Genomic DNA, 51,786 nt, shown 5'->3' on the forward strand with positions numbered 1-51,786 from the left:
TAGTTTTTGGTTAGATCCGGCGATGAGATGGAAGTTTTCGCTCAAATCTGGGCTTGAGGTGGGGTTTTTTGCTTCGATCCCATTGTTGTCACATAGATCCGAAGAAAAATCAACAGATCTGGCAAAGATCTAGTGAAGATACGGTGAAGATCCGGCGATGAGATGGAAGTTCTCATTCAAATCTGGGCTTGAGGTGGTCTTTCTTGCTTCGATCCCATGGTTGTCGCACAGATCTGAAGAAAAATCAACAGATCTAGCGAAGATCCAGAGAAGATTCGGCGAGATCCGGCGAAGATTTGGCGATTTTCGGCGAAGATTCGGCGAAGATCTAGAGACTTACTCCAACTTCAACTGACCCGATCGTTATCCACTGAAGCCCGATCCGACTCGACCCAAGGTTGTCGGTGGTCGACGGCGGGTCGTTCAACCTCCCACCCAATTGGAGTGGGTCTATTCCGGGTTGGGCACAAACCCGACTCGGACCGACTTGTGGACATCCCTACTTTCAGGAAATCATGTGAGAAAGACGAGTTTACAGAAATTTGTGAGAGAATGGAGGCCAAACTAGAATTAAAGTGGAGATAAAGGACTATACTTAAATGTCTAAGGAGGTGCAGCTGGAGTGCTTAGATCGTCTACTATGATTAGAAGCTTCAAATAAGGAAAGAAATCAAAGAGGCAGAATCTGTAAAGGAAAAATCTGATTTGAGCACTGATCAGTATTTTGGGTGTATCTCTCTCCTCAAAAGTCTAATTGACACAAGGCCAGATGGGTTGGAACCATGACTTAAATATCTACAACTTTCCAGTTTTGAGTTTTTCGAAATTCTCAATTTTCGAAGGCTGAAATTAACTCACAAGTTATTACTGTAAACTTGGATGGAAATTAAAATAGTAAAAGTTTTGTTTTCTTTGGGACACTTTTTACGTTAGGGTTTTGAAGGGAGGCTGTGTAGAACGAATTTTGGAGAGTAAACCTTGTATTTTTCTTTTTCTAATGGCAGTCTAAACTCTTTGCTAGGTTTAGGGGTTATGTTTCTTCTATACGGTATGAATATTCAATGTGATTCTTTTTAAGATTTTATCAACAACATATTTGATTGTTCAATTAGATTTCTTTTCATGTATTAGTTCTTCCATACTTTCAATAATTTCAATCATGTTTTTCTTATTGTTTAGATGAATTTTTAATAGTTTCAAATAGAAATCAGGTTTTAAAGTGAATGAGTTTTTCTAAAAATTTTTCTAACTGTATTATTAATCTAGGTTATCATGCATTCTTAAATTGTCTCAGTTCAATCGAATCATAAGTATTTAATTGTATAAGAACAATCAATTATGAAATATATAATTTCTTAGATCACAAAGAATTTCATATCGATATAGGGAAACACTTCGATGCTCTAGTATTTACATTATTGATTTAAATTAGTATTTATTATTATTCTTGTTAACAATCACTAAGCAAAAATATTTTTTTTCTTCACCCAAATTATTATTTAATTATATTGTCTTTGAATTTACCCTACTCCTTGTGGTTCGACTTCGGTACTCCGAAAATTATATTGCTATGATCTCCTACACTTGGGAGTGAGCAAGCAATCAGTTTCTCTATTCTACCATCTATTTTATTTAAATAATCATTTTTCTCACTTTATTTATTATTTCCCACCAGTCCCACCACCTTACCAAACTCTCCAAAATATCTCTGACACTCTTTACCTCTTTATTTTCCACCTTCTTCTTGTTTCTTGTTTCTTCTTTTTTTCTTTTCCATCTCCTTCTTACATCTTTGGCATCTTCATCTTCTTCTTCTCATTCTTTTTCTTTTTCTATTTGAGTTTGATTATGGCCAATGATTTTGGGTTTGCAATTTTGGTGGTGATTTTGGGCGGATTTTTCCACTACATGGATGGTGATTTTGGGGCTCTCCATTGATTGCTACTGCTACTACTTCTTCTTCTTCAACACCTTGCTCTTCCTGCCGATCCACTTGCTGATCCAAGCACCGATCCATTCTCTTTGTCTCTGTTGGTGTGTTCATGTGTGGGTGTGTTTGGTTTTGTGGTGTTTGTGGTTGATTTTTTATTGTGTCTATGGGAGTGTGTGTATCAGAGGAAGAAGAAGATGATGAGGGCGTTGGTTTTGCAGATGGAGAAGAGAGAGAAAAAAAGAGCGAAATTAGAAATTATTAAACTAATGTATAGAAGAGCTACAGTAACCGTGCATATATGCATGGTTACTATAGCACTTGTACTTTTATGCACAATTTGACCTCACTGATGTGAGTGTTTTTTTTTTTGTCAAAATGTGTAAAATGAGCTACTTTTTGTATTTTGCAAGATTATCCATGGACTAATGTGGTTGCTTAGAAGTGAAACTGTGGGTGGAAAACAGAACAAATTAACCCGGATAGAATTTTAGGAACAAAAAACACATCAACGATTATCCTAGGTAACTTATTGCATCTAAAACGAAGATTAGATTCATAAAACAACATGGCTATGATGGTCAATAGGTGCAAGGAACACGTATCAAAATCAAGAGAAAGTACGGACACATAAGGGACTTAATTGAGAACTAGTAAAAGTTTGCCAATTTAATTGGTGTGAAAAATGTTATCAAAGGCATTACTCCAAAATCAAATATTAAGGTCAAAATCAAAATATGAGAAAAAAAAAAATTTAGGATAAAACTGTTTTGTGCTACACCATTGATGTAGTAGATTGTGAGTAGTGAAAAAAGTTGTAGATTTATGTCAAAATGACAAATAACATGTCACAATCTCTTAGGTAAGGTTATTGTAGAAATATAGAAATGAACAAAATGCATTGAAATAGTAACTTGGAAGTCAAGATTTGGAAAGATTACATTGTCTGAAACCGGTACATGCAAAGATTACATCAGATTAAGAATTACAAAAATTTTGGGTGCAACCAATAGAGGTGAACAAGTATTTTCGAGGCAAATAAGGCCTTACCAAAGACACTAAGTGTGCATTTGGAAAGTGTTCTATGTCTACCTTTGTGTGTTTTGTTGAAAAAATGTGAGTCCCATGGTACTGTTTATGAACACACAAAAGTCATCTAAACACAGATTTTAATATAAATTTGGGTCCCACAACACTACTCACACATTTAAAAATTATTTTGTTACAATGTTTTCAACAATAAATTTTCAATTTTCAGCAAATAAGTGATATCCAAAAATACATAGACAAAATAATTTTTGGAGATGTCTTTAATGTTGAACATCACTCCTTGCTGTACGGATAGTACAAAGATGCTCTGAAATCAAGGTCTTTAGCCTACAAAAGTGCCTCCATTACTGCTTCCTGAATTGCCATGAGGTGAGTTCTGGCTCTAGTACTACTACTGCAACCTACAAAAATTGTAGTTTCTGCAAATTTTCTCGCATTAAAAGCATTTCCGCAAGTTGTGTCATGTGTGGCCTGCGTGAAAGCCATGGCAGTTCTGGAGGTCCAACACATTCAAATCATGAGGAAGAAGAAGAAGAAGAAGAAGAAGAAGAAGCCCCAACGGCTACTCCCATCAAAACGGTGTCGTGTATAAGGCTGGGAAAACATAAAGGAAAATTAAAACAAAACGTCACCGTTTCTCATTAAAAGGAACAGTGCCGTTTTTTTGTATATTGTAGATGTTTCCTCATTAAAGGGAACGGTGCTGTTTTGGTATGTTTGTAATATTATTAAGTCCTTTTGTTCTACTTATGGTATTCTCCACCAATCTTCCTGTCCTCATACTCCTGAGCAAAATGGTGTTTCAGAGAGAAAGCACAGGCATATAGTAGAAATTGGTCTTACTCTCCTATACCAGTCTCATCTTCCTCTCAATTATTGGTCCTGTGCTTTCTCTGCTGCAACTTACCTTATAAATAGAATGCCTTCTTCAATCTTAGGTTTTCACTCACCTTAGGAGAAAATTTATTCAAAACTTCCATCTCTTCATGCTCTTAAGGCATTTGGCTATGTCAGCTATCCATACCTTAGGCCTTTTAACCAGAATAAGTTGCAGCCCAGATCTAAACCTTGTGTATTTCTTGGCTATCCTCCACTCTTTAAGGGTTATATATGCCTTAATCCAACTTCTAACAGAATCTACATTGCCTGTCATGTTTTGTTTAACGAGTCTCTCTTCCCTTTTGCTCATGATTCTAGTCTTACTGATCCTTATCTTCCTTTCTCCTCATCTCTCTCTAATTGGTTTTCTCAACCCATACAAACTGTTGATGAGTCTGTTCATTCTTCACCTACTGAATCTGCTATTGTCTCCACACCTCCTGATCTCACATCTTCCCTTCTTCCTTCTTTTCTTTCTCCATCAACTCCTATTCCTATTGTTCCTCCACCTTTGGCTGTTCCTTCATCTATTCCTACTTCCTTACCTCTTCCTGCTCATGTTTAGTCTTCATGTTCCTCACAGACTGTGCCTAGTGTGTCTGACTCAACTGCCCTTGTTCCTGTCCCCACTAATTCTCATCCAATGCTTACAAGGTCAAAGCATGGTATCTATAAGCCTGGAGTTATGCAGGTTCAAGCTAATTACACTATCACAGAACCCCCTTCTTTAGTTCCTCTTCCTTCTCATAAAAATGTTGTCACTTGCAAATGGGTTTATAAGTTGAAAAGGCATAGTAATGGCTCTATAGCAAGATATAAAGCTAGGTTGGTTGCAAGGGGGTATCTTTAACAATATGGCATGGATTATGATGAGACTTTTAGTCCTGTAGTGAAGCCTGCAACTGTGAGGATTCTTCTAGCTTTGGCTGTACAGTTTGGTTGGGAATTGAGGCAGTTAGATGTCAGTAATGCATTTTTGCATGGGGTTCTCAAAGAAGAAGTTTATATGGCCCAGCCTCAAGGCTATGTTGATCTTGCCTTTCCTAAGCATGTCTGCCTCCTTCACAAGGCTCTTTATGGTCTCAAACAAGCCCCTAGAGCTTGGTTTGAGAGATTTAATTCTCAATTGTTGCACATTGGCTTTTGTGCTTTTGCTGTAGATGGTAATCTCTTCATTTTGAGGCATGGTTCTTCAATTGTGTTTCTGTTGTTATATGTGGATGATATAATTATCACAGGCAACAAATCCAGCTTTGTCTCTTCTGTTATCAAACTGTTAGGGGTGGATTTTGATCTCAAAGATCTTGGCTTACTTCATTACTTCCTTGGTCTGCAAATTGATTACATTGCTTCTGGGTTATTTGTTCATCAAACCAAATATGCCTTTGATCTCCTTAAGAAGTTTGGTATGACTGATTGTAAGCCATGTAAAACTCCTTCCTCCCCTAACTCCCATCTTCTACCTAATGATAGTCCATTGTTATCTGACCCTACATCCTATAGGAGCTTAGTTGGTGCCTTACAGTATCTTACCTTTACAAGGCCTGATCTCTCCTTTGCTGTCCAACAAGTATGTCAACATATGAGTACCCTTACTCAAAATCATCTTCAGGCAGCTAAACGAATTCTTAGATACCTTCAAGGCACATTGCACATTGGGATTGCATTCACTTCTGGTCTTGTTTCCTTACCTGCTTATAGTGACTTTGATTGAGCTGGGGACCCTGTGGATAGGAGATCCCTCACTGGTATGGTGCTTTTCTTTGGCAATTCTCCTATCTCCTGGTCTGCCAAGAAACAAGGCACTGTGTCTCGTTCATCAACTGAGGCTGAATACCGTGCCTTGGCTTCCACTACTGCTGAGTTGTATTGGATTAGAATGCTTCTTCGAGATTTTGGTCTGTTTCTTCCTCATCCTCCTCTTCTCTGGTGAGATAATGTTAGTGCTCTAGCCATTGCCACTAATCCTGTGTTTCATGCTTGTACAAAGCACATTGAGGTTGACTACCATTTTGTTCGAGAAAAGGTTCTCAAGCGTGATGTGATGCTTCAGTTCATCTCCACTCATGATCAGTTAGCTGATCTGTTTACTAAAGGTCTTCCTTCTCCTCGGTTCAATTGGCTTACCTCCAAACTCATGTGGAAATTCCCCATTCATTTGAGGGGGGATGAAAGCCATGGCAGTACTGGAGGTCCAGCACATTCAAATCATGAGGAAGAAGAAGAAGAAGATGCTCCAACGGCTACTCCCATCAAAACAGTGTCGTGTATAAGGTTGGAAAAACATAAAGAAAAAATTAAAACAAAACGTCACCGTTTCTTATTAAAAGGAACGGTGCCATTTTGTGTATATTGTAGATGTTTCCTCATTAAAAGGAACGGTGTCGTTTTGGTATGTTTGTAATATTATTAAATTGTCAGTTGGTTAGTTCTGGTAGTGCACTTGTGTGAATCTGTTAGAGGAGAGTGCACATGTGTGAATCTGTTAGAGCATGTGTGAGGTAGTTACCAATCTCCCTCGTGCTCTCTCTCTCTCACTCTGTATGTATAAATATAGGTTGTAGCCTCCATTGTTATAGAAGTGTGAAATATATTCAATGAGATAATTCTTTAGAATTTTTCAGCTTCTTTCTCTCTCTGTGTTTCTTTTTTTTCTCTGTTCTTCTTCTCAAAGTTTCTGTGATAGAAATTATAGACTTCAGAGAAGTTTTCACTGTGGCCCTATTAATTTGTATGGTAGTTGTTCTTCTTTTCCTCTTGAATGCCATGCACTACCTCCAAGAGCTTACTGAAGTCATAGGTAGAATTTGCAGAAGAAGAAGAAGCATTAATATTGCCTTAGCTTACAACTTCTCCAACAGCACCCTTGTCCTTCGCATCATACACGGCCGCCGGTAGTGCAGTCCAGTCAAAACATTTTTTTTTTTGTTTTTCAGCTTAGAATTGCTGCCATGGGAGTAAGTGTGAGTTTTGGAAACTCTCTTTGATTCTGGCTTCATTATTTATGATCAGTGATACCTCCACTCCCACCTACATGAATCAGTAAATTTTTTAGAGACAGTAAAAAAAAAACAAGTTGGTTATCATATTAGAAGAATTACGTTAGTGTAAGTGTAATTTGATGATAACCTTATTATATGCCTAAAATTATATATAATATAATTGAATGATGACATTTATTTCATATAACCCATAATCAATTCAAAAAGAAATTGAACTTATTCATAAAAATAAAAAATAATAGAAGAAATTGGACTTATGCTCAATTACTCGCATAGAAAAATACAAAAAAAAAAGTCTAAGTCCTATGCATACAAACCAAACGAATAACTAGAACACAATTTTTTTCATTGTTGAAGTTTACAGATTTGTGCCAGTATTTAAACATCAAACACAAAACTTTCAAATTTAAATTGGGAAAACATAGAAAACAATAAACAAAGCTGGTGGCGGTGGCCGTCAAAAACTCTAACGTGGTGGGCAAGCAAGCCCATTCCAAGGTGAGGCTAGAGCAAATATGTGGGCTTAACAAGAAGGCCCAGTCTTTCCCCCCACTCAAAAAATAAAGAAAAAGAAAAAAGAAAACCAATTGGGTTAAGGAGAAAGTGTATGTGTAAAATGTTGTGAAATAATAAAAGAAATATGTATATGTATGAGCTTTTGTGATAGAGAAATATATCCACAATATTTTTACAATAAATCATAAGTGACAGGTTGTTATTAGTAAAAAAAAAGTAATTTCAATGGTAAGTTTAAATTAGAACCAATAACAATTTACCACTTATGATTTTTTGTAAAAATATTATATACGTAATACTTCTCTTTATATTCACATTTATAGAATACGAACAATGTCCCTACATCACCCCTACTATAGTCACGGTAAGACTTTCTCATATGGATTTTTGTTAACGAATATTATAGGAGTAATGGTTAAGATACATTTAATTCTTTATTAAATAATTTTTTTTTATACATTTTTCAAAAAATAAATTCAAACCATACACATATATCTAAAAAAGCACACACAAACACAATAAATTTGTGCGTGTACGCTAATAAATCATTAACATATTTAATTTAATTTTCAAAAAAGTGTGCATTATACCTTATAATTGAGTAAGCCAGTAGAAGATTGGCAGAGTGAACGTCAATCGATCGCCGTATGAACAATCAATACCGCTCATTATATGACAACACTTTTGCTTTGATGAGTCATGCTTCTTTTTTAGAGAGGGGGTTGGTAAGTCAATAGGTCAAAGATACTACTCTCTTTTTGGTATTGTATTCTATGCTTTTTCTCAAAAATTATTGTAGAGATTACCAACAATTATGGTGAACATTAATGATTGTCACGTTAATTTAGTACAAATGATGCCCAAACAATAAGTCTCTTTTCTTATATCATCATCAATCAATTGATAGTAGATGCGCTAAACAAAGTTTGATAATTGTCATATTTGATTAGGGGGTAAGTCTCTGCTTCATGATTTTTTGGATTTCTTTACTATGATGAATTCATTGGGTTGGGAAGTTTAGACCCGGTTGATAAAAGTTGTGGTTTCATGTGATATAAGATAATTGTGAAAAAAATTTATGGCAAAGGATATGGTCCTGGAATTAATCAAAGGCAAATATACAAAATGGCAACTTGAACTCACAATTTCTCACTGAAATCGTGGGTATAACAAACACTTTGCAGTACATGCAAACACTTTTATGAATCAATCTTTATACTGAAAGGAAAACCTTGACTCTGCAGTACATGCAAAGATTGCATCAGGTTAAGCATTGCAAAAACGCTGGGTGCACCCAGCAGAGGTGAACATGCATTTTCGAGGCAAATAAGGCCTTATCAAACACACTAGACAAAATAAGTTTACTTGCAGCCATAATGTTGAACACACTCCTTGCTGTCTGAGATGGTGAAGATTTGCTATCTTTGCTTGTTCCTTGCTTCCAGTTAGTACAATGATGCTCTGAAATCCACGTTCTTTAGCCTTGAAAAGTGCCTCCACCATTGCTTCCTGAATTGCCATGAGGTGAGTTCTAGCTCCACTACTTCTGCAACCTACAAAAATTGTAGTTTCTGCAATGTCTTTTGCTTCATAAGCATATCCGCATCTTTTAGTCCTTCTGTTTCTGTATCCAGCAAGCTTAATAGTTAATTGTTAGTCTCTATTAGTTGTGTCCCTATTTGTGTGGTACTTGTTCTTCTTTTCGTCTTGAGTGCCATGCACTACCTCCAAGAGTTTACTGAAGTCATAAATGGAATTAGCAGAAGTAGAGCATCATTAATATTGTCTACAACTGCTCCTACAGTACCCTTTTCCTGTGCAGCATTCAAGGCCTCCGATAGTTTAGTGAAGTCAAAACAATTTATTTTTTCAGCTTAGAATTGCTGGAATTAATGCCATGGGCGTACGTGTGAGTTTTGGAAACTCTCTTTGATTCTGGCTTCATTATTTTTGATCAATGATATCTCAGACTCCCACCTACATTACACAGAAAATTAAAAAAATTAAAGTTCAGCATCATTAAATCTTTTGGCGACTCACTGACTCTGACTGAATCATCTTATAAACAAAGTATATTATTCACATCACTAAATCATAACTCTATTATCAAAAGAATTATATTATTGTTGGTGTAATTTGATGGTAACCTTATTATATGTCTAAAATTATATATAATATAATTGAATAGTGAGTGTGGGGCTAGAGAACTTATGACTTAGCCCACTTTCCATTAGGACCCAGAGCCCGTGCCGAGGAGAGTAGTTGCCGAGAACAAGTGGTGAAAGACCAAATAGCCTAGAGATGCAGCCGAGGATGACCCTGTCCTCGGCATCCCAAGACTTCAAAGGGAAGAGCGACATGTCGTCAAAGGCAGTCTCCAAAGCGCCCTCAGAAGAAGAGGCGAATAGAATAGGACTCACGTGGGGGTGGTTCAAGGTAAAGACGTCACCTTCGCATTAAATGCGCCCACAAATGTCCTAGCCATATTAATGGGAAAAGACTCCTGAATAGTGTGGTTTCGGTTATTGCAACTAACAGAGAGTGGGGGGAGGTGGCTGATGGGACAGGTACTCGAGTAGGTACTTGCCTGACCAACAGAGCATCATTAAATCTTTTGGCGACTCACTGACTCTGACTGAATCATCTTATAAACAAAGTATATTATTCACATCACTAAATCATAACTCTATTATCAAAAGAATTATATTATTGTTGGTGTAATTTGATGGTAACCTTATTATATGTCTAAAATTATATATAATATAATTGAATAGTGAGTGTGGGGCTAGAGAACTTATGACTTAGCCCACTTTCCATTAGGACCCAGAGCCCGTGCCGAGGAGAGTAGTTGCCGAGAACAAGTGGTGAAAGACCAAATAGCCTAGAGATGCAGCCGAGGATGACCCTGTCCTCGGCATCCCAAGACTTCAAAAGGAAGAGCGACATGTCGTCAAAGGCAGTCTCCAAAGCGCCCCCAGAAGAAGAGGCGAATAGAATAGGACTCACGTGGGGGTGGTTCAAGGTAAAGACGTCACCTTCGTATCAAATGCGCCCACAAATGTCCTAGCCATATTAATGGGAAAAGACTCCTGAATAGTGTGGTTTCGGTTATTGCAACTAACAGAGAGTGGGGGGAGGTGGCTGATGGGACAGGTACTCGAGTAGGTACCTGCCTGACCAACAGATGGAGGATCAGGATCAATCGAAAAGGGCTATATAATGTGAAGACTTATGCGCCAAAAAAGGGGGGGCCTGAAACTAGGGTACCTAGAAAAGGGAAAGGAAGAATCAGAACATTAAGTTTCATGAACAGGATCCACGGATAACTTCAGCTCACCTCTATGCGTCTACCATGGGTACCACGACTAACCATTGTCCGGTGACCAAGGCCTAGCCTTTTAAGCATATGCTCTACAAATTATATTGTTTGGGCCTTTAACGTACGAACTCAATGGTCGTTACAAATTGAGTCCTTACAGTAAGTTAATGACATCTACTTCTTATATATGATATAGCCCATAACCAATTAAAAAAAGAAATTGAACTTATTCATAAAAAAAGAAAAGAAAAAGAAATTGGACTTATGCTCATATAGAAAAATACTACAAAAAAGTCAAGTCCTATATATATACACCAAACTATTACTAGTGTATAGATTTTTGCTAATATTAAACATCAAACACAAAACTTTCAAATTTTATTTGGAGAAATACAGAAAACAAAATTGGGATGAAAAAGAATATACAAAAGAAACAGTTATATATGACTATATGAGAGAAAGAAGGAAAAATAGATAGAATCTGGGGAATTGCTTGTGAGAATTTTGTAAAAGAATTAGGGTAGGAGGTAAAGATTTTGCAAAAGAAAGGAAGATTATGAAAATACCAAAAAGAAAACAGTTGGGAGAGAAAGAAGCAAAAATGGAAAGAATTTGAGGAATTTCACATACCTGCTTGTAAAATTTTCGTAAAGAATTCAGGGTGGAAGTAAAGATTTTGCAAAATTGTTGAAGCAAGAGGCTTTGCCTTGCTGGAGAAGGGAGAGATGGCAAATACCACCTTCTCAATAATAATAACGTGGGAGTTGTAGCTAGGTTAAGGCTAATACTACCTTCTCAAAAGAAAAGGGATTTTTTTTTTTTTTTTTTTTTTTGAGTTGAAATGATAGTAGACTTTATTAATGTAAATAACTTTGTACAATGGGGAAGAAAAAAGAGGGGCATTCTTCTAGCCAAACAATGGCCTCCTCTTTCTCTTTTGCAGCACTAGCAGCATGATTACATCGTAAATGAATACTAATAAAAGAAATAAAATATAAACTATCACTAATTAAACTAATGTCTTCCAGAATCCATGTAGCCTCAAGAGAGCAAATTCTGTCAGAGTTTAGAAAATCCACAAGTTCAGCAAAGTTGCATTCCACTTCCATTTTAGAAAAACTAGTACTTTGGTAGAAAAGTAAAGCTTTCCTTATTACAAAAGCTGCTGTGCACAGGGGGTTTAAACTCTTCTCTACTCGGTCACAAGATGTAGCAAGCACTTCACCCTTGTTGTTGTGAATAATAAGACCAAAACCCACTGATGTAAACTTCTTTGATTGAAAAATAGCCATGTTCAACTTGTGAATAGAATCTGTCTGAGGAGGCTTCCAAGTTGCTGCTGAAGAAACATTCACCTGCACATTTTTCTGCTACACTTCCATGAAATCTGATCTATACACCTTTGCCCGAGCCTATAAATCCTTGTGAGAGGGAGCAATGTTGTCAAAAACCAGTTTATTCCTGCACTTCCATATCATCTAGCATGCTATGCATAAAGTCTCAAAAACTACTGCAGGTAACTTCTTTAGTGCAGCATCCATAACATCAATGAACTTAGTATTAGAAGGGAACTTGTAGTCATTTGAGATGGGAGATTGCAGCCAAACAGCTTGGGCAAAGGGACACTCCAAAAACAAATGATTACAAGTTTCAGCTTCATCAGTACAGAACATACAAGAGAAGGAGTTCAGAATCTTCCTGTCAAAAAGTTTGGTGCGTGTAGGCAGACTGTCATGACATGCTCTCCAAATAAAGGTCTTGATCTTAGGTGGAACTTGGGCAGCCCAAATACCAATCCAAAAAGAGTGAAGCCGAGATGGATTAGAGGATGAGGCTTGATTTCCTTTAGTGTTCCTTTCAATTTCAGTTTGTAAGTAATATGCACTTCGAATTGAGAATTCACCAGATTTGTTTCTTGTCCAGATTAAAGAGTCATTAGGTCTTCAAAAGCTTAGAGGAATTGCTTTGATGATAGAGGCTTCAAAAGGGTAGAATATTGTATCAATGAGTATGTTTTTCCATCGTGGCTGAGGAGATGAAAAATCCATTAAATCAGCAACTCTTGCTTTAGGTGGCAGAATCGTTCTGGGAGAAAGAACTTTCTGGCACTACAAAACGCGGGGGCCTTGGGCCGCGTTTTTTAAGCCGTGGCTATAAAAAACGCGACCCAAGATTGGGCCATTTGTCTGCCCAAATATTAATCAAAGAGCCATCACCCACCCTCCATTGACTCCCTTGAATGATAAGATGTCGCCCTTGAGTAATGCTTCTCCAAGCATACAAAGAACGATTAGGAACAACAACTTCTAAAAAGGAAGTATTGGGAAAATACTTGGCCTTATAAACTTTGTAGAATAAAGAGTCCTGATTGTGTTGAAGCCTCCAACACTGTTTAGCTAGCAAGGCTAAATTAAAACATTTAAGATCTTGAAATCCCAATCCACCATCTTTTTTTGCTAAACATAGTTGCTTCCAAATCAACCAATGCAGTTTCTTTTCCTCATTCTTTTGACCCCACCAGAATTGTCCCATCATCGAATTGATATCATCACATAAACCCATGGGAAGGAGAAAACAGTTCAAAGCATACACCAGGATAGCTTAAGCTATTGATTTAATAAGCACCTCTCTGCCTGCCTGAGATAGAAGCTTGCCCTTCCAACCACACAACTTTGATTGAATTTCACTCTTGATGTCTGCAAAAGCTTGTTTTCTTCCCTCTCCTAATAATGGGAGGTAACCCCAAATATTTTTCAAGTGGCTCATTGGCGGTAGCATTTAAGAAAAGCTTGATATCTTCCCTTAAAGAGAGAGGAGTGTTAGTGCTAAAGATATTGAGGTTTTATCGTAATTTACTTTCTGACTTGATGTGAGCTCATAAACATGAAGAATTTCCTTGATAGTGCGACACTCAGCTATAGAAGCATTACCAAATAGTAAGCTATCATATGCAAATAGGAGGTGGGTGATTTGAGGGCCTCCCCAAGAGATGCTGATCCCATGTAACTGCCTGTGGTGAGCAACGTGCCTCAGTAAGGCTGAGAAAACTTCAATGCATAAAAGAAATAAATGGGGTGATAAGGGATCCTCTTGACGAATGCCTCGAGAAGGTTTGATAAAGCCTGAAGGAGCTCCATTTACCAAGATAGAATAGGATACAGATGAAATCCCTGCCATGATGAGATCAACCCACTTAGTATGAAACCCCATCTTTAACATCAGAGCCTGCAAGTAATCCCATTCCACCCTGTCGCAAGTTTTACTCATGTCAAGCTTGAGAGCCATGTGTGCAATGTTCCCTTGCCTTTTAGACTTCATGTAATGCAAAGTCTCAAAAGATATGAGGATATTATCTGTGATCACTCTGTCTGCTACAAATGCACTTTGACATTCGAATATGATTTCACCTAAGATCTTCTTAAGTCTGTTGGCTAGGACTTTAGAAACAAGCTTGAAAATGACATTGCATAGACTGATGGGTCGAAATTGAGACATGAATTCTGGATTCTTTTTCTTTGGAATGAGGGTGATGTGAGAAAAATTAATGCTTTACAAAATCTTACCAGAATTTATACAATCAAGCACAACATTAGAAACATCAGTACCAACAATATGCCAATAGTTTTGAAAAAACAAAGGATTCATACTGTCAAGCCCAAGTGCTTTTGTTGGATGCATTTGGAATAATGCCCTCTTCACTTCCTCATGTGAGAATTCAACCAACAACATGTTGTTCATATTAGGGGTAACAACTTCACAAACGTGATGAATGACCTGTTGAAAAGAACTGGTAGAAGCACTTGTGAACATTGACTGGAAGTACTAAACAACTATCCTCTCCAAATCTGTCTGTTGAGTGTGACAGGTCCCAGATGTGTCTTGGAGTTTTTGGATATCATTGCTCCTTCTTCTCTGTGAAGCCACCACATGAAAGTAGAATTACGGTCTCCATCCTTCACCCATGAAATTTTTGAATACTGATGCCAGTAAGTAATTTCTTGAGCTATTAACTCATTGAGTTCATCTTTGATAGCATTCCGTGCATAAGAAAGCTGTTGATTAGAAGGTTCTGACTAGCATTCTAACTCTAAACTTGTGAGTAAATTCCTCTCTTCTAATATAGATTGTATAAGCCCTCTTGCATTACTGCCACCCCATTGGAGAAGGGCTACCCTAACTGCTTTGATCTTCTGTGTTAATCGAAAAATTGGAGTACCCCACTGTAATGTATCCCAACTAGATTTGATAATGTCTTCATAGTTTGGATCACACATCCAAAATGCTTCAAACTGAAAGAATCTGTGTTTCTTGACAAAAGAGTTTCCAGTTGATGCATGGAGTTTTGCCACCAAAGACATGTGATCAAAGAAACCAGATGGAATGTGTGACAATTTAGAATGAGGAAATAAATTCAGCCACTCCAAATTATACAAACCGCGGTCAAGTCTTGCATAGACCAGTTTCCCTTCAAACCTTTTGTTGCACTATGTGAATTTTGGACCACTAAAACCCAAATCAACTAAAGAACAATCATCTATAGCCCTGTTGATTTCTGCAATTTGATTATATGGTTGAGAACCACTTCCACAATACTTATTAGAATGAAGGATCTCGTTGAAATCTCCAAGTAAAAGCCAAGAAAGAGAGAAAGATGTGTTTAAATAACGCATTAAATCCCAGGATTCACCTCTCCGTGATGTTTCAGGATGTCCATAAAAACAAGTAAAGCGCCAAATGACACCATTCTGATTTATGAGAGCATCAATATGGTGTGGAGAAGATGTTTGGACATCAACATCCACATTATCCCACCACAGCAGGGCTACGCCACCCCCCCAATCCGATTCAAGGAACTTCAAACCCATTCTGAAAATTTAGTTTTCTCTTTAATCTTCTAAAACCATCCCTGTCCAACTTAGTTTCAGAGAGAGAGAAAATCTTGGGACCTTCTTCGCTTATCATGCAGTGGAGCTCTTGTACTGCCTCTGGGATCCCAAGCCCACAGCAGTTGAGGCTTAGAATTTTCATGTAGGAGATGGAGAGGGGAGAGTATCCCTAATGACCAAATGCTAACCAGCCTTACTATCACACTCAACAGCTAATTTTTTGAAGACTGGGGACTCTTGCTGTGAACAGTCTAACTGAGGACGTTTTAAAGGGTATGAGGGGGTTTCATGAGCTTCGGTGGATGAAACAATATTGGATTGTTGAAGAATTCGCTTCCAAGACTGTAGAGATGATTTTTTCTTATGTTCCAGATAATCCTCCATAATAGTTGGGGATAATTCCATCTCAACATCACAATTTGAAAAATCCCCACCTGAATATTTTGTTTAAGGCTAATACTTATAATCGAGGCTGTGGCCTTTCCGTTTCCACATTGTAATAATATTATTATTAAATAATAATACAATAAATAGATAAATATTATTGATTATTTTTAATAAATTCAATCCAACCACATTAGTTGGTGGATGCATGAGGAATTTTAATTTTCTTGAAATAGATAATGCTACAGTGTTGGCCTGGAACTAGTAATCGGGAAGGCAAAGTTCTAACGGGTGCTCTTAGTGTATTTGTTAATGAACTATTTTAGGAAAATTTTAATATTACTTTCATGAAAAATAGGAAAAAAAAAACCTATCAAAAAATTTAGTTACATTTTTCTTGTCTTATAAAAAGTTTTTAAAATATGATTTATTAACAAATACTCTTAAAGTATCTGTTAACTTTTCCATAAAAGAAATATATAAAAATATGTGTAAGCTTTTTTATCATGGTCATCCACAATATATAATCTAATGCTCTAGTAGTACATGTAATGAACTAATGATCTCATCTTCATATCTATAGATTACGAATAATGTTCCTATATCAACCCTATTACATTCACAGTAAGATGCATTTAATGTTGTATTAAATAATGTTTCAAAAAACAAATTCAAATTATACACACAAAGATCTCTCTCTCTCTGACGCATGAGATACCTTAATCTCCTCGATGACAGTGTAGCACATAAAGGGACTAAAGGGTAATTCTATCCTTCTATAAGTTGCATATGTGTTTCTTTATCTATTTGACACTTGTCCCTGTTTGCAACCGTTGCACATGCTACAAGCTTGCTTGGAGGAAATCCCTTCCCATTCTATAATAATGGATGACTTGCTTAAAATGATAGACAACATACATAAAGGAACCTTGACACAAGATGTTTTTATGTCAAGAGTTAGTTTAGTAGTCTTAATCCTAATGTTATTTTATGATGATTCAAGTTTCTTAACCAAACACTTTAGCCACTAAGAATTTACTGAGTAATTATTTGGTATTTGTGGAACAAAGAAGTTGTAGAGAAATTCTAATTAAAACCAATGCAAAATCTTGTATTGTAATGATTAACATGGCTGAAATTTTTCATTTTAGTTATTAAACTGTTATGATGAGCTTCTTGAAAGACACACAAACTGTATCCACAATTTTCGTTGGTGAATGTAATTTGAGCTGGTACAAATTTTGCTTCCTCCTCTGTCTATTCTTCTTCTTTGCTTCTTTCTTTATTGGATTTCTCTACTAAATGGAGTTATAGCTTTTCTTTCTAGATTGAATCCAAATAACAACAAAAAATTATGTAAATACTTGCAATATGCACCCCAAACATCTACTCAACTCCCTAATTAGACTAATTTAGTAATTTTTCTAATTATCACTTTGGCATCAAATCAATGTTAAAGTTAACAATCGTATAACTTGCGGGTGACCATTGGACAACAAAGACAAAATATTTTCTAAAAAACTAAATTGAAAATTATTAGTTTAAAAAGGAATTAGATTTTGACACATAAAACATCTTTGACTTGTACAACTCAGTGTTGTGTTCCTTGTACAAGTGTTGTGATGCTAAAATTAATATGAACCAATCTTTATACTGAAAGGAAAACCTTGACTATGCAGTACATGCAATCAAAGAGAAGGCAAAAGTATTAGCCAACCTCTTATTGTGAGTAACATCTTCTAGGGCATGTTTCTCTTTCTAATGAAACTGCAAGAGTAGCTTAATTTGTTTGCTCAGCCCCGCACGGTCTGATCTCTGATCGTTATATCTTATTGAGTGTGGGCACAGAAAAACTCTTGATTACATCAGGTTAAGCATTACAAAAATGCTGGGTGCATCTAGCAGTGGCGAACAGGCTTTTTAGAGGCAATTAAGGCGTTAACCATCCGACTAGACAAAATAATTTTAGGAACAACCTTAATGTAGCAGGTCACTCCTTGCTGTCTGAAAAGGTGAAGATTTGCTATTATTGCTTGTTCCTGCCGTTGAGGTTTTCTCATGTCATTAGATCCATTACAGACTTGCTCCATTTTCCTATTTGCAGTTAGTACAATGATGCTCTGATATCCAAGGTCTTTAGCCTTCGAAAGTGCCTCCACCAGTGCTTCCTGAATTGCCATGAGGAGAGTTCTAGCTCCACCACTACTGCAACCTACAAAAATTATAGTTCCTGCAATGTCTTTTGCTTCATAAGCATATCGGCGTCTTTTAGTTTTTCTGTTTATGTATCCAGCGAGCTTAATAGTTAATTGCCAGTCTCTGTTAGTTGTGCCCCTATTTGTCTGGTACTTGCTCTTCTTTTTCTCCTGAATGCCATGCACTACCTCCAAGAGCTTACTGAAGTCATAAGTGGAATTAGCAGAAGAAGAAGAAGAAGAGGAAGCATCATTAATATTGTCTACAACTTCTCCAACAGTACCCTTTTCCTGTGCAACATTTAGTGCCTCTGATAGTTTAGTGAAGTCAAAACAGGACGCCGTTTTTTTCAGCTTAAAATTGCTGGAATTGATGCCATTGGAGTACGTGTGAGTTTTGGAAGCTATCTTTGATTCTGGCTTCATTGTTTATGATCAATGATCTCTCAAACTCCCACCTACATGACCCAGAATTAAATTTTTTTTAGTGACTCACTGAAAAAACTTAGTTTTGAAGCCAATAGCGGATTGGCTGAATGAACGGTAATCGATTATGGAGAATATTATGATTGTTACAATTTAGTAAATGTCGAATTTGATTAGAGGGTGTAGTCTAATGTTTCATGAGTTTTTGGATTTATTAACCAATTCTGCTATCAATTGATGCTTTTGACTCGTATATATGGTTCGTTAGAGAAAGCTTGTGGCAAAGCACTATAGTATGTTATTTTAATATAACACGAAATAACATAGGAATCAGTAACTTCGGAAAACATATTTAAGTGTTTGGTTAGTATGAAAAATAATGAACACAAATACAAAAAATATCAACAAGTCCACGATATCAAAATCATCTATATTCAGCCACAGAGCTTACCCACACAGATCTAGCCAAAACAACCGCACACCTGTTACGGCCACCACGACCACGGCTATCTCGAGGAGCTATGGTGTTCTGTTGTAACTTTCTTAGTAAAAGAAGATAAAGTTGGTTTAGTTGGAGGAAAACCAGACCTCCCAATTAGCAAATTTGCTGATAAATATTCTGATAGATTTTTATTGATACGACGTGAAGCTATATAAATAGCTCTACAGATTCAAATATTCCTAAACAAATCAGCAGCTAGATAAGAATAAGCAAGACTCCTAAACCACTTCAATCTGATAAGATAATTATTCATATTGTTATTGTTATCTACCATGACTCTACTATCACAAAGAAGCTAAAAAACAAATATGATTTATGCGCCGCTAGGCGTGATATATTTTACAATCAACTCAAACTTTTGGTTTGACCAGCATTTCAAGCCTCACCAAACACTTGAAAAAGAGGATTCACGTAATCACTAATTATAAGATTCACACGCTATGAGAAAGATGATGCATATTTCTGATGCATAAGAAAATTTAATCTTTTCGATGACGGTGTATATGGTGGGATTAAAGAGTAATTCTATAATAATTGATGAATAAAATTTGGGCCAGAACAAATATGCCTCCTCCTCCTTTGTCTATTCTTCTTTGCTTCTTTCTTTCTTTGATTTCTCCACTAAATGCAATTAACTTTTCTTTCTAGGTCGAATGCAAATAACAACCCTAAATTATGTAAACACTTTACACTTGCAATATGCACCCCAAACTTTTTAATCAACACCCTTGTTAGACTAATTGTTCTAATTAGCAGTTGGCCATCAAATCAATTTTAAAGTTAACAATCATTACACTTGCATGTTACAATTATGCAACAAAGATAGAATATCTTCATACAAATTACTAGATTGAAAATTATTAGTTGAAAAAGGAATTAGAATTTGACACATAAAACATCTTTGATATGGCTTGTGGAATTAATAGTCTTGTAGTTAATGACATTGTTGTGTGTCATTTATGAGGAGAACCAATATGCGAATCACCCTTTCACATCTATATATATATATATATATATATATGTATATATATATAATCGAAGCCTTTGAAGCTCCCACAATTTTCCATGTTAGCACAATATTTAAATAAAATTATTTTTGTTTAGTTTAAACTTAACAAGGAGTGAAACTCTATCTCTCTAATAAGTCCAATTTAAACTGAAACACATAATTTTTTTTATCGTTTTTTTTAAGTAAAATTATTTTTGTTTAGTTCAAATTTAACAATGAGTGAAATTCTATCTCTCTAACAAGTTCAATTTAAACTCAAACTCATCATTATCATTTAAAAAAAAAAAATTTATTTTTGTTTAGTCCATACTTAACAAGGAGTGAAACTCTATCTCTTTAACGAGTCTAACTTAAACTCAAATTCAAACATTGATAAAAAAATAAAAATAAAAACTTGAATAAATCCTATATTAAGTTTATCCTAATCGTGGCTTTATTTGGATAAATATATAAATCATCAACTATTGATAAAGTTCAACTTCTTTGGATAATAGAAAAATTCTATTATACAAGATAAAAAAGCTTGCAATAATTGAAATTATTCTTTTGAATGTAATCTATCTTTCTTTTATATCTTTCTATTGTTTAGTCATATATATTTTGTTTTGTTTCAATAATTTCTAAGTAGTGAATCATCTAATTCTTTAATATTTTTTGGTCTCTTAGAAGTTTTAATATCCGAATTTTTGAGTTATTTTTTTGCAGTATTTGAAATTGTTTGACAAATTTTTTGTTTGTCAACCATTGCTAGGGGCAGCTTGATGCATTTGGGGGTTTAAGGCGAAAATTGATTATTTTGTTTTAGATGCAAAATTACTACTAATTAACATAAACTAGATAGAATTTTTTCTTTTTTTTTTTAGAAATTTTATAAACAAAAAAAATATGACAAAATTTTTTATACTTGTTGATATAGTAAATTGATAATAGTAAGTAAAAGAGTGGTGTTAATAGTGGACTTAGATGAAAACTAGTAAAAGTTTGCTAACTAAACTCTTATTATTGTTCTTATTTTTTTTTTAGAAGTACAACATTCACAATATTTTTTTACAATAAATCCTAGGTTTTAAGTTGCTTTTTTTTTTCTTTGAAAATATCACTATAATTATTTTTTTGCCATCAATAACAGGTTATAACAATCTACTACTTAGCATAATTGTAAAAGTGTTGTAAAAAATATTATAGACCTTGCGTTTTTTTCTATTTTTTATTTGTTTTTCATCTGGTAAAAAAATATTATTTTATTTATTGATTATAAATAACCCTATTAATTAAAATTTTGGGGCCTTTTTTTTACTTGGGGCCTTAGGCGACCGCCTCTCTTGCTCCATTGTTCAGCCGGCACTGACCATTGCACATTCAAGGAATGACTTCTGATTAAATTGTAACACAAATTGAAGTTATACAAGAGCAAATCATGCAATTGTGTAGTTTCTTAATCAATTTAAGATTTTATAAAATTATTTTAATCTGCCTCACAAATATGTAGGTTCCCCTAAATAGCATGGGTTAGTGACTAATTTATTAAATACACCTCAAGTTTGAGCATGCTGTTGGAGGTGGGTCGGTTTGGGATAGTCTATGGCTGGTAGAATTCAACAAGACACCGACCTGGCGACCTCTATGGGGGGGGGGGGTGGCCGGTGGCCCAGGCCCCACTATTATTAAAAGTGGGAGGAAATTCAAGCCTTGCAGATGAACCTGTCACCTAAAATAATGTGAGGCAGCAACAGGATAGAATGTTTGGAACAAAAAAATACAACAAAGATTATCCTTGATGACTTATTTCATCTAAAACGAAGATTAGGTTCATAAAACAACATGACCATGATGGTCAATAAGTGCAAGGAACACAAATCAAAATCAAACATTAAGGTCAATGAGTTGTACATGTATTGTGACAAACTAAATATTAATATGAATTTCACTCAAAAAAAAAAGAACCAATCTTTACACTGAAAGGAAAACCAAGATTATACAGTAAATCTGTACGTGCAATCAAAAAGAAGGGCAATAGTATTAGCCAACCTCTCACTGTGAGTTACATCTTCTAAGGCAATTTTCACTTTTTAATGAAACTGCAAAAAGTAGCTTTGTTTGCTCAGCTCCACGCGGTGTGATCTCAGATTTAGTATACATACCCCTTAAAAGCCGTTGAAAATAAGCCTTATATCTCATCGAGCCTGCACGGAATCGCTCTTTCTTCTTTTCCTCTTGAATGTCATGCAGTGTCTCCGAGAGACTACTCAAGTCATAAGTTGAAGAAGCAGAAGCAATAGTAGTAGTCCCTTTCTTGTTGGCAGCTTTATTAATGGCATCAGAAAATGAAGAAGAAGAATTAATATTGTCTAGAACTGTACCCTTTTGCTGTGAAACATTCAGGGCCTCCGATAGTTTAGTGAAGTCAAAACAGGAACCAGTTTTTTTCAGCTTAGAATTGCTGGAATTAATGCCATGAGAGTATGTGTGAGGCTTGGAAACTCCCTTTGATCCTGGCTTCATTGTTTCTGAATCAATGATCTCTCAGCTTATAAATGTTTTGCTGACTCTCTAATTAATAATCATCTTATTATAAACAAACAAAGTATATTATTCATATTATAATACTTTTACCACAAAAATTAATACATAATATAATTGAATGATGATATCTATTTCATATAACCCATAATCAATTCAAATAGATTCGACTTATTCATAAATTTAAAACAAGAAAAGACATTGGACTTATACTCGTACAGACAAAAAGACTACAAAAAAGTCAAGTAGGGTATTTCCTAATATTAAGAATAATTTATATACATATACACTCATAGATAAAACTTGCTCTAAAAGAATGAAGCTTACGGATTTGTGCTAGTATTAAACAACAAACACTAAACTCTTAAATTTTAATTGGAGAACATAGAAAGCAAAATTGAGATGAAAAAAGAAAATACAAAAGAAAACAGTTATATAAGAGAGAAAGAAGGAAACATAGACAGAATTTGGGGAATTGAACATACCTGCTTGTGAAAAAATCATAGAAGGATTAGGGTAAGAAGCAACGATTTTGCAAACTTGTTGAAGTAGGACGTTTTGAAGAGATAGACGGCAAGTAGAAGAAAAGGTTATAGAATAACGTGAATTTTGTAGCTAGGTTAAGGCTAATACTTATAGACGACTTGAGTGTGCAATATATACGCTACCTAGGCCGAGGCGGTGGCCTTTTCGTTTTATATACTTCTATTATTATTATTATTTTCTGTATAATTAAAGTTATTATTATTATTTTTTGTATAATTAAAGTTGTGGATGAATATTAAATCAGATAAATTAATATATAGATAAATATTCATTAAATAAAATAATGAATATTAAATACTTGTAGCTAGTTATTTATTTATTAATTTATTTGAATTTAGAGCACTAGTTATTGATTAGTTATTGTAGTATTAGGATTAGTAGTTGAGGAATGAAGAATTTCAATTTTCTAGAAATTGATAATGCGATAGTGTTGCTCTAAAACTGGGAGATGATAATGTTGTAGACTTGTAGCCCATGCTACTACTAAGCTGGTTGTTACTTGTTTGTATTAGAAGTCTTTTTCTTGTGTTTATCAAAAAAGTCTTTCTCTTGTAAAAATCTCAATATCCGAACTGCTATTGCTGATGTTAGTACGGCTGATTGCCTGTTATTTTTTCCTTAATTGTTCGGTTAATGGAGGATTCAGTTTATCCAATAAAAAAACAAAAGGCAATGCTCTGAGGGGTAAGCCAATTCCAAGGAGAAGATAGAGCAAATGATGAAAGTATTTGAGCCAAGTTTATTAGTGAAAATTGTTGGGAAGATAAACACCTTGAGAAGTTTTCTTGAGTAATTAATATAACTTATGGAGACACATTTTAACCCAAAAGGCCAAAACCCAATGAGTATGTGTTTAAGTATATTATATTAACCACTCATTCTTCCTATCTTTATTCAATGTGGGACTTCACTCATATGTGTACACCCAATAATCTCCTCCTCACGTGCGAGTCTCTGCCTCTTTGTAGGCTTGGGCCATGAACAAGTCTTACTTGCTCCCCCTTTCCTAATTGGTTTTTTCCTTCACTAGTGCATCATTCATGGGCCTTCACGTGTCAACCCTGCATGTCTTTTATCCTCCATGAGAACCTCGCACCATTGGCAATCCTGGAGTATAGTGAAATGGTGCTTACTCCTTTGAAATTGTGCTTCCCTCTCTCACATTTATGATGGATCTCGCTATGAATTTAATGAGTGGATCTCACCATAATTATGAGATGAGGGAGCACCATTCACCATGTTCTAAGAGTACCTAAGAATTACTCTATTATTCACACACACACACACACATATTTTATATGAATTTAATTTCTATTCCATAATTAAACCCTATATTAGAATCACCTTTTTTTTTTTGTTCTTTAAAACGTAGGCAATATAATTCTATATACAAGCACAATCATGCTAAACATTTATTAATAACTATTATAATTATCAAATTTCATATTTAAACAAAAAAAAAAAAAAAAACCGTATTACGTTAAACTTAATTGGTATAATTTTTTATTGTCGAATAAGGGACGTAGACTTGAATATACCTTATATTTCCTAATTAGACCACATGGTTATATTGGTCAATATAGTACCAAGTGTTATCTTCTCCTAAAAGACAATTGAATGTAACCATGTGGTTTATTGGTCAATCCAATGATATAGTTGAATTTAATTAAGAAACCTAATGTACAACACTGAAAGAAGTGTATCTAAATTTTACCACTTTTAAAGCTCCATCCCATAAAATTTGAGGTTATATTCTTAAATAAGTTAAATTTCATTCTTTAATCTGATTGTAACTTTTTGAACCAATATCACATTTCTTAGGGTTCAAATTTAGAATCTTGATGGATGATTCTAACTAAATGGGAGTGAGCTTTGCCACTAGAAACTCCTTAATAGTAATTATAAATTTTATTTTATGGCTCTAATTTAAAAGCGGCCAAAGGATAAGTTTAGAATGGGAGAAATTAATGTTGTTCGGTCACTAAAGCTTACATGACTATGTCCACAGTACCAAAAGTCAAAGGATTACATCTTATTCATTTGATTGATAATACATTGCAATGGAAACTCATATTTATAATGTGATTAACAAATTTGAAAATAAGTTAATTATCAATTTATTATAAGTATGTTTTGAATATAAATTTCATACCAATATAATTAATTATGTCAATAATGTGATTTACTCCAAACAATCAATTCCTTCAATTTCATGTTTCTACATATGAAAAATAAATCATATGATATAAGAACAATATCTTCCTAACATGCCAGGCGGAGCCAGCAACTTGTCATTGGGGGGGTCGACTAGTGTACTATTAAGTATTTACACAAATTAATACACAATCACTTTATAATCAATTAATCATATTATATTTATATGACACATTATGTCCATTAATTAGATTCCACGAAAATGAAAAGTAATATGCTTTTTTTTTTTTTTAATTAATTATTATTATTTTTTTTTTTTGTGTTATCTATATTTGTGATTTAGTTTTGAAAGTATCCAAAGAAATGGTAAAATAGAACCCTAATTTATCAACTTAATTTTTAGCAAAGATACTCATGTTTTTAAACCGGTCTTATTGTAAATTGATCAACGCCAAAGTGTGTAAACTGTAAAACATGCAAACTTGAAACTTTACTAGTAAAAAAATTCTGTTAATTATCCGTCTTTATCATGTCAATTGTCATCCCTATTTAAAGGGGATTTATTTTTTATATTTGTAATTTAGTTTATTCTGTATACAAATGCTTGGAGTCTTGCCATTGTACTTAAACTTTACAAATACTAGTATTTTATAAACTAGTCAGTATTAAAAAGTAAGAAATTCAATCTAAATAGTAAATGTTTTAGAGTTCCAATAAGTGTCACTGTATACCTGCCATAAAGTTATTTAAAAAATGATTTTATTAACGTGTGCCCTAAGGGCACACAATAATATACCAATTTTGAAAAAAGTTTTATCAGGAATTGAAAAGGCGTTGACAGCTTTTTCAATTCTTGATAAATTTTTTCTAAAAACGGATTTGTTAATGAATGCCCTTAGGGCATACATTAATCGGACCTTAATAATGCTATTAACACAATATTTTTACAATAATCTATATATATAATAATAGGTGAAGCAGAGAGAAAATCCAATTAGATTTCAATTGGATTCTCAATTTTGCGCCACTTGTCCTAACCAAAACTCAAAAAAATATTTAATTAGATTATAAATTTGACTTCAATTTTGTGTCATGTATCTTATCTAAATTTTCTAATTGTTGTGCCCAAATAAATGATGCATTAACATTTAACATAGAAGCCAATAAAACCACAATAATAATGCTCATTGGCCTAAGCAAAAACATCTTACCTGCACACTTTCATGGAGATTATAAATTGGACTCCAATTTTGTGTCATGTATCTTATCTAAATTTTCTAATTTTTGTGCCCAAATAAATGATGCATTAACATTTAACACGGAAGCCAAGAAAACCACAATAATAATACTCATTGGCCTAAGCAAGAACATCTCATCTGCACACTTTTATGGGTGATCTCAATAGAGTCTGGAGCTCTTCTAATCCCACAACCAGAACCAAGGAGTCCAACGAGAAAGACTATAAAAGTAAAACATCATCTCCTCCTAATTCCATATCTTCATCCCATGTCTCCTCCTCTCTCAACCTCTACCAACTAGATCCACACACTGCCCTCTCCTCCTCCTTACGGATTTTTTAGAGCAAGGCCGGGTTCAAACACAATGTTCAATCCCACTCTTCCTTGCTTCACACTCTCATACATTAGCGCTTCATTGGCGCCTCCAAGAAGATTCCAAGCTCAAATGATTAGTTCTTATTTTTTAATAGTTTTTAGTGTGTCTGGATTAAGATTTTGTTAATTTGTTAAAAGTGACAAAAATATAATCATATATATTATATTAAGTTGAAGTTCAATTTTAGAATTCAAATTGAATCAAATTGATTTCTAATTGTAGTTTAATTTTGTGCTATGTGTCCAATTTGATTTTTAAATGTTGGTGTTAAGTTACTTCCATTCATAATGCTCAATGTGGAAATTGAATCTACTAAGATAAACATCTTATCATCACAATTGTTAATATTTCCGTGCGTAAGCACGGACTACATGCTAGTTTTATAATAAATTCTGAGCATAAGGATAAACTGTTAGTGATAGGTAAAAACAATGTTAGTGATAGACTCAAATAAGAACAAATAATAAATTATCATATAAATTTTGTTATGAAATTATTGTAAAAATGTTATAGAGTTATTATTATTATTATAATAATAATATCAAAACCACAGATCTCTAGGTTCGTCAACAACTAGTTTTAAAAGTAGGTGTTTTGTTAAAAAATAAAAAAAATATCAGTCACTCAATCAGTGTCAAAGTGAGAGAAAAAAACATGAAAAACAAGAGAATGGGAAACAATGATAAAAGAGAGATAGAAGAAAGGGAGAAAATAACTTGGGAGATCTGATTTGCTTGCCTCTGTACCGAAGTATCTGGAATCAGAGGCTTTATCTTCTCAACTAGCTGAGTTTTGTGTAATTTTTTTTTAAAAAAGATTTCACTTTACTACCTCCACTGCTTGCCTCACTCCTCCAACCATGGCAAACTCCAATAAGCAAGAGATTTTTTTTTTTTTTTTTTTGCTTTCTTTTCTTTTTCTTTTCCTAATGAGTAATGGAAAAAAAAACTAAAAACCCTCTCTATTAATCCTATTTATATAAATATAGATCAAAATTTTAATGAAATGGGGGGGGCGGGGGGGCAGTAGGCTTACATACTTAAGAAAGAAATTCAATTTTCTAAATAACTCATATATGTGCATATATATCTGAAAATTTTGAAAAATTTTGGGGGGGCCAAGGCCCCCCTGGGTCTTAACATGGCTCCGCCATTGGCTGATGGTATCAAAACCTTTGAATAGTAGTAGCACACAAATTAAATCCAAGAATTAGACCATTTTGGATATACATCACTGTCAGTTTCTTTAAGATCTTCTCATCTTTCCTCGTGTGTGTGTGTGTATTTTAAAAATACTTAGTATTCTTAAAAAAAAAAAAAAAATTGACTTGCAATGGTGGTAAAAGAAAATGAAAAAAATTTAGGTACAAATTCTTAGGTTCATTATATTAAATTTATCAATTATATTCAAATACATGACCATATTAATTAATAAAGTACAAACAATATTTTGTACCCCAAGAACATTATTTTAGGTTTTGCTTTAAAAGAATGAAGTTTATGGATTTGTGTCAGTATTGATGGGATTGACGAGATCACCACTCCTAGACGAGGCCATTGAGAACGAAGAAGTCATTTTGACAAACAGAGCAACCAATCATCACTGACGAGGATACGAAAGTCATTCAATATAGTCAATAAATGACTCGGGCAGTTACAAAGCTAGCCATACAGGCCGTTGGGAGCCCATTAAAGCCCACATTACAGAGAATAAGGCGTTACATACAAGAGCATTAAAACCACAATAATAGCCCCAACAGCTAGAAGTAATGAGAATATGTATATATAGCCCTCAAAAAGGTACATACGCATTTTACGAAACATACCAAGTTATTCTTACATTCTATTATCATAAACTCCTTATACTGACTTTGGCATCGGAGGTGTGGTGACAGGTACCACACCAGTGACCATCTTAAGGGATTATTACTTCCATTGTGACACAGGTGAACATCCGGCTCCATCTAGACGAATTCACTATGACTGACGAACTTGTGCTTCATCAGTTTGGCGCCGTCTATGGGAAACGTGACATTTTCGTGCTCCGATTCGAAAACTTAGTTCCTATCAAACTTCTATATATCTAGATGGAGTCCAATCAGGACACAACCGCGTTGGTTCAACAAGTCTAGGCTCTAGCGGCCATGGTCGAAGATCTCATTAGGCAAAATCAGGAAATGAGGCTGCGGCTTCAACAAGAGGGGAATCGATCCAGAGTCAATCAGGAGGATGAGGGAGATAGCCGTAGAAGAAGTGACCGTCGAGGGCCTGTTACTCCAAATGATCAGAACTTAGATCTTTTTCAAGAGATGAGGAAGGAGATGGACGAGCTGATGAACGCCATTAAGGAAAAGATAGATCGAAGCCTGGATAGAATGGTCAGGGCAACAGACTCTCCCTTCACTATTGTCGTCCTAGAGTGCTCAGTACCTTCAAAATTTAGATTGCCCCAGCTTGAACCGTTTGATGGACTAAAGGATCCCTAGGACCACCTCAACACCTTCAAGAAGACACTAGGCCTTCAACAATCTCCTGATGAAATATTGTGCTATTCCTTCCCTACCACTCTAAAAGAAGTTGCAAGAGAGTGGTTCACGAAGTTGCCAACCTCGACCATCGATAACTTCGAATAGTTGAGCAATGCTTTTTTACGCCCCTTCGTCGGGGGACAACGCCCTAAGAGGCCAGCTGACCACTTGCTTACTATTAGACAAGGGGAGAAAGAAACCCTTAGGTCGTACATGAAATGATTCACAAGGGAGATCTTGGAGGTAGACGAAGCTGACGACAAAGTGCAGTTAACGACCTTTAAGGCAAGGCTAAAGTCTAGAGAGTTCGTGATGTCACTCGCAAAGAATCCCCCTAAGACGATGGCAGAGATGCTCCTAAAGGCACAGAAGTACATGAATGCTGAAGAAGCACTAACCGCTATAAAAGATATAGAGAAGCCAACAGACAAGGGAAAGGAGGACGATCGTAGAAGACAAAAAAGGGAGCGTCCAGATTGCCGGACCAACGATGAGAGTAAACTGAGAGACAAAAAAACTCCTCGAATGGTAAAATTCGCTCTTTTAGTTATGCCCGTTGACAAAATTTTGGCGTAGATTAAGGATGAGCATTACCTTAAATGGCCAAGGTCATTACATTCGTCCCCTAACATCCGAGACAAGAAGAATTACTGCCGTTTCCACAAGGACCATGGTCACTATACAGAAGATTGCCGGGACCTGAAGGAGCAGATAAAGGAATTAATATGGAAAGGAAAACTGCAGAAGTATCTGAAAAAGGGAGAATCCAATAGGTTTAGAGACGAGGATAAAAGCCAGTGTGGGTTCTCACCTAGAGATGAGGATCATATGTCTCAATGACCACAAATCGTGATCGAGAAAATCAGGACGATCACAGGTGGGCTATCCACGAATGGGTCGTTCAGGTCTCTCAAATAAGCATGTCAGAGGCAGGTGAACAGCGTGCACACAGTACCCCCGTTTAAACAGATATGGATGAATCGGGACATGTTATTCAGTGAAGAAGATGCTAGAGGAGTGAGACAGCCTCACAACGACCTCCTGGTCATAATGCTAATGATAGAGGGATTCAATACCAAGAGAATCCTTGTGGACAATGGGAGTTTTGTGGATATCATCTACCTTCCCACTTTCCAGCAGCTAAAGCTAGATCTAGAGAGACTACGCCTATTTGATTCCCCCCTCGTCAGTTTCAGTAGGGATAGAGTATATCCCACGGGTATAGTAACTTTGATAGTGATAGTGGGGACCTACCCAAAGTAGTTGACACACCAGTTAGACTTCTTAGTAATAGATTGCCTCTCATCTTACAATGTGATCATTGGGAGACCCATACTTAACTGGTGGAAGTCAACGACGTCCACCTATTGCTTAAAGGTAAAATTCCCAATTGAAAACGGTGTTGGTGAGGTAAAAGGAGATTTGGTCTTGGCTAGGGAATTCTACTAGGCCATGTTGGCCATAAAGGAGAACCATACGTGAATGATCGAGGAGAAAGAAGAGGATAAAGTGGAGACCTTAGAGACAGTGGAACTGGTTGAAGGAGAGGCAACAAAGACGACAAAAATAGGGATGACACTAAGTCCCGAGATAAAAACATGGCTCGTCCAGTTCCTTAAAGAAAACCTGGATGTCTTTGCCTGGACTGATGAAGACACGCCAGGCATATCTCCAAAAGTTATTCAGTATAAGCTGAACGTAGACCCGGAGAGAAAGCCTGTACAGTAAAGACCACGGGTCTTTGCTCCAAAATGAAACCAAGTGATTACAGACGAGGTTAACAAACTATTATCAGCAAGCTTTATCTGAGAGGTCTACTATCCTGACTGGCTCGCGAATGTCGTCCTAGTGAAGAAAGCAAATGGGAAATGGAGAATGTACGTGGACTTCACAGACTTGAACAAGGCTTGCCCGAAAGACAGTTTCCCTTTGCCGAGAATAGACCAATTAGTGGATTCTACAATCGAGCAAAGATTACTGATGTTCATGGATGCTTTCTCAATGTAGAACTAAATAAGAATGGCCGAAGAAGATTAGGAGAAAATTGCTTTTATCACGAGTTAGGGGCTTTACTACTACAAGGTGATGCCCTTCGGGCTGAAGAACGCAGGAGCAACCTACCAGAGGTTAGTGAACAAGATGTTCAGCAAGCAAATTGGCAAGAATATGAAGGTATACGTGGATGATATGCTCGTCAAGAGTAAAGAAGAACTTGCCCACCTGGACGACCTGAAGGAGACGTTTGCCACCTTCAGACAATACTAGATGAAGTTGAATCCCAGCAAATGTGCCTTTGGCATATCCTCGGGGAAATTCTTAGGATTTATGGTGTCCCAAAGAGGGATAAAAGCAAATCTGGAGAAGGTGCAAGCTATACTCAACATGGCATCGCCCAAGACCGTCGAAGAGGTCCAAAAGCTCACAGGAAGAATTGCAGCCTTTAATAGGTTCGTCTCTAGAGCGACAGACAAATTCCTGCCCTTCTTTAAGACCTTGAAGCAGGCCTTTGCCTGGACTGACGAATGTGAAGTAGCCTTTCAGGAACTCAAACGATACCTGAGTAATCCACCCCTCTTGAGTCTATCCAAGGAAGGGGAAAATTTATATTTGTATTTGGCAGTCTCAACCATGGCCGTAAACTCAGCCCTTATTCTAGAAGAGGAAAGAAAGTAACTCCCAGTTTACTATGTCAGTCAAGCTTTCCAAGGTGCAGAAGCTAAGTACCTAAGAATTGAAAAAATTGCCTTCGCGTTAATAGTGGCCTCAAGTAAATTACGACCATACTTTCAGGCGAACCCCATCTTGGTGATGATGAATTAACCCATCAGGAAGTCCATGAACAAGCCCGAAGTAGCAGGGAGAATGGTCTAGTGGGCGATTGAACTCAGCCAGTTCGATATTGAGTATCACCCCAAGACAGCCATTAAGGCGCAAGCCTTAGCGGACTTCATCGGCGAGTTCACCCTCTCGGACGAGGACAACTTTACCAATGAAAAAGAGCGGTGGACAGTACAAACCGATGGTTCGTCAGCCCAAAGGAGGGGGGAGGGGAGTAAGGGTCGTCATGACCACCCCTGACGGAGAAGTGCTCAAATATGGGGTTCAACTAAAATTCTTGGCTACTAATAACGAAACTGAGTACAAAGGAATACTGACGGGATTAAGGCTTGGTGAGGCACTTGGAGCTAAGAACTTGCTAGTCCAGAGTGATTCAAAGCTCGTGATAGGGCAGATTAAGGAAGAATACGAAGCAAAGGAGGAGTGAATGTAGAGATACCTCAGATTGATGAAACATTTGACTCAGAACTTTGATAATGTAGTATTTGTATAGATCCCCAGAAGCGAGAACATAGTAGCAGATGAAGTTGCGAAGCTAGCCTCGTTGGAAGAAGGAGCGACGAGCATGGGTCTGATGACGGAGGTCCAGAAACGCCCCAGCATCGAGGAGATCTCCACTTTCGCAATCCAAAGCGCAGGTAGTTGGATGACACCAATCATATCCTTTCTTCAGGATGGACACCTCCCTTGAAGTGTGCCGACAAAGAGGAAGCCAAGTACATCCTGGAAGAAATCCATGAAGGAGTTTGCGGGGACCACACTGGCCCTAGATCCCTGGTAAGCAAGGTCATTCGAACAGGTTATTTCTAGCCTACTATGCAGGTGGATGCAATAGAGCTTGTTAAGAAGTGTGACAAGTGTCAAAGGTTCGAGAATGTCCAGCGTCTTCCAGTAAAGAGACTGACGACGATAGCATCCCCGTGGCCATTTGCACAATGGGGAACTGACATCGTCGGCTTGCTGTCCTAAGGTAAAGGTCAGGTAAAATTCCTACTAATTGCTATTGATTACTTCACAAAGTAGGTCCAAGTAGAGGCATTAGCAATCATCACTGAAGCAAGAATCCAGAGTTTCGTGTGGAAGAATATAATTTGCAGGTTCGGGATTCCAAGGACAATCATATCAGATAATGGGCAGCAGTTCGATAGCCAAGGCTTTAGAGACTTCTGTTCAGGCCTAAGCATCAAGAACCAGTTCTCATCCCTACGGCATCCATAGGCGAATGGACAGACGGAGGTGATGAATTGGACACTACTTAAGATTATCAAAGCTAAGCTGGACGACACGAAGGGTGCCTGGCCAGAAGAATTGCCCAACGTCTTGTGGGCCTATAGAACCATGGCAAGAACCCCAACTGGAGAAACCCCCTTTAGACTCACCTATGGCACTAAAGCAGTAATCCCGATCGAGGTAGAAGTATCCAGCATTAGGCGAGAGGTGTGGCACAAAGAAGACAATGACGATCAGCTACGAATCAACCTGGATTGTCTAGATGAAGTAAGAGACAAAGCTTCCAGTAGAATGACGAAATACTAGCAGAAGATGGCTGAATACTACAATAAGAGGATAAAGCTTAGACGACTTGACATAGACGACCTCGTCCTGTGCAAGGTCACCACAGGGACTAGAGACTCTGTCCAAGGAAAGCTTGGCCCCACATGGTAAGGACCCTACTGAGTCGTCCACTACTCCAAGCAAGGCAGCTATCACCTGGAAACCCTAGACAGACAGAGGTTTTTGCGACCATGGAACATTGAGCACTTGAAGAAATATCACCAGTAGATGTGACGGATAATTGTATTTGTTCTTGAAAAAAATAAAATGGACTATTCAGCCAATGTTTTAGTGTAAGCAGATCCAAAAAAAAAAAAAGGCTAAGTAACAAGATTCCGCCTTGACGGATGTAAGTTACTGACGAAGCCACAAACATGACAAGATCCCTTAAATGGGAGTAAGTCACAAAAATTTTGGCAAAGTAACAAAATTCCATCTTGACGGATGTAAGTTACTGACAAAGCCATAAACATGACAAGATCCCTTAAATGGGTGTAAGTCACACAAATTTTGGCAAAGTAATAAGATTCCACCTTGACAGATGTAAGTTATTGATGAATCCATAAGCATGACAAGATCTCTAAGAGGATGTAAGTCACAAAAACCAAAAATGGCCAAGTAACAAGATTTCGCCCAGACGGATATAAGTTACTAACGAGGCCAAAAACGAAACAAGAACCTTTACAAAAAAAAAAAAAAAAAAAAAAAAAAAAAAAAAAAAAAGACAAGAACCTTGCAACAAACCAGAACAAAGTTCAGGCTGAATCTTAACTCCCAACCAATTCACCAAAACCCTCGACGAGATCCCTTGAAGGGGTGTGAGTTGCAGAAAATCAACTAAGTAGCAAAACCCGTACAGAAGAGAAGCAAATTGCTGACGAAGAAAAAGGAAAGTCACAACTAAAAATTTTACTAAGTACAAAGCGTGTACGGATGTAAGACACCACAAGCATATCATGAGCCAATAAGTGTGCAATCACAAATGCAAGTAAGTACACATCCATAAATTTAATTAAAGCCCAAAAACAACGAATAGTTACCATTGTTTTCACATTTAAAGGCCCATAAACACTGGGCTAAAAATATTGTTCTCAAGATAGATTAAAAGGAAATTGTTCTGAAATTAGATTTACAAAAGCCCAAAACATAACGGGCACCCAAAGAAAAAAGAGAGAAGAAAATTTTCGTAAGTATTAGGTTCAGGCGTCAACAGCAACATCGTCATTAGCAGAGTCATTCTCGGGGGCGTCAGTCTCAATAGCCTAAGATTGGGTAGCCTTGTCAGCAGCCATCTCCTTGTCTACCTCCTCTAAGTCCAATTTCTCCAAGTCCACTCCAGAAGGGTGCTTGATGAAGTATCTCTTCAAAAGCTCGAACCCCTTGAAGTACCAACTGAAGAGCACAGTGTTGTACTCCTCAGTTTGCTGAAAGCCCTCGACAGCCTTAGCAGCAATGCCTTTGATCTTCTCCCTAGCAGTTGCAAGTTGCTCGTCTTTCTCCAAAGTCAACTGCCGCCCAGTTCTAAGCTCGTCAGTCAAGGTCTTGACCTTTTCCTTGGCTAAGTTATCTTCATTCATGGTAGCTATCAGATCTTTCTTCAGTTTCAAATTATCTGCCTCCAAGGTTGTCACATGAGATAGCGCAGACTTGACCTTGGCCTTCTGAGCTAGGTACTCTGAAGTAAGGTGGAGACTCTCTCCCAACACTTGAGAAGATAAATAAATAAATAAAAAAAAAAAGAGACGAGCGAAGGATATAAATTTGCATAGGTACCTAGACGAGCTTATGGAGGTGACACCCCACAACCTCATTGGCAGACACCCCCAAGAATACTTTCATGTCGTCAGCACCAAAGACATCCTAAGCACGCACCAAGGCAACCCCAGCATCGTCCCAGACGCTGGAAGATCGGGAGTCAACCTTCTCTTTTTGCTTATCCCCAGTCCTTGGTCTCTTATGCTGGGGAGTAAGCTCCTCCATTGAGGGGGTCGGCGATGCTGTTCCCACCGTCCCAAGATTTGGAGTGGACGGAAGCGCTGAAAGCATGGGGGCCCCTCTCTCCGTTACACGGACAGACTTAGCCCCAATGGCGAACAAGGGCTCATCCTTCTTACTCCTCATTCGGGCATACATGTCCTTCTTAAACTTTATCGTCATTTCTGCAAGAGGAAAACACTTGTTAATACATATCCAAGTGTATGAAAAAGAGTCAATACTGACGAACCTAACACTTACTCTTTTTTTCTTCAATATCAAGGTTGCGCAGGACATAGGGAGACGGGTCCGAGCCTAGGTAATAGAACGCAAGGGTCTGCGGATCTACAAGATCGTCCCAACTTTCAATTGTCTTGGCATACTCTATCGCCTTCTTAACATGATCCTAGTACTTGCTTTTGAGCTTAGGTCGTCTCTTAATTGTGCAAAGTAACGGCAAAAAGGGTTAGTGACGACCATATAAACAGAACAAAAATCAACAGATAATGAGAAATAATGACGCATCTAAGTTTGGGGTTCCCCACCGACGGAGAAACCTCGGGGTATCGCCCTAAGCCTCGTTAGAGGGGGGGTCTGAAAGTCGTCCCCAGACAAGAAAAAAAAACGAGATTTCCAATACCTGAAGGACGAAGGTAAACCCCTGACAATCCTAGCTCTCCTCGCCCAAGGTACTAACTCGTAATATCCATATTCTTTTGACTCTTTCAAACGATAAAGATAGACGAGTTCACCTACCTTAATCATGTCCTTGTTAGTGGCCAACCATATTTCCATACAGTTGGCCACTATCCTCCATGAATTGGGCATAAGCTACCCGGGAGCAATACCAAAGTGGCCTAAAAGCTCTATTATAAACGGATGGACGAGGGGCCTGAGCCCATAAGTGAAGGCAGCCTCGTAGAAGCATACCTCACCAGGGAAGAAGTGACAAGCCCGATCCTCACTATTGGGCTGACGAACACGAACCCGTTCTGGAAATTGAAACCTATCTTTAAATCTACCCACAGTGTCAGCGTCCAGCCCACACACCTTCTCGAGGGCATAAAAAGCCCTAACCGCTCGAAGGGTAGAGATGACTGTATCACCCTCCACTGGGCCGTCGCTAGACGACAACCCAATCTTGAGCTCATTGGATCTCACCTCTGACATCCTCTTCGTCTCACCCTCAAACCAAGCAATCGATTGGCTAAGTATTGGGGATAGCTCTCCTAAGACCGCACTCAACCCACAACCCGTGAAAACAAAATCCCCAACCAAGGGAAGAAAGTCACCAGAAACACCTAAAGTAGCCCCTAAGCGAGCAAAAAAGAAAGAGACCGAGGGGCAAGCTACCCTAACCTCAGAGTCACTGATCATGAAAAACTAAGAAGGAGATGAACCCTAAAAGCCCCAAAAGCCAAAAACAACCACAACAAAGGAAAGAGGAAAAATCAATCCAAAAGCGAAAAACAACCATAGTAAAGGAAGGAGAAAGGAAAAATCAGAAACTTATAACAAATTATGAAGAAAAAGGAAATAGACGAAGAGGAAGAGAGGAACATACCTTGAAAAGAGGCAACTCAATTGGAGAAAAATTCAAAGGATATTGCCGGAACAGGGTCAAAATGGGGAAAAGTGAAGGAAAGGAAAGTTTAAAAAAAACTAAGGCCCAAAAAAAAAAAAAAAAAAAAACTGAAAAACAACGGGAAACCCAAGGGTCATGCAATTAACTCCATCAATCAGCATGCACCACGTGGCCACGTCGTGTGTGGCGCCACTACTATGCATTTAATTCGGAGCGAAACCCCAAGAGTCATGGACAGCTTAGGAAAACCTTTCATCTTCTATGGTCGTCATGACATGTCATGACAACCACAGAACCTGGGGGGCAACTGATGGGATTGACGAGATCACCACTCCTAGGCAAAGCCACTGAGAACGACGAAGTCATATTGACAGACGGAGCAACCAATCATCATTGACAAGGATATGGAAGTCATTCAATATAGTCAATAAATGACTCAGGCAGTTACAAAGCCAGCCATGAAGGCCGTTGGGAGCCCATTAAAGCCCACATTACAGAGAATAAGGCGTTACCCAAAAGAGCATTAAAACCACAATAATAGCCCAACGGTTAGAAGTAATGAGAATATGTATATATAGCCTTCAAAACCCCCAACAAAAGGTACACACACATTTTACGAAACATACCAAGTTATTCTTACATTCTATTATCATAAATTCCTTATATTGACTTTGGCATCGGAGGCGTGGTGGCAGGCACCACACCGGTGACCATTTTAAGGGATTGTTACTTCCATTGTGACGCAAGTGAACATCCGGCTTCATCTTAACGAATTCACTACGACCGACGAACTTGTGCTTCATCAAGTATTAAACATCAAACACTAAACTTTTAAATTTTAAATTGAGAAACAACCCTAAAAATAAAATTGGGATGAAAAAGAAATTACTAAAAAAGAAAATAGTTAAGAGAAAACAAAGGAAAAATGGATAGAATTTGAAGAATTACATTGACAAATGTCGTACAAACAACTTGCTAACTTACAATTAAATTCAATGTAGTTATGTGTTTAATTTTAATGAAGAAACTTAATGAATTGCACCTGAAGAACTGAGTACCTAAATTTTATAAAAAGTAGGAAAATAAATTATGCCACTTATTTCTTTCTTTCTGACAATGCCATACATATATTTAGTTTGCGTTTGGATAGCTAATTGCATTTCAGCATCTAGCGTTTTTGTTTTTTTTTTTTTTTTTTGGCTAGCGCCTTTTGCACTGTTCATGAGACATAAATAGTGCATTAAGGTAAATGAACAGTGTTTTGTGAGTGTGATCAATAATCGGAAATTATTTTTTTTATTGTTTTCAGTTTTCAGCAAAATAAGTGGTATCCAAACGCACCCTTAGTATGCGTTTGGGAAGTAATGAAAATTATAAATTATTTCACTATTCAGCTTATTTTTGCTATTATTTATGAGCTCCATTACACTTTTTGGTACTATTCATGAGCCTACTGTACTATTTTAACTAACTTTTACCTTTATTTATAATATTTTCAATAATAAATTTTCAGTTTCAGCAAAATAAGCGATATCCAAATAGACTATTTTAGTTCTCACAATAGTTGCTTACACCGTTTAGAATTGCACATTGCTGTTCAGTTACTTGAAGCGTTTTTTTGTTAACTGATGATTCTTGCCTCTCTTCGGCTCTTCCTAAGGATATATAAAATCCTTAAACATCTTTCTTTCTTCATTTGCGGATTGAGGGTACCCGGTTTGATCTTAGAATACGGACACGTTAAAAGCACTTGAGTATAAGCCTTGCATCTCATCATTCTCATCAAGAATGCATGTAAAAGCTGTTCCTTTTGAGTGACAAGCAAAAGCTTTTTCTGCTTTTCCTCTTGAATGAGATGCAAAAGCTGTTTCTTCTTTTCCTCTTGAATGACATGCAGTGCCTCTGAGAGCTTACTCAAGTCATAAGTAGTAGAAGTAGAAGTAGTAGTGGTAGTCCCTTCTTGGTTGGCAACATTATTAATGGCATTAGATGAAGAAGAAGCATTAATACTATTGTCTACAACAGCTCCTATAGTAACCTCTTCCTGTGCAACATTTAGAGCCTCCAATAGCTTGCTGAAGTCAAAACAGGAAGCTGTTTTTTCCAGCTTAGAATTGCTGGAATTAAAGCGATGGGAGTAAGTGTGAGTTTTGGGAACTCTCTTTGATTCCGGCTTCATTGTTTATGATCAATGATCTCTCAAGACTCCCACCTATATGACCAATTTTTTTTAGTATCATATGGTAAAACTTTTGGCGACTCTCTGAATCATTATCATCTTATAAAGAAAGTAAAATATATATTATTTATTAATGTCATAACAATTTTACCCCAAACGAGCAAAAAAATTACATTAGGTATATCTTGATTCTTGATGATAACATTATTATATGCATACAATTATATATATCAAAACTAAATGGTGACATCTAATCTAACTCATATAATTAATCTGTAATCAATTCATAAAGAAATTGAACTTATTCATAAAAACAAAAAACAAAAGAAGAAGTTGGACTTACGCTAAAGAGAAAATGACTAAAAAGTCAAGTTGGGTATAAAATAATTGTAAATTAGGAATCATGAACACCTACATGATCTAATATGAGTATGAAACCCTAAATGAAACATGTGTGCTTTCTAGATTATAAATAAAGAATTTTGGTGTATATATATTTGAGACTTCTAAATAATCAAAACACAATTATTTAGGTTGTTGCTAAAGTTTGGAGATTTGTGCTAGTATTAAACATCAAACACTAAAATTTAAAATTTTAATTGGAGAATAAAATTGGGATGAAAAGGAAAATACAAAAGAAAACAATTATATAGGAGAGAGAGAAGAAAAAAAAAAAAAAAGAGACATAATTTGAGAAATTGCACGTACCTGCTTGTGAAAATTCCTTAAAAAATTAAGATAGGAAGTAAAGATTTCGCAAAAATCTTGAACTTTGGCTTGTTGGAGAAGGGAGAAACGGCAACAAGAAGAAGATTATGGTATAAGTTGGGATTGTGGGAGTTGTAGCTAGGTTAAGGTTAATATTTATATACATAGTTACCGTTTCCACTTGGGATTGTACTTTTATAGTCCGTATTTTATTACTCTTCTAGTCCACAACTTCCAGATTTCTGATGGACTTGTAATGTGGGCTTTAACCCACATAGTGAAAAGAGATGGCAAATCAATTTTGGCCTACGTTTAATTGCATTTGGACCCAAAACATATAGATAGTGTTGTTTTTTGTTAGATATTTTTGTTTTGGGCTGTTAAAAATTGGCCCAGAACACCCTTCAAAAAAGCAAGGTATCCCTTACTGAGATAAGTTTTAACAAAGTCTGTGTCGTATGCAAAAATAATATAAAGGATTAACAATAGAATGGTACAAATTTGTCAACCGTGGTACTACGTTCTAACTAGATGATTAAGACATATAACAAATGTCGATCATAATCTTATTATAATTATATGACACCATGGTTTTCTAAGTCACGAATTAGTTAAAATAATTAAAGAGAGAAGTGTTTTTAAAATTGGGGTTGTTAGGGATGTTTGACTATCTATGGAATATATCTTCACTGCATTTGATGTATGTCGTTTGGTAATTAATTTTATTATATTAGTATCCACTTTTTGACATCTACCCATGGTCAAATGCCATTTGGCTGTTTTACATGGCAATGAAGAACATAGTTCTATCATTCATAATGTGATAATTAAAGAAAAAGGAAAAAAACATTAAGAAGAAAGTAAACAAGATAGAAAGGAATGGAAGCCAGAATGAAAATCAAGATCAAATTGTAAGTTCATGAAACCTACTCATCATGCTATTTTTAGAGTAAGCGTCACCATGATTGTCATCTTCTCTAATACAATGCCATTTGAACATTACAAAGGTACTCAGCTTCAATTCTGACTTCAAATGATATCAAAGCAAAATTTCTATATTTACTTCCAATTTCATATAAAAGATGTCAATATTCTTTTTTTTTTTTTTTTTTGGCTCAAAGGAAAGATTATGATGTCAATTAGTCAATACACACTCCTAGTTTACATCATCACACCAACGAAATTACAACAATGAGATTGTAAATTTCAATCACATAATTATTAGTACTTAAACAATGAAAACGTTAGCATCATCAGCCTCATGCTTCCACTGAGGTGGTGCGAGTTTTTATTTATTTTAGTCACAATCTCTTAGCTTGGCTTTCACTTTGACTTGATGCAACAATCTTAACCTACCCCATCAGTCATAGGCTCATAGCCTCAATTAGGTCACCAAAAAAATGTCCTCACCCTAGGTCTTTCTCTCTGAGTCAACTTACAACTCAAACTCTCAAAGGAATCCGACAAACTACTAAAGGTTTCACTTGGCTTCTACTTTTCAAGGATGCAAATAATTGATCAAACTCAACTCCCAATCAAGAAACATTTACATTTGTCACAATTTTTAAACTCTTAATTTTGCTTAATCCCCTAAATTTTTGCCTTAGGTAGTTGGTTGGAAGTTAGAAAGGTGCAGTATCTCCATTCTCAAGTTGGTAAGAGCCCACTAACAAGTGTCTACCTAAAGCATTGCATGCACATTAAAAGGTGCATAAAGCAAGCATGATTACGTTCTAAAATAGACTACTACAGGATAGTGATATTGGCAGGCTTGAAAAGCCACTTTTAAGGGTTTTAGGCATGATAAAAGAAGTTGATCAAACATAAAACTTGGACTTCAGAGTTCAGACAAGAAATCATCATAGTGACAAGAGGGCATAAGTGCCATGAATTCCTCTTTTTTGTCCACCCCTCTTGCCCTATGTGAAATCTTTAATCTCCATTATTAACACTATTTTTAACTCAAAAACTTTAAGAATATGTGTTACTTCAACAAATATTTTTATTCTTCTTTCATGTGAGACTTCTGGTTAATTACTTGTATAAATGATAGATTTTAGCATTGGAAAGACATGAAAGGTTTCCAATCAATGATTGGAATGTATGTTAAATGAAAAGATCCAATATTGACACAAAGTTTTGGAGAAACTGGAAATTTTTAATTAGAAATGAAAGAGAATATAAAACTTCTGATGCTTTCTAATACAACCTAATCTAATCTTCTTCCATTATTGATGCCTATCTATATCTTATTCATTCATGATGAGGTAATGTTAGCTCATGTTGGAAAGCTAGGAAAGAACTGAAATGTGAAGCAATGGAAGCCGACAAGGATTTTAATTAGTGAAGAGGAAGGACCATCACTTATATTTAGTGCTACATTATGCTTTAGTTTGCTAGTGATAAATTGTCGTCGGTCCTTATTCTAAAGCGACATTTTCTTAATGCCTTCAATCATTTTTTATTTTTTAATGCTTTCAATCATTTGAGAACATCTATTTGGTACTAAAAATATTATGGACAGACCATTACAGCTTTTGCATACAAAACTACTCCTAGGACCGTGTATAAATGTAATCGATCGATCCAGACAACTACCAACAACATCAAAATCTTAATACTAAATTCGAGGATTGGCTATGAATTTTCAATAGATCAGTCTAGATCGTCCACATGATTTCATTTTTGTCATACATTCTATTCTATCTGAAGTTATACTTTTTGTTCTTCTTTAATTGACTTTATATTTTAATACTTCTGCTGTTATTTATTTATTTTACTTCTTCATTTTGAATCATTCTACTCTTTTTCATTGATTCATTAATCGTTCTCCTTTGAACATGACTAAATCATCTCAAGCAATTGTCCCTTGTCTTTTAATCAATAGCCCATATTTCAAAGCAAATTTCCTCATTTAGAAACATATTTTTTTGATGGACTCATTTAGAAACATATATGTAGGCATATATATTTCCACTTATTTATCTTATCATTCTCATTTCAACTACATTTTTTTTAATGAATATATTACTTCTGAACTCCACATTCTACAGTACAGAGTATAGCTAGTCTTATAGTAATCTTATAAAAATTTCTCTAACTTAATGGGTATTTTAAAATCACATAATACTTCTATTAGAAATATTGGGTCATACCAAGCCCAAAAAGAATGTGCCTAATATTGGGCCCAATCCAGCCCAATGCAAAAGGTTGTTCCATTGCCAAAGAGTTGTATATTTTAGCTTCACATCATTTGGTGTCTATATAAAGAGTGCAATGACTCATTTGTATAGGAAAATAGAATATTTATTAACGTGCGATGTTGTAGAGAACAATACACAAGATACATCTCTCTTATCTCTTCAATTTCATTATAGCATTTAGGTTGTGGATATTGTGTGTTTTAAAAAACACTAGCATTCGAGTCTCAATTCATGAGAGACATTATTTTTCAACAACTTATAATGCTCTTCTCCACTTCATCCACCTTTCTCTTATTTTATGATTCACATAATTTTTAATCTCTCTATTTTTATGAATTATTGATATAAGATATCAAAAGCTCTATGTCTTTGGTATTTCTCCACCATTGAGTCTTACAATCCTTTCATATATGTTTCTAGTTTTACTAAACTTAGCCTTACTTAATTGAAAGCTTTTAAATTCTAGAGTGTCTGGCCAAATTACTAACTTAGCATTAAATACATCTCTAGTTCCATCCACTAAAAGTATATTTTCTACAAAAGTATACACCAATGGACATGTGTGACAAAGTTTTATTTAGTAAGAAAACAAGTGGAGGTATCACGAGTGAATTTCCTATCACTATAGGTTTGCATCAGAATGCAACATCAAGCCCTTACTTTTTGTATAAATTCTACTTGCCTTCTTTGATAATTTTATCTTTAAACATGTCTTATTTCTCCTCCTTCAAATTCTACCACCTAATCCTTGGGTTTCTTTGTCTAATACCTCTTACTTTCCATCTTCTAATACAAATATCTAATACCTTTACCACTGTATGTTGAGTGATTAAACTTTCTCTCGGTATTATGTTACAACCTTTACAACATTAGAATGAAATAACGCTTGTCCCACTTTTGAAGATGGAAATTGTGATTTCTTCATCTAGAACTAAGTCATAATTAATACCCAATCATACGATATTACAGAGTATAGATAGCATCTTTTAGTTCAAAACCTTACTCCATATCCTTGGCCCTATGAATTTTTCAAAGTTCCCACAATCATTTCCAATATATTCAAGTTTCCTTCAATAAAAATCCTTTCCCCGTTTGGCAACCCATGAATCAATTCATTCATGTCCTCCAAAAAGTTTTGCTTAATGGATTCTTCTTATCCAATTTGAGTGTTTGCATAAATTATGTAGTTTGTCTCTTCTCCTAAGACAGTATTTATTAACATAATTTTGTCCCCTTTCCTCTAAACCTCAATTTCCTTTTTTAAATCTTTATCTATAATCCTTATCCCGTTTCTATTTTTATATATTCTTGTATACCTACCATAAATTATACTCAATTATGTTCAATTTCTCAACTACCCACTTAGTCTCATGAATGCATCATATTAATTTTCCTCCCAACCATTGTACCTACTATTTTCATTAGTTTCTTAGTTAAATAACTTATACCATTGCACACCTTGGTGTGATGGTTACTCTATAAGTATAAGTACTTGTGGGGTGTAGGGGGCAAGGGCCGAGATTCAAGTCTCTAGGAGGGGGCTTCACACACATATACACTTAGATTATCTTAGAATAGAATTTCTATCTTGTATAAAAAATTAAAAAAAAAAAAAAAAAAAACCTATATTCCAAGTGTACACGAATCCTATTCCATTAGGCTAACTTTTTTTATTTGCACTCATCCATAAAAATGCAGGAACTCTTAATGATAGATGAAGAATTGGATTAGGATCTTCTAGAATTCTAAGGCTAATTCTACCATCAAATTAATAAAATGCTATATACCCATTTTGAAATGAGTAGATTAGATTTTATTATGATATCAGCATTTGATCAAACCTAGCTATTATTGTTTCAGTATTGTTTAACTATTGATGGTGTGATAAAATCTAATTCATTCATTTCATAATATATAGATTGAGTTACAATGGATTTATTTAATGACTTTTGTTAATATAGACCTTTTTCATTGAAAGTGGCTCAACGGCCTAAAAAATATAGCTAGACCGTGTTGGGTTTTCCCCTCCTTAACTAGTTTACCATCCTAAACAAATGTTCTAACAACATCCTTATTTAAAATCTTTAAAGCAGTACTATCTAGAAAGTGACATGCCGCAACCATATTGCCCAGATTTGTGCCCAAAAAAAAAGGCGTGTTTGGGAGGTAGAAGAAGAACATGGATGGTCAACATCAACCAACTAAAGCTGAATGCAACCCAAAATAAAAAACCAGTCAACTTTCTAATCCCAACAACTTAGATCTCCCAGTTCTCCGTTTGCCAGTCACCAAAGCTGTCACTCTAGCCTTCTCCCTTATTACCGTTAATGAAAGACCTCAAAAGAGTCAAGCACTAAGCACACAAATTAAAGAAAAACGAAAAACAAAAAAATAAAAATAAAATAAAATAATAAAAAAATAGAACCCCAATAAACAAAACAAAAAGAAAACTCCAGCAAGCCAAACCCACATACCTTCCTTCCAAGCCATCCAAAGCACCCCATTCACTTCTCAACTCAATAGTACACAAGCACAAGCACAAGCACAAGCAAAGCAAAGAGTAGTATAACCCAAGAAACACTCAATTCCTCTCTTTTCACACAAACAAACTCCAATTCCATTCCAAACCCACAACTCAAATAAATCCACAAACCAGAGAAATGCCAGAAACAGATAATATTAGCTCCTCAAAACCCCCACAAATCTCCGAAATGTTCACAAAATTTGCTCAGGCTTTCAAGTCCAAGACCTTCGAATTCTTCACGGAAATCGAACCCATCGACGATTCTGATGGGTACTCACTACTTGACTCAGCTGAAGAAGTCATCACAGACCAGAAAGTCGTGGTGATCAAGCCTGACCCAACTCGTCAAGCTCCCTCTTTTGGGATAGAGCCAACACCGCCACCATCAGCGATAACAAGGCCATGGAGTCAGACCCAGATGAAAACTGTGGATACCCAGGTGAGCCAGACACTGATTTCGTCGGTTTTCGCTACGGTTTCGTCGTTTGAAGCTTCGTACTTTCAGTTACAGACAGCCCACGTTCCGTTTGTTGAGGAAAATGTGAAGGAAGCGGATAGAGCTTTGGTCTCACACCTGCATAGGTTGTCTGAGTTCAAGCAATTCTACAAGGATTTAGTGAAGAACCCGGATTTTGATGCTGATTTGGGAATTGGGTCTTGCTTGGAAGCTCAGGTGCAAGAGAATCAGAGCAAGTTGCGGATACTTGGGACCGTTTCGAACCGGTTACAGTCGGAGATTGATCAGAAAGACAACGAGGTTTTGGCTCTGAAGAAGAAGCTGGGTGAGATTCGTAAGTCTAATTTGAAGTTGTCCAAGAAGTTGTCTGGTAATTTCGATTCATCTTGTGAGGTTTTTTTGTCTGTTAGAGTATTTGATTCTGTGTTACATGATGCTTGTAGAGCAACACATAGGTTTACTAAGATTTTGATTGAATTGATGACAAAAGCTATGTGGGATTTGGATTTGGCTGCCAATTCTGTTTATTTGGATATTGAGTATGCGAAAAAGGGGCATAATCGTTATGCGTTTTTGTCGTATGTTTGTTTAGGGATGTTTAGGGGATTTGATTTAAAAGGGTTTGGATTGGGTGAGAATGATATTGTGTGTAATGGGCATGTTTTGAATTCGGAAAAGAATGGTACTTCTATGAAGCAATTACTCGAGCATGTATCGAGCAATCCTATGGAGTTGCTAAGTATGAATCAGAGTTGTGATTTTTCAAAATTTTGTGAGAATAAGTATCAAGAGCTTGTCAACCCCACCATGGAATCGTCAATTTTCAGTAATTTGGCCCATAAAGAAGTGATATTGAATTCATGGAAATCATTGAGTGTGTTCTATGACTCGTTTGTTAGAATGGCTAGCTCAATATGGACACTACATAAGTTGGCATTTTCGTTTGATCCTGTGGTTGAGATTTTTCAAGTGGAGAGAGGTGTGGATTTCTCGATGGTGTACATGGAAGATGTCACAAGGAGATGTATATTGCCAGGTAAAACTAGAGCAAAGGTGGGGTTCACTGTGGTTCCAGGTTTTAAAATCGGAAGGACAATAATTCAAGCACAGGTTTATTTAAATGGCTTGAAATGTACAGAGTTAGGAGTTGATGAAGTTGCTAATTGTGGGAATGGTAGTGAACAAGACAGATTTATTAGGTAATCCAAAATAGGTTGTTTTCGTTTTGGTTTTCAGGCTTGGTTTGCTGGTCAAAATTTAGCGATTGAATTCCACGAAATCAATGTTGGAGGTTCTATATCAAAGAATGATGCCTGTCTTACAAAGCTCAAGAAGGAAACTGTGGAAATACACACTCATAAATACAAGCTTCTTGCTACGATACTGAAGTGGGAGTTACTATGGTACAGCAACTCTTTCAGCTATCTTGTGATATGTAGCTATAACTCTATCTGGTTTCTGAATTCGGTTTTCCTTTCTTGTATGTTAAGTCTTTTATAGAGTAAACTGTATAGAGCCTTTTTCTTTCTCTCCCCCTCTTTTTGTGTTCATTTGACACAAATACGTCGTGAAATTGTGTATCTTAATCAGTGACTCTAACAAATAATTATAGTGTTTTGACTTTCAATTGTAAATTGTTACTGCACGAATGAATGATTTCATTAAACATTTACGTTTTTGAGATATAATTATTAGATACTCTAATTGAAAATTTCTTAATCCCAGAAGAAACGGTCATCATAATTTGCTTATGCTGATGTCTCAGATTTGTTATCACTGAATCACAGCGATAACAGAGTGAACGGTGGAATCCTTTGGATGCTGTTTTTGGAGGGATGGAAAAGCACGAATGTTGTTTTTTTTTGGGGGGGGTGGGGAATGGGAAGGAAAGGATGGTTTGGATGCTGTTTTGCATTCCATTCTAGTCCTCTCTCTTCTCTTACTTTTGGGTACCGACTGGATTGTCGATTGCCAGTTTTTGTTTTGTGAAGTCACCTTTTTGTCATTCAGCTTCAAGACAAAACAATCTCTTATCTCTTTTGAAGGGTGTGTCAGTGTGCGTGAAAATAATATTGTTATTTGTTATAATCATATTCTTCTTCTTCTTTCTTCTTTCTTAAATGAGTAAGTGCTACAATTTTGCCACAACAGTGGACAATAAGTGGTAAAAAAAAGTCGTGAATTCATGTAAAAGTGGTGGTTCACATTCACAATTGACCACTTCAATAAGTTGTGGCAAAGCGTATGATTATAGAAGAACTTAAATTTTTTCTAAATAGATATATCATTATTTTTTTCTCTTCGTTACAAACATCTATAGTCCAAAAAATAACTCAATTTAACTTTTCTTCCTTTCATTTCTTTTTGGGTGCACACTTAAACACACTATTAAGCACTAGTGCAATCCATTATCAATGCCATCATTGACAGTCATCAAGTCTGCTTGGCTTTGTTTCAAAGTAATTTTTTTTTAATTTTATTTTTATTATATCCTGGGGAGTGGGGATGAATCACAAAAACCCTCTTGCTTCTATCATTATGCTTTTTTATCTTTTGTTTTGCTTTCCATTTAATTTCCCTCGAATGTTTATATCCAATTATTTGCTTCTATATATGATCATTCCAGGCAAGATAATGATGCTTTGGTCTTCATTGTTGTGTTGTTTTGTGTTATTATCTTATTTTTTTGGTTTCTTTTAAACTTGATGAATTGATGATAGTTGTTTCGGCAAAAAGAATTGATGATAGTTTTTAGCTTAAATGAGCTTTTAATTCCTTAGTTTAATACGTTTTCAAAGTTAGATGAGTTTGTTTAGTTTTTGCGTCCTCTACCTCCTTTGGTCGGGCTGTTCATTGAAATTAGCTATGGGCCGAGCCCATTCTAGAATTAGAATGTCTTTCTATGTTAAGGTTGGGCTTCAAGGTAATTATAATTTTTAAACGTTGAACTCCAACCTGACAAAGTCATTCTATACCTGACAAAGTCATTCTATGTGGGCGTTGATCCTACCCAAACAATTTTATATAAACACTTTAAATTCACCTAAATTCAAACCCAATAAAATCTTAGTTAATTCCTTTTGATATTCAAAAATATGTTCTTGTATTTTACAATAATCATGTTTGGACTTATTTGTTTGTGCTAAATTGTCCAGTAAAAATGTGCTTTCTAATTATTATGAGAATGGTCTAAAATATATGAGAGCCTTTCAATTTTGAGACCTAGTCTTTAAATTAGTCATCTATTAGGGGTGTATATTTAACCCACCAACCTAAAAGTCATCAAATAGCCCACATTTCACAGGCCAGCCTAGTAACCTGTCAAACCATTGGGCTAATGGATAGTCTGATCTAGTATTATCAAAGGCTTGTGGGTAATCCAGTAGCCCAATGAGGCCATGCACCAATTTTTTGCCCATGGGCACCCATTGGGTCATTAGCTCAGTCCTTTAACTCGTAATTTGTAACAAAATAATTTGGGTCTTCGCCCATGGGCACCCACTAGGTCATTAGCTTGACCCTTTAACTCAAAATTTGTAAAAAAAGAATTTGGGTAAGGTGGGGGGGGTTGAACTTAAGGCATGAGAGAGTAATAATTTAAGGTAAACACCTAACCACTAGAATACATAATGTGATTATCAAAAAAAAAAAAAAACTAGAATACATTATGTGATTTTACTAAATTACGCTTATTAAATATATATCTTGCTAGTAGCTTGGTGACTTTGATTTTTTTTTTTTTTTTTTTTTTTTAAGTTGGAAATTTCGTTGATTAAAAGTTAGAAAAGGAAAAAAGGAAAAAAAACTAATTAAAAACTTAATAAAAAAACATTTATTTGGTTTTGACAAGAATTTTTTTTAAAAAAATTATTTGATTCTTTCCTTTTTTTTTTTTTTTTTTTTTTTTTTTTTTTTTTTTAGGGGGAAATGGAAACCCACTAAAAAAGCCCATTTGTAGTCCATTTGGCTCAACTCTTTAAAGATAAAGTGGGCATTGGCCATGGGTTGGGGTTTTCTTTTCGGGCCTAATTTAACCCATTGTCAACCTTTACACCAATCCAATAGTTTAGACACGACCCAATCCAACCCATCCCCACACCTTTTGTTGGATTTTTATGGGTTGATGGATTTTGTGGGTCGTAATTCTTTTTAACGTTGGAATTGGGTTAGCAAAATTTTCAATTCAAGTAACATGACCTAACCATATTATTAATAGTTTAAAAGAAAAGTAAAAAGAATATGTGCTCTAAGCCTATAATAGACTAAGAATAGTTTTTTTTAAACTTTACTACACCTATAGTTTTTAGCATCCTATTTGAGGACTTACAGGCACCAAAAGTGGTACCTTGAATACTTTTTGAATGAAAATCTAACTTTGCTTATTTTCAAGGTTTTAAACAGAGCTTTTCGAATTGTCATGCATGTTAACCCATCTAATCAAAGCTCATGTAGTGCCCTTTCTAGATGCATCTCATTTTCAAAAATTTGACAACATTTGACCAAAGTAAATAATAATTTTTAACTACTCCAACACAGCCAAAATTTTACCAAGTGTTAATTCAATTGCTTGATTTTATGATATTTTACCCAATTAAATCTGATTTTGCTACATAAGCATTCAAAATGAAAGGAATTCCACCAAGGATGGAGCCACATTTAGGCAAATCAAAAGGTCCAATATTTGGACAAATCTCAAATAAACCAAGTCAAACCTACTCAAACTGATATTTTTTAGTATTTGCATGAAATTTTTGATATTTTACATCTTTTTTTGGGGGGGGGGGGGGGGGGGGGGGGATCAGCTTGGTTGAATAGATTTTTAGCAACTTAGGTACAACTGGTGGTTAGATAGTAATGTTACAGGTGCCCTTGTTGTGTGAAAATTGGCAATTAACTAGGGCAAAATGAGAAATGAAAATGGGTATGACATTTAACTATACACTAATGGTTTAAAATCGAAAATGATATCTTTCTTTATTAATGTATCTAACATCACGACCAATAACATAAATAATATAATCAAAGACAGGACAAATCAATATCATTCAATATAAAAATTTAACTCCAACATAACATTTTTTTTGCTTTTGAAATACTTCAATTAACATAGCTTCTAGGAATTAAATACAAGCTAGTAAAAATCTGGTAATATGAAGTGATGGGCCAATCTTGAGATTCCTCCAATTCTATCTAAAATCACAGCACGCTAAAAAAGTGAAACACAACAAAGTAAATAAATGGATAAAGGATAAGATAGAAGAATATGATTCTGCTGTAAATGAGCTGAGTTTTGTCGAGTAGTGAA

General features: G+C 35.9%; 3 protein-coding genes across 4 annotated transcripts; 1 reads left to right on the top strand and 2 right to left on the bottom strand.

Moving 5' to 3' along the window:
- Window positions 1-22,029: 22,029 nt before the first annotated feature.
- LOC115983823 lies at window positions 22,030-23,200 on the bottom strand. Of its 2 annotated transcripts, none has more exons than XR_004090265.1 (2): window positions 23,104-23,200; window positions 22,030-22,648 (listed from the first exon to the last, which is right to left on the bottom strand). XR_004090265.1 is itself a non-coding variant. In XM_031106646.1 (2 exons), the coding sequence occupies exons 1-2, from the start codon at window positions 23,120-23,122 to the stop codon at window positions 22,130-22,132; spliced, it is 495 nt and encodes a 164-aa protein (XP_030962506.1). In that variant the 5' UTR covers window positions 23,123-23,200; the 3' UTR covers window positions 22,030-22,129. The 2 variants fall into 2 exon arrangements, 1 of the variants encoding a protein (XP_030962506.1); XM_031106646.1 differs by having other exon boundaries at window positions 22,030-22,605.
- Window positions 23,201-38,944: 15,744 nt separating this feature from the next.
- LOC115984024 lies at window positions 38,945-40,400 on the bottom strand. Its single transcript, XM_031106900.1, has 2 exons — window positions 40,298-40,400; window positions 38,945-39,622 (listed from the first exon to the last, which is right to left on the bottom strand). The coding sequence occupies exon 2, from the start codon at window positions 39,587-39,589 to the stop codon at window positions 39,032-39,034; it is 558 nt and encodes a 185-aa protein (XP_030962760.1). The 5' UTR covers window positions 39,590-39,622; window positions 40,298-40,400; the 3' UTR covers window positions 38,945-39,031.
- A 5,538-nt stretch (window positions 40,401-45,938) lies between these two features.
- LOC115983158 (protein GRAVITROPIC IN THE LIGHT 1-like) lies at window positions 45,939-48,122 on the top strand. The gene has a single exon (XM_031105780.1). The coding sequence runs from the start codon at window positions 46,161-46,163 to the stop codon at window positions 47,682-47,684; it is 1,524 nt and encodes a 507-aa protein (XP_030961640.1). The 5' UTR covers window positions 45,939-46,160; the 3' UTR covers window positions 47,685-48,122.
- Window positions 48,123-51,786: the final 3,664 nt, after the last annotated feature.

This window comes from Quercus lobata, chromosome 4 (assembly GCF_001633185.2).
Source record: "Quercus lobata isolate SW786 chromosome 4, ValleyOak3.0 Primary Assembly, whole genome shotgun sequence".
Lineage (NCBI taxonomy): Eukaryota > Viridiplantae > Streptophyta > Magnoliopsida > Fagales > Fagaceae > Quercus > Quercus lobata.

Excerpts from the sequence above, each read along its gene's own strand:
- LOC115984024 (XM_031106900.1), bottom strand. The coding sequence starts at position 39,589 with ATGAAGCCGGAATCAAAGAGAGTTCCCAAAACTCACACTTACTCCCAT.
- LOC115983158 (XM_031105780.1), top strand. The coding sequence starts at position 46,161 with ATGCCAGAAACAGATAATATTAGCTCCTCAAAACCCCCACAAATCTCC.